General features: G+C 53.6%; 5 protein-coding genes across 9 annotated transcripts in view; 4 read left to right on the plus strand and 1 right to left on the minus strand.

The window, feature by feature from the left end:
- Window positions 1–3,917: 3,917 nt before the first annotated feature.
- On the plus strand, window positions 3,918–28,041 carry USP2 (ubiquitin specific peptidase 2; the record flags this gene model as incomplete). Of its 5 annotated transcripts, none has more annotated exons than XM_079707619.1 (12): window positions 3,918–3,962; window positions 25,006–25,056; window positions 25,584–25,707; window positions 25,877–25,988; window positions 26,087–26,197; window positions 26,357–26,421; window positions 26,607–26,710; window positions 26,799–26,879; window positions 27,014–27,092; window positions 27,318–27,425; window positions 27,613–27,733; window positions 27,954–28,041. In XM_079707619.1, 12 exons carry the CDS (start codon window positions 3,918–3,920, stop codon window positions 28,039–28,041), a joined length of 1,089 nt encoding a protein of 362 aa, XP_079563745.1. The 5 variants fall into 5 exon arrangements, with proteins under 5 accessions (XP_079563745.1, XP_079563742.1, XP_079563743.1 ...); XM_079707616.1 differs by lacking the exon at window positions 3,918–3,962 and adding an exon at window positions 12,183–12,950; XM_079707617.1 differs by lacking the exon at window positions 3,918–3,962 and adding an exon at window positions 21,529–21,675.
- An 8,892-nt stretch (window positions 28,042–36,933) lies between these two features.
- MFRP (membrane frizzled-related protein) lies at window positions 36,934–41,645 on the plus strand (the record flags this gene model as incomplete). Its single annotated transcript, XM_079708381.1, has 13 exons — window positions 36,934–36,987; window positions 37,112–37,214; window positions 37,329–37,442; window positions 37,531–37,692; window positions 37,826–38,039; window positions 38,458–38,588; window positions 38,716–38,841; window positions 39,070–39,146; window positions 39,517–39,665; window positions 40,183–40,313; window positions 40,459–40,590; window positions 41,179–41,306; window positions 41,421–41,645. The coding sequence occupies 13 exons, from the start codon at window positions 36,934–36,936 to the stop codon at window positions 41,643–41,645; spliced, it is 1,746 nt and encodes a 581-aa protein (XP_079564507.1).
- A 1,232-nt stretch (window positions 41,646–42,877) lies between these two features.
- C1QTNF5 (C1q and TNF related 5) lies at window positions 42,878–44,373 on the plus strand. The gene is made up of 2 exons (XM_079709297.1): window positions 42,878–43,106; window positions 43,439–44,373. The coding sequence occupies exons 1-2, from the start codon at window positions 42,893–42,895 to the stop codon at window positions 43,954–43,956; spliced, it is 732 nt and encodes a 243-aa protein (XP_079565423.1). The 5' UTR covers window positions 42,878–42,892; the 3' UTR covers window positions 43,957–44,373.
- A 1,595-nt stretch (window positions 44,374–45,968) lies between these two features.
- RNF26 (ring finger protein 26) lies at window positions 45,969–48,189 on the minus strand (the record flags this gene model as incomplete). Its single annotated transcript, XM_079708223.1, has 1 exon — window positions 45,969–48,189. The coding sequence occupies one exon, from the start codon at window positions 48,187–48,189 to the stop codon at window positions 46,879–46,881; it is 1,311 nt and encodes a 436-aa protein (XP_079564349.1). The 3' UTR covers window positions 45,969–46,878.
- Window positions 48,190–68,544: 20,355 nt separating this feature from the next.
- MCAM (melanoma cell adhesion molecule) overlaps window positions 68,545–68,906 on the plus strand; it is a gene marked incomplete at both ends in the record, with an annotated part of 6,785 nt that continues 6,423 nt past the window's right edge. The window contains one exon of the mRNA XM_079708517.1: window positions 68,545–68,611. Coding sequence (XP_079564643.1) covers window positions 68,545–68,611 — 67 coding nt within the window. The remainder of the gene's footprint in view (window positions 68,612–68,906) is intronic.

Here is a 68,906-nt window from a genome sequence, read left to right on the forward strand (position 1 = left end):
TTCCTTATTTGGTTACTGTCTTCTACTTCTACTAGAATGTAAGCCCCTTAACTTACTTTGCCTGTTTTATTCACTGTTACATCCTCAGTTCCTAGAAGACTACCTGGCGTGTCCAGTAGCTGTCCGTAAAATGCGATGGAATGAGGGTCCAAAGGTAAGCAGATGGGATAGAAGGTCCCTGGAGAGAGAGAGCTAGGCATGGCTTTCTTGACGGAAGAGAAGTCATTTTTGGCCTAAGCTATTTTGTGATCTAAGCCTGGCCACAATGCCAGCCCTTGAACAAGTCTCAGTAATTAATGAGATTAAGAGAAGGGAGGGAATGCAGGAAAAAAGGAAAAGCAGTCAAGAAACAATAGTTCAAACAACGAAAAATCAAAAAGAGAAATTAAGGAAACACTCCCATTTACCATTGCAACAAAAAGAATAAAATACCTAGGAATAAACCTACCTAAGGAGGCAAAAGACCTGTATGCAGAAAACTATAAGACACTGATGAAAGAAATCAAAGATGACACAAACAGATGGAGAGATATACCATGTTCTTGGATTGGAAGAATCAACATTGTGAAAATGACTATACTACCCAAAGCAATCTACAGATTCAATGCAATGCCTATCAAATTACCAATGGCATTTTTCACAGAACTAGAACAAGAAATTTTACAATTTGTATGGAAACACAAAAGACTCCGAATAGCCAAAGCAACCTTGAGAGAGAAAAATGGAGCTGGAGGAATCAGGCTCCCTGACTTCAGACTATACTACAAAGCTACAGTAATCAAGACAGTATGGTACTGGCACAAAAACAGAAATATAGATGAATGGAGCAGGATAGAAAGCCCAGAGATAAACCCATACACATATGGCCACCTTATCTTTGACAAAGGAGGCAAGAATATACAATGGAGAAAAGACAGCCTCTTCAATAAGTGGTGCTGGGAAAACTGGACAGCTACATGTAAATGAATGAAATTAGAACACTCCCTAACACCATACACAAAAATAAACTTAAAATGGATTAAAGACCTAAATGTAAGGCCAGACACTATAAAACTCTTAGAGGAAAACATAAGCAGAACACTCTATGACATAAATCACAGCAACATCCTTTTTGACCCACCTCCAAGAGAAATGGAAATAAAAACTAAAATAAACAAATGGGACCTAATGAAACTTCAAAGCTTTTGCACAGCAAAGGAAACCATAAACAAGACGAAAAGACAACCCTCAGAATGGGAGAAAATATTTGCAAACAAAGCAACTGACAAAGGATTAATCTCCAAAATACATGAGCAGCCCATGCAGCTCAATATCAAAAAAACCAAACAACCCAATCCAAAAATGGGTGGAAGACCTAAAAGACATTTCTCCAAAGAAGACATACAGATTGCCAACAACACATGAAAAGATGCTCAACATCACTAACCATTAGAGAAATGCAAATCAAAACCACAATGAGGTATCACCTCACACCGGTCAGAATGGCCATCATCAAAAATTCTACAAACAATAAATGCTGGAGAGGGTGTGGAGAAAAGGGAACCCTCCTGCACTGTTGGTGGGAACGTAAATTGATACAGCCACTATGGAGACCAGTACGGAGGTTCCTTAAAAAACTAAAAGTAGAACTACCATATGACCCAGCAATCCCACTACTGGGCATATACCCTGAGAAAACCATAATTCAAAAAGATACATGTACCACAATGTTCACTGCAGCACTATTTACAATAGCCAGGACATGGAAGCAACCTAAATGTCCATCAACAGATAAATGGATAAAGAAGATGTGGCACATATATACAATGGAATATTGCTCAGCCATAAAAAGGAACGAAACTGAGTTATTTGTAGTGAGGTGGATGGACCTAGAGTCTGTCATACAGAGTGAAGTAAGTCAGAAAGAGAAAAACAAATACCATATGTTAACGCATATATATGGAATCTAAAAAAAATGGTACTGATGAACCTAGTGGCAGGGCAGGAATAAAGACGCAGACATAGAGAATGACTTGAGGACATGGGGGAAAAAAAAAGAAACAATAGTCCAGTAAGCAATAGTGAACAATAGTTTAATAAAACAGAGTCCTAGTTCCTCCTCAAGGGATATACATAACAATCTGATGCAAATCTTTGAGTTGGGCTGGAACTAAGGCCCCCAACCAGGTGGAGGATGGTAACTATCTGCTGAGACCCTAGACTGGTATGAACCTAAGGAATGATGTTGACTTTTTCTGACACTCTAATTTCAATCAACTAAAGCTCTCTGTTAAACTTTGACCCAATTCTTTTTTTAATTTTATTTATTTATTTTTGGCTGCATTGGGTCTTTGTTGCTGCTTGCGGGCTTTCTCTAGTTGCAGCGAGCGGGGGCTACTCTTCGTTGCGGTGCGCGGGTTTCTCATTGTGGTGGCTTCTCTTGTTGCAGAGCATGGGCTCTAGGCACGCGGGCTTCAGTACTTGCAGCACACGGGCTCAGCAGTTGTGGCTCACAGGCTCTAGAGCACAGGCTCAGTAGTTGTGGCACGGGCTTAGTTGCTCCGCAGCATGTGGGATCTTCCCGGACCAGGGCTCGAACCCGTGTCCCCTGCATTGGCAGGCGGATTCTTAACCACTGCGCCACCAGGGAAGCCCAACTTTGACCCAATTCTATGCTGAATTCCGCTCAAGCCCCGTCACAAATATGCAAGCACTCTTCGCTTAAAACTTCCCCAGTTTTGCTGTTCAGGGAGACACTGCTTTGGGGAAGATCCCCTGTATTCTCCGTACTTGCTGCAAGTAAAACATTCTTCCTTCTCCTGATCTTTGGCCTGGTTGTGTCTTTTGACTCAACACCCACCAAGAGGCGAACCCAGTTTTTGGGTAACATTAAGGAAACAAAAGAGTTGAGATCCAGAAGGGATTTGTCTTGGACAAAAAAGAGGGACACCTCTTTCACTGCTTCTGGAGCAGAGGTAAGAATGGATTCGGCTATGTTTGTACACAGAACTTTAAGTGCTTCCCTCCTGATTGCCTCTAGTTTCTCTAGGAAATAGAAGACTTGAGGGACTTGAGGAGGGTGGTGATGGACGGAAATACCAGCCAAAGAGAAGAGAAGGAGCTAAGGACACCTGGAAGGACTGATGGTCCAGGTGAAATTGAAAACCTGGACTTGCCTTGGCACCAGTCTACCTGGCTGTGTGGTTTTCTTCACCACCGTGGAGGATGGGGGAAAGGTTATACACGAAGAATGGGAACCGCAAAATTTCAAGTTTCCTTTCAGCTTTTTCTTGAAAGACAAAAGAGAATCTCTTCCACTGACTCAGTGCCACCGTTTACCCACTCAGGGAGGCACCATCAGTCACTGGTCTCGTGCGAGTAAAATGAGCAGAGAGTAGAGAAAGAGCAGCGAAAAAGAGAAGAGGCGGAAGAACTGGCCCTCTCCCAGCCCGGTGGGAAGGAGCGGGAACGTTTAGCCTTCCCTAAAAACTGAAAGCTGATCCATACGCCCTGGGGTTCAACTCCTGAGCCTTCTCCGCATGACCCTTCCTCTTTCCCAATACCTTCCAGCTGTCCCGTCGTGTCATATTCAGGTGCTCCACCCCCTCCAAACTCGCGTGCCTTTCCTCCACGTGGTTCTCTGCATATCTCGGGCGCCTGAGAGATCCTGGCCGGGCGGGGCTCTAATGACGCCACAATAGGAACAGGCCAATAGCAGTGACGCGTCTCGGTGACGCGAGACGCGGGCTGTCGCTTTGCCTGCCCCGGCGCAATGAGGCAGCTGCCCGCTGGGTGGCGCCAATTTCCCAGGGAGGTCCTCTCCGGGCCCCCTGCGGAGGTGCGGGAGAGGCGGGCAGGAGCCGAGGCCAGGGAGCCCTCTGCGTCAGCTGCTGCTCATTGCGCTGCTCCAGTACCAGCCGGGACTCACCCGCAGCTCCATGCTTGTGCCCGGCTCGACTCGTCCGTCTTCGGGGAAGAGGCAGGTACGTGCCACCTGTCTGAGACTGAGGAGGGGGGATGCAGAGGGCAGTCCCTTTTGAGGCTCAGAAAGTGAGGTGTCAACGACAGCCTGGGCAGAATGGGCACTAGAAATGTAGGGCGAGCGCCAGCTGCGCTGAGGATCTCCAGCTGTGGGTACCAGTTGTATGGGGGGGGCGGGGGCCTGCCAGCTGACAGCCTAGGGTGCCGGGAAGAGCCATCTGTGTGCTGATCAGTGTGTTCTAAGGAAACGGTGCTTGGGCAGGACCAGGTCTCTGAGGCCTGTGTGGGATGTGGCTGAGAGTGCCGCCTGGACCCTGACAACGCCCTCCCCACGTGTGCGTGGCAGCTCATTTACTCCCTCCTCTCAAAGCTCCTGGGGGCTGTCTCTGGTCGGTTTGCCAAAGAGGGTGGGGTGGGGGGAGGGTAGCAGTCAAGTGGAAGAGGAGATTTTCCACCAATCCCAAACCAGAAAGAGGCATCTTTGAAATTCTCACCAATCCCAAACCAGCAGCAGGCACGCGGTGCTCCAAGGCAAGTAACTTACACTTAACAGTCTAAGGAAGCTCTGGCCAACCCATTCTAGCTAAGGTGTGAACATCTACCTGCTCATCTGGCTGCTCTTAGAATGGGCCTGAGCTGGATCCTGCTGATGCTCACCTCCCCAGGCACAGGCATGAGAAGGTCCCCAAGTCGGGGACGCATAAAGTGGAGGAAAGGAGAGCTGGTTGGGCTGGGGTTGGAGCAGCCACCACTCCTCTGATGCTGTAAATGATGCCAAACTGGAGTCGGAACGAGGACTGGAATGAGGGCCGGGTACGAGGGCGTCCTCTGAAGTGCATCATCGTGACCTGAGCTGAGTCAGTAGCCTCTGCTGAGACAGGGTGGAGGCACCATCCCGGGTACTCCCAGTCCTCAGGGAGAGCCATCGAGAAACAGGAGAAACAGACTGGGAGCAGACAAGAGCACCAAGGCCCAAGAGGTTAAGAATCCAGCAGCTTCCTCCTGTGCCCTGCCCAGTCAGCCCCGCTCCGTGCTCGGGATCCTGAGCACTCCTACAGGTAGAGTGGACACACCAGAGCAGCCAGCCTTGCTCCTGGTAGCCTGGGGGAATCTGCACTTGCTATATTTTTCTGGGTGGAGGAGGAAGGAGCCCAAGTGGGCCTGGGCCTTCTCTGATGGGTGGACTGGACATCTGGGAATAGGGCAAGCCTCGTTTGCCTTGCCAGTTATGGGACATGGACCAGCTCAGAAAACCATGGTGCTGTTCTCTGGCATTAGAACAGAGTACTCCCGCAGGGGGGCCTGGAGGCCCTTTTCTCCCTAGCAAGCTTCACCCGGGAGGTACTACTACAGATACTACCACTAATTATAATAATGAGTGGGAGTATTCAATATAGTAATAATCATCATTTATTGAACTCTTACTATGTGCCAGGAAATTTACAAATATTATTTAACCCTCACACCTGTGAGGTATATCATTATTATTGCTCTTGCTTTACAGACTAAATAAGGTCCAGACAGCTTAAGTGACTTGCCCACTGTCTCAGAGCCAATAAAAGGGAAAGCCCCAGAATACAAGCCCAGGCCTAGAAGTCCATTATAAAAGAGTTTGGACTGGGAACCTGAGAGGGGTCCCTCCTGCCTCTGCCTACCTGTGTGCCCTTGAGTGAGCTGCTGTCTGCCTCTAGGTCTCCTCCATTTCAAAACTAAAGGAGGTGGACTGAGGCTTCCTGCTCTTCTCCAGTTCAGGGACGGACACCTCTTTCTCCATATTTTTGCCTAATCCCACCTGCCTCCCTCTACCCTCTTTCCAATTGTTTCCTCTTGAATCCTCCTTCTGTTCCATTTCAAAACGCCTCCTTTCAAACAGTCTCGTAGGATCTCCTTGCCTGGCACTGGCCCACCTCGAGGGGAGGGCCTGCCACTGCCCCTTTAATTCTCCCTGGGGCTTGGAATGCCAGCGAGTGGAGCTAGCCATCTCCGTGAGGTCAGATAAGATACTATATATATCGGAGTCGGTAACCTGAGCTCCGGATTACCCGGCCCGAGTCGGAGCCCTGCCTCTGGGCTGGCCACTGCACTCCCTGCCCTGCTGGGGAAGGAGAAGCCCCCAGATCCTGTCCAGTGTCCCCAGACACAGGTCAGTAACTGCCCCTTTGATGTCCGAACTTCACAGGGCCGTTGTCCAGAGGGCCCTGGACTGTCTGTTTGAAGGAGCCCTGTCTGTCTGGGGGAGCATGTGAGAGGCCACCCCACCGGGCCTGGTAGGTGCTATGGACAAGACCAAGGGCTCAGAGGCCAGGAGGAGGAACAACGAAGCCCTAGAGGAGAGGGAGGGAGCCTGGGGCTCTCCCCTGGGGTGGGTACCAGGAGAGTGCCTGGAAGGGAGGTGGTTGGAAAAGAGAATTTAAGGGTTCCAATACTGCCCAGGGGCCCATATCTTTGCCTTTTCTTGGAAGTGTAGAGATGCCCACCCCCTCCCAACCCCAAATTAAGGAGCGCCCTATAGAGACACTGCCCTAAGCCCACCCACGTCTTCTCCTCCAGGCAGGATTCTGGCTCTAATCCCCAGTCTCTTTATCTTACCTCTTCACCCCCTCCCAGCCCTTGGGTAACTACTGGGACCTAGAGAGACTGAGAGGGACCCACTGCCCCTTGGATGACCCCCTGCCAAGGCATATTAGGCACTAAAGTGGTGGGTCAGTGGGGTGGGTGCCAGCCCCTGAGAAGCAGAGCCGCTAGTGGCAGGCCGGAAGGGAGCGGGCCTGAGGGGAGTAAACAACTCCTGGACTGTGAGTGCACAGATATCCCTCACCCTGACCTTCCACTCCACCTGTATCCTCTACTTTGGCCGGGACATTCCTCGACCTAGGAATTGACACTTGTGTGTAGGCAGTGCCCCAGCAGCTGGGCGTGCGGCTTGGAAAGTGTAGATGACAGGGCCCCTCTCTCAGCCCACTTTACCCTTCAAGGTCAGCTGTCTCACTGCCTCATTCCGATGTTGTTAGCAAGCGGCTTTGGGAAGCTCTGAGGTCACCACTGTGGAGGTTCCCAAGCACCTAGTGGAACTGGCTGGGATTCCCCACTCACCTGTCCCGGACACCTGAGTAGGAGGGAAGGGACTAAATCCAGCTGAGGCGTACCTCTGAAGCCCAGCTAGGGGCTCTCTATCCAGGCAGTGGCAAGGCCACAGAAGCTGGCACGCCTTTACCCCAGAAAGGAGAGCAGATCTGGGCAGAGAGGGGCCGTGAAGGCTGCTGGGATGTTGGGCATCACCCATCCCCTACCGTGGGGGCCAGGAGTGCCTGGGATTCCTGGGGAGCAAGTCCCTCCCCTGGCTGGGCAGGTTACGGAGCCCTTCACGTGAGCAACAGGAAATGACAGTGGCTGACGTAAAGGGCTGGTGGCCCCAGGAAGATAGGGTTCATTTTAACCCCTGACTCACCTAGTCTGGGTACCTCGGGGGGTGGGCTGAGCTGCAGCAAGGGTAGGAGGCTGGGGGGCATGTCCATAACCAGGCCTTGGGCCAAGGGCCCTGGCTGGGGCCAGATGCTGGTGCCAGGGGACATGAAGGAGCTTGGCATCATGGGTGAAATGGAGGCCTCCTGGACCATGTCTCGGCCGATCAGCATCGTACTGGGGCTCAGGTTGCACCTGGCTTCGCTTTCATTCGCCTGCAGTGGAAACTCGAAGGGCAGCTCCTGCCGGAGTCTGAACCTGCTGTGCTGTTGCCTAGACAGTGCATGCCTGGATCCCCCTCAACCCCGTGCTGCAGGCCCCCCACCCTGTGCCAGCTCAGGGAGAGGCCAGGGAAGTGAGAAGGGACGTGGGGGGTTGGCTTCAGGGCAGCTGTCAACAGACAGAGCCCAGGTAGGTCCCAGTCCAGCTCCGCCACTGCTCCCAGTGTGACCTTGGGGAAATCCACATCACTTCCCCGAACCCTAGTTTTCTCATCTGCAAATGGGCATAATAATAGCACCTGTTGCTTAGGGCAGTCGTGAGGATTGAGTTAATACGCAGAAGTCTTAGTGCAGTTTTAAGCTTTAATAACTTCAGAAATATGAATGCTAAATGCTTCATTTGAACGTTTCATTATTTAAATATCTTGTCTATTTTTTTAAATTTTTGAATGAAAATATTTTGAATTTCAATTTAACATAAAAAAATTAAACCTTCAAATGATATTTGTAAGCCAGGGGCACAGGGAAGGCTGTATGAGTGTTGGACTTCGGGCTGCTGAGAAATGAGAGGCTGCCCGAGAAGCACTCAGGGTGATGCCTGGTCCAGGGGTGCTCAGTACCTGCTGGCGGGGCAGTGGCCAGCTGGCTCACTCATCCTTTCAGGAAGAGGGATGCCACCACACCTCCCAAGAGAGGGAATCTGAGCAAAGCGAGAGGGAAGCCTGGCAGAGCAGGGAAAAGCTGAGGGCCCTGGTGAGATGGCACGGAGGAGGAGGCTGGCAGGGAGGCTGCCCTGCTGTCTGAGGTGGCGGGCACCTGGGGAGGCACTGCCTGGAACCACATGCCTGTACTTGCCAGCTCTGGGTAAACAGTGAAAGGAGTCGGGCAGCAGGGGCCCCATGCTGGGCAGGGAGGGGGACGGGGGATCACAGCCAATCGGCTGGCCTCCCACTGCCCCATGAAAGGGCCATTCAGTTCAGGCCGTTCCTTTGGCAACAAGGAGACTCGTGGCCATGTGAGTGCCCGTCCTGTCCCTGTCTTGCGCAGCAAGGCTATAGCCAGGGCCCCGGCCCACTCTCCCGCCCGGGGTGCGTTCTGCAGCCTCCAGGGACAGCCGTGCCAGGTAATGCAAGGGGCGCCAACCCAAGCTGTCTGCTCACCTGAAAGATGCTGGCGCTGTCCTCAAGAGTGAAACTGGGGGTTGGGGGAGGGGATAGGCATGCTCAAGGCCTCAGCCCCAATAGGGACCCTCTCCCCAGACAGGGGAACTGTAAACCAGCTGCCAGCGCCGAGAGGCAGCTTCCAGGGGGCTGTTAGTGATGGCATGACCACCTGAGACTGCAGGGAGGGAGAGGTCTGTCAGTTGCCTGCCAGATTGAAGTAGACAGGAGAGAGGGACTTAGGAGCCCTCCTGCGATTCTGGGGACTGGAAGGTGTGGCTCCACCCCCAGACCCCAACCCTTCCCAGTGTTACTTGTGGGCCATCCCAGGGCCGTCTGTCCCCGTCTGCTGCACCTTGTTTGGCCCCAGCACTTCTGCGTCAGCAGGGCCAGGAGAGGTCGCAAGCTTGGGGCACTGCCTGCAGAATACCAATTGCCTGGGAACCTCAGTGTGGGGAGGCGTAGAGAGGCCCGAGGGGAGGAGGTATGAGCCCCTGCCCTGGTGGGGGTGGGGGTGGGGTGGGGTGGGGTCATATCTGATTGGCTGCCAGGTGTCCCAGAGCCCAGCTCCTGAGACCTGGAGTCTCTTTGACTTTGAATTATTGATGGCGCTCTCCAAAGTGAAATCGAGCAGGACTGGTCCCACGCCCCCGCCCCCTGTGCCTCTTTCTGTCTCTCCCCCTGGCCTCTCTCGGCCTTCCTTCTCTTCCTTCTCTGGACCCCAGAAAGCTAAGCAGATGGGAGGGAAGCTTGTGGTTTCCCCTAGCCCTCCTCTAGTTCTCTTTTCCCAGAAAGGGGTGAAAGTCGTGCTGGAGGTGGGAACACAGTGGGGAGGGAGTGTACATGAAGGGTAGGGGGCCTCCGGGCCAGGCAGGAAAAGGGTGGACAATAACTTATAAGCCAGGCCTTTCTGAGGCCGGCCTAGACTGAAAATGGCTGGAGGTCTCTGGGGCCTCTATGGCAGGTGCCACCTGCTCACCTCCCACCCCTGCACCTATCTCACGCCTTACATGGACTGAGTTTCTAGAGCTCTCTGCCTGGCCCTCAGCATTTGAGGCTTGGCACCAGCTCCTCTCTGCCCTAATGGGCTGGGGCTGCGGCCTAGGGCAGGCTGTGGGCTGCCCGAGCCACTGGCTGCCGAACAGCTAGATTCTGCCCACTGCCCGCTCATCCGCTCATCTCCCTGGGGGCTGCTGGGAGAAGCCTGGTGCCCGGGGCTGCGGTCAGAGGCCCGCCGGGCAGGAGACAGCCAGCCCTGACATTATTACAGGCCTACAAAGGGAGGAGCCGGGCTGCCTGGCGGGGCCTGGGGGAGGAGATAATAACCACTGTCATTGTTGAGAGCTTTCACATGTTATTATCTCATTTATTCCTCGCAACAACCCCGTGAGGCAGGAATCGTAATGATGATTATTATACTAATTTTGCAGGTGAGGAAATTGGGGCTTGGGAGGTTAAATGACTAGGGCAAAATCACCCCCCTAGTCAGCCACGGGGCGCGTCACAACTGGCCCCTGCGCACACTCCTCTGAGAGTCCTGGACGACTGTGCACCCTCACCGCCCCAGGAGCCCCCCAAGAGCCCCTGCTGACCCTCAAGGAAAGAGGCCCGATCCTACCTGCTCCTCCATCCAAGCACCTCTGCCCTCCAGCTCCATTATAGATAAAGCCTGCATGTTCACGGTGATGGAGGGACTCTGGGGGCCCCCACATGAGCCTAAGTGTGATGGGGGTGCTGAGGCGAGGTAAAGTGGGAAGACCACTGGGCTGGAAGTCTGAGAGACGTGGACGCCAGCCCTGGGCCTGCTGGTGCGTGACCTTGGGCAAGTCAGTTGTGCTTTTCCCATTTGTACAACAGAGAACTTAAGATGGATGACCCCCTCATCGAGTGGACACTCTCAGATGCCCAGGAAGGGGCTGACGGTCCTAACCAGTCTTAATTGGCTGGAGCATGCACTGGACACAGCTGACTCCAAGTTCCTGAAAAACAACTTGGGCAAACATCTTACGGTTTAGTCTGAGTAAGATCTGGAGGATGTGCAAGTCTTTTGTAGCAACAACTAAGGCGACCTTAACAGTGAGGGTAGGTAACGGGTGCAATGCATCTAACTGATAATCACCCTTGTTTCGGCAGTGGGGAAATCTGGGATGGATTCCCAAATCTGATGTCTCTGCTGTGAGACTTGGTTCAGGCTGTTTCGCCTCTGTCTGCTTCAGTGTCCTCTATGTAAAGTGTGGTCATGGCTGCCCACTCCCTGGGACCTTGGGAAGATTCAATTGGATGATGGATGTGGAAATGTCTTCTTTTACTTGTGGTAAAATATATATGACATGAAACTTAAAAAAAAAGATGGATGACCCTTTAGGGGTCTCAAAACTCCTCAATTCAGAGGTTCTGTGTTCCTTCAGTGGACCCACCCCAGCTGCAAGGACTTGGGGTAGGGACAGGAGTGCTGCCTGCAGTGCAGGATTTTAGCCTCCAGGGGGCCCCCTTTGCACAAGTCATTATCACCATGAGCAGTTTGTGATGGGTGCTGGTAGGGGAGAACCCCTGGGAGGCCACAGGGCCCTGACTCCACTTGAAACAGAAGTCTTAGATCAGTGAAGACGGTGGGCTCTACCACACGAGGATCCCCCACCGCAGCAGGTGACCATGTCCAGGGAAGAACTCTGGGATTGGGTCTGGAGACCAAGGTCAGGCTCCTGGTCAGCCACTCATCGCCACCTCCCGCAAACCGCATGGGCCTCCTTTTCCTCATCAAGGATCTGACCAAGTGATCCTCTCAGGTCATGCCAGCTCAGTCAGTGTAAGATTCGCAAAAGACTCCTGCTCGTCCCATAGGTCAGAAAGCAGGGGAGTAGTCTTAACTCTCAGAACGTCCAGCGTCTCCAATCCAGGGGGTGAGGGCGGTGGCATCCCCCCATCTCGGGAGTACCTGCAGAAGCTGAGGAGAGGAAGCAGATGGGACCTGGGTTGGAATACTGTTTGTTGCTTGAAGGGCTGCAGAGGTAGGGCAGTCCCTGCCTCACCCTGGGGTCTTTGAGGGGAGCAGTTGGAGTGGCCAGGACCTCCTGAGACTGCTTGCCCGGTGTGGTTTATGAAAGCCAGCTCAGCTCTCATGCTTTCCCTGAGGTGTGAATGCATGGGTGCGTGGAGACCTGCATGCCTGTGTGCATGCGCGCAAGTGCAGAGGTGTATCTCAGCGGCGGGTCAGCCTCTCGTGGAATTAGACTGTGTGGTCCCTGGTTGAGGTCTGGCCAGCTGGGGACGGAGAGCAGGTACAGTGGGAGCCTGACCCCCGGCAGGGCCCTCTGACAACTGCTTTCCTTGTCTTTCAGCCCATGAGGCCCCCAGTTCCCACTGAGTGCCGCCCTGAAGGATGTCCCAGCTCTCCTCCACCCTGAAGCGCTACACAGAATCGGCCCGCTACACAGATGCCCCTTATGCCAAATCAGGCTATGGCACCTACACTCCCTCCTCCTACGGGGCCAACCTGGCTGCCTCCTTCCTGGAGAAGGAGAAGCTTGGTTTCAAGCCCGGCCCCCCCACCAGCTTCCTCACCCGTCCCCATACGTATGGCCCCCCCTCCATCCTGGACTATGACCGAGGCCGCCCCCTGCTGAGACCCGATGTCATCGGGGGTGCTAAGCGTGCGGAGAGCCAGACTCGGGGCACCGAGCGGCCTTCAGGGAGTGGACTCAGCGGGGGCAGTGGATTCCCTTATGGAGTGACCACCAGCTCCCTCAGCTACCTGCCCATCAATGCCCGCGACCAGGGGGTAACCCTGACCCAGAAGAAGTCGAACAGTCAATCAGACCTGGCCCGGGATTTCTCCAGCCTCCGGACCTCAGATAGCTACCGGCTAGACCTGGGCCGCGGCCCCATGCTGGCCCGCACGCGCAAGGAGCTGTGTGCCCTGCAGGGGCTCTACCAGGCAGCCAGCCGCTCGGAGTACCTGGCCGACTACCTGGAGAGCTATGGTCGCAAGGGCAGCGCACCGCAGGTGCCCACCCAGGCCCCTCACTCACGAGTCCCTGAAGTCCTCAGCCCCACCTACCGACCGAGTGGCCGTTACACGCTGTGGGAGAAGAGCAAGGGCCAGGCCCCTGTGTCCAGCTGCTCCAGCTCCCCAGGGCGAAACACCATGGTGAGTTTGCCCGAGGGACCCGGTGATGGGCTGGGGAGGCAGCACTGGTGAGGAAAGGACTCCCAACTTGACCCATGATCGAAGGCAGAGGTTTTTCTTCCCAGGCCTCACAGTGGCTGCTCCTGCAGCCCAGGTGGGGATGAGCCAGGGAAGTAACCTCAGCACGTCCGGTGCCCTCATGGTTTGATGCCTTGCCCAGGGACTTTCCCACTCTCCCCAGGAAACCCACTTCATGACCTGTGCACTCAACGATGGCCCAGCAGTCATCTTGGAAATGCTCAGCTACCCTCATGTACACTGGGATTCTTATCCTCTACTTTCCCACCCAACATGCCAGGGTCCCCCTGCAGGCCCTGCCCCATCCTGGACTGACTGCTGAGGCCCCCAGACCACCAGAGTGCCCCGTGGTAAGAGAGGCCCCCTGGCCCTGATTGCATCTCTCCTCCTGCTCAGGCTTTTACCTCCCAGTCCAGAGACGTGGCTTAACATTGGGACATAAGACATCAGGAGAAGAGGGTCTCTCCTCTGATGGACCCTGCCTGGCTCAGGACAGGGTGTCTGGACAGGAGTTGTTCTCATGTGTCTTTGGAGAAAATGATGCAGAACTTTTTGTCTAGGGCTTTAGACGATCCAATCCCTCTCTACTCCAATAGTGCCTGGGCTCGAATAAGGGAAGAGGCTCTGCTGTTGACAGAGTAAGGGCTGGCATGGCCCCACCCACATCTAATCCCTGAACACACCTCTCTTGGGGCACTGACTACAATTCTGCCTTTTCTGTAGTCATTAGTTTACCCATTAGATGGTGAGCTCACAGGATGAGAAAGAAATCAGATCTCTAGATCCCTCACCATGTGCCTAGCTCGGTGTAGAACTCAGCTGACGTGCTTATCATGTGGATGGATGGATGGATGGATGGATGGATGGATGGATGGATGGATGGACGGACGGATGGGTGGATGGATGGATGGATGGATTGGTGAGTGGGTGGGTGGATGGACGGGTGGGTGGGTGGATGGATGGATGGATGGTCGGGTGGATGAGTAGGTGGGTAGATGGACAGGCAAGCATATGGGCAGGAGAACTGGGTGTTGTGTTGCCTTCATTACTCTATGTACCCTTCTCCTACTCTTAGGACACGTGTCTTTTGGAAACAATAGCTATGCCATAGCAAGAAATGCTGCTTAAGGGGCTTGTCCAGAAAAATGGAGCAGGGGTGCAAGATAGGGGTGGAGCTTTGAGGCACGGATCTTGAAGCTTGTCATAACTAAAGGTCTTGAGAGGACAACTTTGATACCATTACTTAGAGAGTCTTGGCCTTGCTGGGCCGTATGTGAGGTGCCATGGGAGATGCAAAGGCTGGTGCCTCCCAGAGCGTTCAGGCCCTGAAAGGGCAGGGCTGGCTATGTCGGAGGGACGAGGAGTGGCACACGACAGAGCTGGCCCGGGAGAGAAAGACATGCTCTCAGGGCACGTGCGCTTGGGGTGGAGCGTGATTCACTTGAACAGGTCTGGTGTTGCGCATCTCAGGGACAATCAGAAAGCAGCTCTCAGTGGAGGGGCTTGGGTGCTAGAGGCCTCTGAGGGGCGCCCTCCCTTTGCTCAAAAGAGAAGGCTCTTTTTTTGGGGGGGCGCTGCGTTGGGTCTTTGTTGCTGCGCGCAGGCTTTCTCTAGTTACGGTGAGCAGGGGCTGCTCTTCGTTGCGGTGCGCAGGCTTCTCATTGTCATGGCTTCTCTTGTGGAGCACGGGCTCTAGGCATGCAGGCTTCAGTAGTTGTGGTGCGTGGGCTCAGTAGTTGTGGCCCACGGCTCTAGAGCTCAGGATCAGTAGTTGTGGCACACAGGCTTAGTTGCTCCGCGGCATGTGGGATCTTCCCAGGCCCGGGCTCGAACCCGTGTCCCTTGCATTGGCAGGCGGGTTCTTAATCACTGCGCCACCAGGGAAGCCCGAGAAGGGCTCTTTACGGGGCTCAGTGTTCCTCAAAGTGGGGTCTGCAGACTGCCTACCTCAGAATCACCTGCACAGCTTAACAATTCAGGGGTCTGGGCCCCACCCAGGCCCCCCCCACCGAATCAAATTCTCTAGGGACAGTGCCTGGAAATCTGCCCTTTTCACCAGACTGTCAGGTAATCTTCAAGCACACTGAGGTCCGAAAACCTCCCCTCCACAGACTAAACTGCGGAGCCACTCTCAGGCCCAATCCCAGGAGAGCAGGGCTTCCTCCTTCCCACTCAGGAGTATTCCAAACCTCCCTGGAGCCTGCTGCCCCGCACCCCTTCCACAGGGGACACCCCGGCCCCACCTCCACCCCCAGGGCCAGGGTGAGGGGAATTCTGAGAGCGGACCTCAGAGGAGTCGCAGATTGACCCAGAGCAAACTCAGCCACCCTAACGTCCCTCCTCCCGTCCAGAAGCAACCCACAACACAGGGAAGTAGCCAGCAGCCCGACAACTGAGCTAGCGTTTCACTGTGAGCTCTCACTCCAGCAGATGCTATCAACTGGGAGAGGCCCCTCGTGGGCTCAGTGGTGTAAGACCTTGATTTAACCTCACCCTCACCCCTCTAACCTCACCCCTCTCTCTCCTCACCACCCTCACCCTCGCCTCTGGAGTTGACCACATCTTGCTGGCGTGAGAACATCCCTGTTCGTGGGGCCTGGACCACTTCTGCCTAGAACCAGGTCCAGTTTCTTTTCCGATCTCCATCTGGGGATCTTAACTGTCTCATTCATTCATTTACGGTGCTCGGCTTACTAGCAGCATAACCTCAGAGAAGTTCCTGAACTTCTGAACCTGTTTCCTCTGTAAAACGAGAGCAATCATAGTTCCCACTTCATAGATTGTCGTGAGGAATCCAAGGTTGCGTGTGAAAGGGCCTGGCACGGAGTAGGTGCTCCATACACGTCAGTCCTCCTTGCCCCCTTCCAGGTGCTCCGGGAGGCAGGAGAGGTGGGAGCCATGGCCCCTGCCCTCGGGCATATGCACAACTAACTTGGGGAGATTAGTTCCAAAAACAGTGGCAGTAGGAGGCCTCCCTAGGTGTTTTGCAGCGTCATAGGTGATGGGGAAGGGAGAGGTCATCGAGGCTGGGATGGGATGGGCTGCTCTGACCGCTGGAAGAACATTTTGCCCCTTTAACCTTGGTCACCTCTCACCTGAGCTGTTTCCTCACCCATGAAAGGGAATGGTCATGCCTGCCCCGCCCACCTCCCAGGGATGTCAGGAGGTTCAAAGCAAATAATGGATGTGGAGGAATCTGAAACCAGTAACATGCAATGGGAGAGTCGGTTTAAACTTAAGGGGGGAAAGGAGATGATGGAAAAGAAGGGGCATTTGGCAGCTGACTAGAGTGGGGGAGGGGACCACCGTTGGGAGGAACAAAGGTGAGAAGGAAGTGCATCCTGGGGCGGAGCCAGCAGGATCTGACTCCTCTGGGGCAGCCGTGGCCCCAGGGCTCTCAGGGTAGCTGACCTGAACTACAGTTGAAGTACAGTAAAGGGAGGTCACAAGCAGGGCCGCCCACCGGGGACTAGAACAGGTCTAACCAGGCTCAGTCCCCTTGTTAATAGTAACAGCCCACATGAACTTGGACGGTCACAGACTCAGCTGAGCACGGGTGAAGAACTGGTGTAGGGGGACAAGAATTCTGAATACCCCCCCCACCCCACCCCCAGCTTGCTTAAGTACCAACAAAATGCCACTCCACAGAGGGTGCAGCTCAGCCTAGGACAGTGAGGGCTGCCCCAGGCTCCACCTTATGACAGACTGGAGAGGAGGGAGGTGTGTTGGTTCAGAACTGATTAAAAAAAAAAAAAAAAAAAAACCTTTCACTACCTTCAGTGGGGACTCCAAGCCAGGAAGCCAGGCCAGGTGAGTTGGCCCTGCAGAGAGCCAGGGGCCCAAGCACCCAGCCTGGTCACGTCCCCCCTCTGCCCCACCTCTCCTGTTCCCTCGGGCCTATGGAAGGACAAGCTGTTCCCACTGAGCCCTTCCAGGGCTGTGCTTTAACCCCTACAATCCATCCTAATCCTCCTCCGCTCCACCCCCTCCAGCTGCTCCCTCCCCGGCCCTGGCATTCTGCCTGCTGGCCTCAGCCCTGCCGAGGCCACCCTCTTCTTTGCCCAAGAAGAGCCAGGGTTGGCCTGGGGCCCTCCAGAGCACAAGTCACGGGCCGGGCATCTGCTGTTCAGATGCAGGGCCTGACCCGGCCTCTTGCACACCCGTGCCCTCTGCTCTGGGACCTGTTGCTAGGAGCAAACGGCCTGGGCACCTGGGTCCTATTTGCCACTGGGGCTGCTGACTCATCTCACAAAGCCTCGGGTTCCAGCTGTTCAGTGACAGGGAGATTATATAAGCCGAGGTCATGTGATTTTTCTCTCGGGTGGGACTTTGGACTTGACTGCTGCTAAGCAGTAGGGGGAAGGGAGGAGCTTTACTCCAAAGAGAACAACTTGAGGACAGTAGGGGCTGCCCAAGGGCTCCTGGGTGAGAGGTGTGACCTTCCTCCTCTCTGTCCCCTGCCTTCTCACTGTTTACTCAGCCACGCTGAACTGCATCCCTGCTGTCTTATTTGTCCAGCTTGGCAGCCTGAGACCCTGGGGCTTGTCCTCACCCACTCGGCCACCCAGAGGAGGCTGAACTTCCTCAGGGCCTGAATCTGTGCTGACAGCATAGGAAGGTCACACAGAGGAGCCCTTAAGCCAGAGGGGTCCCACAGCCAGGACCAGTACTAGCTGCTGAGAAAGAAAGGGCAGTCGGTTTGTAGTCTGTGGTTAGAATCAGGCAGACACTGATGTCTCCAGCCCTTGAAGACCGGCTATGGGCTATGACCTGGCCGGTGGCCTTGGTGCTGCCTTACCCAGGCTCGTTTTCTCAATCAGTGCCCCGCACTGTGCTCCCTGCCTCCCCCTCCACCCCGCCTCGGGGATGTCTCCATGAGTTAATGTGGCACACGGGTGGGCTCAGCAAGGCAGAAGTTAATCCACGCCTGGCAAAATGTTCCCTGCCCCTGGGAGAGCCGCTCCACTGACCATCGGCTACAGAAATGAAGAGCATGTTCAGGGCCCAGAGCTGCACACGTGGCCCCCTGCACCCTCTCACCTCTCACCTCACCAGTAAAACCTGGTGCCCCACACAGAGGTATAAACGAGAGAGGGAAGTGTGTGGGCCTCTGGAATCCAGCTGGTTCAGGCCAGACTGCCCAGGGGCTCAAAGGAGTACAGAGCTTTTGGCCTCCTGGAGTCTGAGTGATGCAGGGAGGCGGAGCTTCCTACAGACCTAGGTACCGCTCGCTGGCCCTCCCTCCCCAAGGGCACTCGTGGGCTGAAAGCCAAACCTCCTAACAAGGACTCTGAGCCCCTACCAGTTCAGTCAATCAGGCCACCAGTCTGTCCCGTTTGCGGTGGTAACAGCAGGTGCGCCCAGGAGCAGGGCCTAAGCAGTGTTTCCAAATCCAGGACCAAGCTGCCCACTAAGATCTGAGGGAACAAGGTATTGGCCGTCTTGCCTTCGTAGAGCTAACCCTGACTTTAATTTATCTAAATACTCCATCCATGCCAGGAAGGATCTGAGGTGAGAAAATACCTACGGGGGAGGCAGGCCAAGCACAGGGTCTGAGAAATGGCCCTCTCAGGCTCCAGGAATGAGCCCTGCAGAGATCAGCTCAGTGTGTCTGAGGCAGAAAGTCATGGAGCCAGAGCCAGATTCAGATCCCAGAAGACTATATGCTTTACTCACCCCACTTCACGAAATGGCACTGAGGGGCAAGGGATTCACGGGGGCTTGGCTAGTTGAGAAAGGACCACGGTTCTTCCTCGGTTGTGTCCCGCAGCCGTCAGACCTGCCTGACAAGATTGGACCCTGTGTGAATTCGTTCCACCCCGGCTTCTCCAAGGGCTCCCATAGGAGCTTTCCCCAGCTGAGCCTCCCCTCTCCCAGCAATGCCCCTAACCTCCCGCATCCCAGGAAAGATGGAGAGAGCTGGCAGAATGTCATGATGTCCCGGGGTGGCTGGCCTACGTCATGGGCAGACAGGCCAAATGCTCCAGGGGGTGAGCACCTGATAGACAGCGCTTCCTGCAGCTCACTTACTCAACATGCAAACCCAGACTCGCCCCACCCTCTGAGGCTCAATGGGACTTCCAGGATGGCCAGCAGAGCCTGCTCTGGCCCCCTTTCATGATGAGCTCAACACCTTTATTAAGCAGCCACTAAGAGAACCCACAACCCTGCCCTTCAGGAGGTATCAGTGTGATGGTACAATCAACACACAAGCTCAGACCACTTACAGAAGCCTTAGAGACACTTATAACACAAAGATAAACATATTTAAACAAATTCATACCGTGGAAACTGAATGCTATTAGACTGGGGGTATACAGAGATGGTGTTTCGAGCTGGGTGGAGTTCATTAGAGAAGGCTTTGTGGAAAACATGAGTTTTGAGCAGAATTTACGGGTTGGTAACGGGCAGAGAACAGGAAGGGCATTCCAGAATCTCCTGGTAATTGTTACTAGCATGGGTTTTGCTGTAGGATGGGTCTGGGTTCAAAGCCCCACACTGCCATTTACCAGCTATGTGGTCCTGGAAAGTCATTTGACCTCTCAGGGCTTAAGTTCCTTCATCTAGAAAATAGAGGTAATAGTTGCTACGTCACTGTGTTATTATGCAAGTTAGCTGGGATAATATATATAAAGCACTTAGCAGTGCCTGGCATTTAGTAAGTACTTCATCGGTGGCAGTTTTGTTTTTTAAGCGAGAGAAGGCAAGTGCTAAAGCAGGTTGGTTGGCAGCGAAGATCAGAGAAGAGTGAGGGTGGTGACAGTGGTGTCGTCCAACCTATGGATGACAGTCTCACAGACAGGGCTACCTGAGGTTTCCAGAATGGATAGAAGAGTCGTTGTTTCAGGGCACGGGAGTGATGTGATGAAATGCAAGCCTTGCTGCAAGACAGTGTGGGACTGGCTCAAAAGGGTGTGGTTAGGAAGAAGGAAGCATGGAGGAGAAGGCTGTTGCATTTTGTCCAGGGTCCAGGTTTGGTCACCCGGCAAGGACAGTGACTGTTGAGATCACCCCTCCTAACATCAAGCCTCACTTATCACCCAGGAGAACGCCCTGCAGCTCCTGCCACCTGCGCACTCCTCCCACCACCGCTGCTGGAACACACAGGGGCAACCGTCTGTGCTCCCCCCTCAGTAGCACAAAATTGCTGTTCTGTGGGAGGCCTGGGGTACAAGCCATACATGCGTCCTGGACACACTCCCCATGTGGCTGTGGTCGTGTGTGCCGTGTGCGTGTACATGTGGGGATGACAGGCCAAGGGAAACAGAAGGAGGCCACAGATGAGTAACAGCACACACTGCTGCCTCCCAGAGTATTTTTAAATGCTAAAAATACTGGCTAAAAATAGCCATCAAGCTCCAAACAAGATACTTTCTCCAGGCAGATTCTGTGTGGGTCCCTGATAGGTGAGGGAGGTGGAGCAGCAGAAATCTTCAAGCATTGCTGCCCTTAGGGTCAGAGGAGTACACTCACCCCACACCAGCTGAGCACCTATTTCTCCACCGTGGTGGTACTTTCTCCCCATATCCCAAAAACAAATCAAAATTTGAGATTCTAGGAGAGATGGAGTTGGGTAACTGGGTAGAAGAGGCCAGAAAAGCTTCCTTCCTGGGGCCAAAAGGTATGGTGACGTATTGTACCATATAAAAATATGGGCATTGCCTCTCTTGACAGTGGGCCAAACTAGGGCTGGAGGGAGGAGGGGTGCTCAATGCCGAAGCCGTGGAAATCTACCTTCCTAACCTGGGCCCTGTGACCCTCACGGTCTGTGTCGATGTTGGGCTCCAAGAAAGCCCTGAATGCTGAATCCCCCCTGAATGCTGTGCAAAAGTTTGTGCGTGGGTGCATTTTTCCCTGAAAAAAATGAGTACAGAGCTTTCATCGGGTTCTCAAAATGATCTGCAGCCCCCAAAAAGTTAGGAATCGTTTGCCGCCTTGGGGGAAGCTCACCCGGCTGACACTCGTCCTTGGAGACGTGTCCTCTGCGGGCCTCAAAGACAGTTTCTCAAGTCCCAACCCCGAGGTGGGTGCCGGACTCCGCGCTCCTGTCCTGCCGGCCCCCGGGGGCTGCCAGGTCTCTGCGGCCGGCGGGCTCGGTCGGCGGCAGAGGGCTATGGGCAGCCAAGCGGTGGGCGGACCCGCGGGAAGCGCGGGGTCTGGCGGGGGCTCAGCCTCGCTCGGGTCCGCGTGCTGGCGCCCGGGGGCGGGGCCCAGCGGGGGCGGAGCTGGAGCCCTGGTCCCGCCCCAGCGCTGACGTCGCGCGGCCAGCGGCGCGGGCGGGGCCGCCAGTCTGCTAGAGAGAGAGAGCCGGTGCAGGGGCGGTTGGCGGCGTGCGCCGCGGAGGTTGAGGCGGAGGAGCGTGCGGTCTGCCTGCCGTAGCGGTTGCCGCCGGGCGCCGCGGACGGTGTCCTGTGGCGGCCTCGCCGGCCTGGGCGTCCGGGCCGTGGGATCGCTCGGTACTACCCCGCGCCCCCTTGGCCAACGTTAGGCGAGGGGTCGAGCCCGCCACCCGCCCGTCAGCATGCGCACCTCGTACACCGTGACCCTGCCTGAGGAACCCCCCGCAGCCCCCTTTCCCGCCCTCGCCAAGGAGCTGCGGCCGCGCTCCCCTCTCTCCCCTTCCCTGCTGCTCTCCACCTTCGTGGGGCTCCTGCTCAACAAAGCCAAGGTACGCGGGGCCCTTCTCCGGGACCCCCAACGCCGAGGGCTGGGGTTCCGCCTCCTCCCCGGGATGCCCTCCCTCCCGCCCCCTGCTGCCGCGCACCGGGCCCGGGCACGGAGTGTCCTCAGCCCCCACCCCTCCTTTCCCAGGGTCTCCCGGCAAGGAACGCCCCTCCCCGGGTGACCTCACGCTTACTCGCGGCCCCCTCCCCTTGTTGAGGTCCGAGCCCCTGAGTCCTCCGAACCCCCCTTCCCCTTCCCTCTCGTCGACTCCGGCACCAGGTGGCTCTTGGACTCTTAATTCCTGGCACCTATCAGGACAGGTGCAGGAAAGCGTAACCTTGACTAGTTCTCGGTGTGTGAGGGAACGGGCAGCTCGCTGGACTCCGCGGGCGTGACTCCTCCAAGGCCAGACCCAGCAAGAAAGGCTGGTGGGAAAGGGACCGCCTCCCCGACACTCAGCCCCAAAAGGCCCTTTCCCAGAGGGTCGGTAACAGGGGTCCTTTGACCCCGTGAAGGGCAGAGGAGTTGCAGACTGGGAAAGAGGTCAACGTCCCTTCCCTGCCCAGCCCTCCCCAGTTCAGCTAAGTGGGCACTGGATCCCTCAAATGACGTAGCCGCCCCAGAGTGATGCTGGGGCTAAAGGCTGGGCACTGCCCCCTTGGGGAAGAGAGAAGGGGCTAGAGCTTGACAGGTCTTATGTAACAGCACCAGCTCCCGTGTTGGCAGTGTGTGCACTGCCCCGTGCCAGGGCCACACCAGGCTCCTTGGCTGCAGCCAGGACTCATGGCTGACCCTCATGGCACAGGTGAAGTAAGCTGGAAAGCCCTTTCCTGGGGTTTCGAGTGTGAGGACACAAACCTCCATCAGCCTTTCTTCTATGGCCCGTGTTCCCAGATGTTTCCCCCGCGTTAACATAGAACAGGCTCTTATGAGCCCCCTGCTCCTTCCCTGGGAGGCGAATGCCGTCTCTTTACTGGCGTTGGAGGTGGCATCTACCTTCTACAACAGTGGTTGCTACTGAGTCAGATTAGGCTTGCTGATGGCTAATTTTAAGGAAGTTCTTGACCCGAACTTTCTCCGCTCTTTGCACTTGAGTTCCAGCATCCCAACTGGAGTCATTTCCTTGTCTCCTGGTGAGAGGCTGGCTGTTCAGGGTCTCTCCCAACTTCTCCAGTTTTGGCCTCTCCCTGTCGGCCCTGAGGTAGAATTGTTTTTCCTGTAAGAAAGGTCACTCCTGGGACATTTTGTTTCTCTCTGGAATGGAAACTGCTGACTTTCCCTGCAGCTCCTGATTTCCTATTCATGGCAGAAGAATATCTGGCTGGGCAAAGAACAGTCCTGCTCTCCCCTGCACTCCCACCCCCTGACTTCTGTTACCCAGCCGCCTTCTACACAGAGTGCTTAGAAATTGGCAAGCAGTTTTGAGCTCAGGAAATTTTAGACAAAGGCACAACCCAGAACTAAGAGGGTCCCAGCGATGCCTTGAAGGAGCCTCCCCCATCTCTCCACCCGCCAGGCCGCCGTAAGCAGGGGTAGCTCCTCAAGCATAGTAACCGTAGATCGTGACCTGTTCTTCTTGACCTTCCCTCTGTTGGGTCACAGTTAAAAGTGTCAACACCACAGGAATGCTTCATTAGAGAGATGCCTCCAGTCTCGCACTGCCCCACCCCCACTAGTGCTGCGTGACTACTGCCTCAGCCAAGGGCCCACTTTGGTGGACAGTGACAATCACCGGCGGTAGAATGCTTTGCTTCTGTGGCCTGTTTAGACAGATGTTGTCTGAGGCACAGGGGGTAAGAACTAATAAAGCACTGCCGGAAATAGGTGTAAGAGTGGGTGTTCTGGGAAGAAAGAGCAGGTACTCGGTCGTGGGCAGGCTTTCACGTTTAGTTCCGAGTGGGCAACACGGAGACGTCAGTGTTTTTGTTGGGCCCCATGTCTACTTCAAAATGCTGATGAGGTCTTTGTCCAGGGAATTATCTCTGTTGTGGCCCTCTGACTGGAGCATCAGAGTTTATTGAGATTGTCATGAAGGTAAGATTTAAATTCTGTGTTTGGGGCCATACACTGCTGTTCTTCAGCGGGTGCTTATACCCCACCTGCTGCCAATAGGCGTTTCTTTCTAGCTGCAGGTGGACAGCAGGTCCCTCTGCTGGTTTAGGTATTTCCTTCCCTACCTATTAGTGTTAGACCTAAGAATTGGCAAGGAGGGATCCTCCCACTTGTGGGATCAGCGGGGCAATACCTGAGAAAGGCCCTCCTTCAGCCTGCCTCTCCCCAGCCCACCCCCTTCTGCTGACAACCTCACGGGCTTTGAGCTGCTGACAGCACACGGCATGAGTAATTTTAGCTGAGTTATTTCAGGCTCCTGTTCTGATCAGGCTTGAGCTGGCCCCACGCATGCCCCAGCCAGTGTTGCTCCGGAGTTGCCTGCTCCCAGGTCCCCTCCCTGAGAGAGAGGGTGGAAGGTTCATCTGTAGGCCGATTCTGTAACCCTTTGAGCCTGAAGGTTTTCTGACTCCTTGGAGGTTGGGCCAGGATCAGCCAAGAGACCTGGACAAACAATGCTCAGAATCCTCAACGGAGCACCTGTTCTCTCTCCCACCCCCTCACCAGCCTCCACAATAGGGACCAGAGCAAGAGTAGCGCCTTCAGCCAGGTGCTTACCTCTGCTTGGCCGCAACCTGCCATCAGAAGGATTCCCAGCCAGTGGCCGGTCAGGGTGTTGAAACCTGAACCAGGCGAGGAGGATTCTCCCAGGCTTTAATCAGCCCTCAGGAGCTGAGCTCAGCTGGAAGGAATTCCACCTGTCTCTGGCGATTCAGAAGGGCAGGCCAACTAGACTTTTTCCCCAGCTGAAGATCTAAACTCAGTTGAGATGTTTTGTCATTGAACTCTTCAAGACCTCCTTGAAGTGCTCATTATGACAGCTGCTTTAGATATCAGACATCTCAGGATACTAATGTAGGTCATTTGAGAGAGTGCCTGGATTTGGGACCTGAAATTTCTTGGAGCCAGGTATATGAACTCCTCGTCTCTGGCTCTAATCTCCAGTCTCCAATATGGCAGAGAATGAAAAGTAACATAAAGATGGGGGAAAACACGTCGTCGATAAAAGAAAGCAAAGCCTTGAAGAATATTTTTGATGTGTGTTGAAAATGACAGGCATTCCACACCCCTCTTTCCTACAACGTACGTAGACTGAAGTTGAAGAGAGAATAATGTGTGTGGCTTGATGCCAGTGGCTACAACTGGCAGAAAGTTGCAGAGAGAACCTAACATAGGCCGGGCCTCTTCCTTCAGCCTGAGTATGCCGCGTGTTCTTTGCTTACAGAATTCTAAGAGCACCCAGGGTCTGGCTGGTCTTCGAAACCTTGGGAACACGGTGAGTTCTTCCTCGCCCACTTCGTTCCTGAGGCCACTCCCTACCATCCCAACTGGGGCTGTCTAACCAGAGTCCCCTCCTGGCTCCAGCTGACTCCCTCCCTACCCGCTAGGCCAGCTGGTACCTGCCCTTCCTGGCTGGTGTTTTACAAAGTTGCTGAGCTCCTCCTCAGCCCCGCCCCCAGCAGGAAGCCCTGCTAAAGAGGAGTCGCCCTTTGAACTGGCAGCTTAGCTACTTTCCTGGATCCTTCTCCTCGAGGACAGCCATCACTTCCCACCCACTTCTGTCCAGCTCCTCCACTCCCTTTTGTATTTACCACTCCTCTGTGGTAAATAACCAGTTACATCACCTGTGCCAGCAGTGGGACCTTGCCTCACTTCACCGCTATACTGACAAAAAGAGGCACTTGAGGCCGTGGGAGGATTCATTTCTGGGCCAGATGGACCCGAGGGCTCTAGGTAGGAAGTAACTAGACATGCCAGCCAGGGTCTTTGTTCCGCGGCTGACGTGCAGGTGGTCTCTCGCAGTGCTTCATGAACTCCATTCTGCAGTGCCTGAGCAACACCCGGGAGCTGAGGGACTACTGCCTCCAGAGGCTCTACGTGCGGGACCTCGGCCACAGCAGCCGTGCACACACAGCCCTCATGGAAGGTGAGGGGCGCAGCCCTGCTCCCCCTCAGCACGCTTTTCCCACTCTGTGTCATGTGTTCCTCTCCTATTTCTCTTCGGCTTCTTTTAGTTGGGACTCTAGTTTAAGAATTTCTTAGAGAAAATGGCCTAGCTGTCCTCCACGCCCCTCTCTGCCCTCTCCTTCCAATAGAGTTTGCAAAACTAATCCAGACCATATGGACCTCATCCCCCAATGACGTGGTGAGCCCCTCTGAGTTCAAGACCCAGATCCAGAGATACGCACCGCGCTTCGTCGGCTATAAGTAAGGGCCTTGGGGACGTGACCTCCCCGGGGTGGGTGGCGGCAGCAGCAGGTTCTAGGGGCCAGAGGTGTCGCTCACTCCCTCTTCTTCGGGTTCAGTCAGCAGGACGCTCAGGAGTTTCTTCGCTTCCTCCTGGACGGGCTCCACAATGAGGTGAACCGGGTCACAGCGAGGCCCAGGTCCAACACTGAGAACCTCGACCATCTTCCGTAAGTAGGAGGAGAGTGCTGGGGGCGGAACTACACAAACTTCTTTGGGGGTAATGATTTGGGGAGAATTTTGGATATTAAGGATTTAGATCCCTAGGCCTTTAAACTTATCATGGTTTGAGCTCTGACCCATTGTCTTCCTCTCTCTCTGGGTCCTAGTGATGATGAGAAAGGGCGCCAGATGTGGAGGAAATATCTAGAACGGGAGGACAGTCGGATCGGGGGTAAGTGCGGGCCCAGGGGGAAATGCCTGCCTTCCCTGCTAAGTGCTTTGCCTGAGCAGAGCATGAGAAGCCCATTCTCCCGGGGACCCCTCCTGCTACCCAGTGCCCAGCACCCAAAGGTCTGAGGCAGGAGCGGTGAGAAAGGAGACACAGTGTTTAAGCATCGCATGTCCGTCTCTCCCCAGATCTCTTTGTCGGGCAGCTGAAGAGCTCCCTGACGTGTACTGATTGTGGTTACTGTTCTACCGTCTTTGATCCCTTCTGGGACCTGTCTCTGCCCATTGCTAAGGTACGCACCCCTGTCCCCCTGCTTCGGAAACTCCCGCTCTTACCCTTTCATGTCAGTGACCTCTGACCTTCATTTTTCTCTCTCCCAGCGAGGTTATCCTGAGGTGACATTAATGGACTGCATGAGGCTCTTCACCAAAGAGGATGTGCTTGATGGCGATGAAAAGCCAGTAAGTCACCCTCCGTGCCAGCGCAAGTGCATCTCCCTGAGCCCTCTCGGGGGCGGACCAGCCTAGGAGTTGCTGGATTCGCCTGTTGGCCTCTCTCATGAGTCCTGCCCAGCTCTGTCTGTCCTGTCTTTCAGACGTGCTGTCGCTGCCGAGCCAGAAAGCGGTGTATAAAGAAGTTCTCCATCCAGAGGTTCCCAAAGATCTTGGTGCTCCGTATCCTTCAGCTCGTCAGGGCAGGGACTTGACATTAGAGAGGGACTGATGACAGGGGCCCAGGCGAGGACCAACAGAGTAGGAACCTCAGAGAGTCAGGCGGCTTTTCTTCTCCCGCGTGCCCTCCTGTTTCCTGAGAAGCGCAGTCGCCCTCAGGGGCCCTGTCTCCTGTTCTCTGACTCTGTTCTCGCCACCCTGTCTCTCCTTGACTCACACCAATACCAGATCTGAAGCGGTTCTCGGAATCCAGGATACGAACCAGCAAGCTCACAACATTTGTGAATTTCCCACTAAGAGACCTGGACTTGAGAGAATTTGCCTCAGAAAACACCAGTAAGTATTTTTCTGCGCTGGAGGTGCAGAACCAAGGCACAAGTGTCTGAGATACAGCGGGGAGGCCGAGAGGTGGAGGGACGCTGCTAAGGAGTGAGACGTGGAAACTGGGAGTAGCGGCAGGAGCGGGGGCGCCCGGGGGGAAAGGGATGCCTCGGGGGCTTGACGCCTTGTGCTTCCTCCTCAGACCACGCTGTTTACAACCTGTATGCTGTGTCCAATCACTCCGGAACCACCATGGGCGGCCATTACACAGCCTACTGCCGGAGCCCGGTGACAGGCGAATGGCACGCGTTCAATGACTCCAGGTGAGACAGGCCTCGGGCGCGGCTCCCGGCTGTCAGGCACCTGTACCTAACCCGGAAAAGGTCAGGGCCAAAAGGGGTGTAGCTGTACATTTGAAGACCCTCCAGAAGAGGGTGGCCTCGGGTGTCCAGTAGATCAGAGACGGGCCCTCACGCTCCCCCAGCCGCTCTGTCGCGCCATGGGGCCCCGTGGCCGCCAGGCTGACCTGTCCTCTCTCCACAGCGTCTCCCCCATGTCCTCCGGCCAAGTGCGCACCAGCGACGCCTACTTGCTCTTCTACGAGTTGGCCAGTCCGCCCTCCCGCATGTAGCAACGAGGAGCTACATCTCATCCTTCCCCGTGGTGGCCCTACACCCTACGTTTTTTTAAAAAGACAAAAAAAGTCAAAAAAAACCCACCTGACTAATAAGCGAAAAATAAAGGAAAGTGAAGCTGCCGAGCAGGAGTTGCTGCAGCCTGGCCAGGGTCTGGAGTGGGGAGCCTGCTGCCCCCGAGCCCCGCCTGGCAGGGAAGATCGGCAGGACACGGACTGAGCCAGCACAGTGTCCCTCGGCTTCTCACGTTTGCATTTGTAAGCTTGTGGTTTCTTCCTGTGTGTGATTAAACAACAGCCGTCTGTGGGGAGAAGATCCTCATCCACAGGCCCACTGGCCGAGGCTCCAGCCCCGGCCTCCCGGAAAGACAGCGCCCTCTGGAGCCTGCTGGGGAGGATCGCCGCCCGCCTTCACCGGTCCAGGAGCAAGAGAAACACCCATGAGCCCAGAGCCCTCGTAACGCTGCTAACTCCAGGGGGACAGATGAGGGGACGTCTTTGAAAAAAGCTGTTTTTGGTTTTTAAAAGCCCAGCTGTTTTTTTTAATTTACCGTAACTGAAGTTTTCAGACTGGAGATGCTCTCTTTCACACCTCTTCACAGCTGGGACGTTGTGCTGGTCATTTTTCTTTTTTTTCCTTAATTCTTCAAAATACAGCTTTTCTCGTGCCAGCCCCCAGTGGTGCTAGGTGGGAGTTGGCCAGGCCCCAAGCACAGCCACAGTAGACCTGGGCTCTGACAGGTTTTTTGTTTGTTTTTTTAACGTTTTGGATGGAATCTAGTTGCCTCCAAGAATTGTGCCTTATAGCATTTGGGGACCAGGGGGTAACTGCCCCTCCCTGAAATACCCTCAGCCTCTTCCCTTTTCCCCAGTGCCATGTTCAGAGCCGCCGGGGGGCCTCAGGGTCGTGCGTGCCCGTAGCCCCTGGCTTGTTTTGCATTGCAGTGAGGTGAAGAGAGCAGGTAAAAGGAGATTTCTTCTGATAGTGTTATCAAGTCCTTCCCACCGCTTCCTCTAACCCAGCCCCAGGCTACTCCCCAGCTGTTGGAAGGATAGCAGGAGCCCCTTACCCTCGAGCTTCTCTCACCTTTAATTTATTCCTCCTTAACTTGCTTTTCCTCTCCAACCTCCCTGCCCCACCCCCCCTTCTCAGAGCCTCCCGACGTAGGCCCTCTGGACCGAGTTTCTCAGGGATGCCCATGCCGCCCCCAGCTCCAGCTCCTCTTGGCATCAGTCTACAGTCCAACCTGGGAGCTGGAGCCTGGGTGTTTGGGGACATCTTGCCTCAGTTGTACGGTTCTTTCCCATGGGCTTGATTCTGCCCTAAGTAGTTGGGCAAAACTCTGTGCTGTCCCCTAGAAAAAAGCTGTTCCGCACCAAGGCACGGAGGTCTGTGCGTGGAGCTCTCTGCACACCCACACAGCTGGGCCCCACTTGTGCCCCTCGGAGCCCAGAACTTTCCAGTGTTCCCAGGAAGCATCAGAAAAAGACACCCTGAGTCTAACTGGCCTGACACCCTTCTCCAGGGAAGACCTGTGAACCTGAGCCAAAGGGCTGGTGTACACTTGTTTACTGTGTAAGCAAGAGTAGAAGAATGTGTGATGTACAGTGGAACCTTGTACAGAATAAACAATAGCTTTGAGAAGTAAGTTGGTAAGTGATGGAATCTTGATTTGGGACAGCTCTGAACCCAGGAAGCGCTCCTAGCCTATCAGTGGAGATATTTTACTGCTTCAATCAGATTGTAGATTCCAAGTTCTGGAAAAAGTTAACTACCCACTTTTTAGCTTAAACTTCTCAATTCTGTAAAAAAAAAAAAAAAAAAAAAAAAAAAAAACTGGACTAGTACACATTTTGAGCACTGTATTCCTTATCTGGATTCACTGATACATTAACATTTTGCCACATTTGTTTACATATACTTTATTCTTTGGGACAAAACATTTAGGGGCAAGGTGTCCTGTCACCACTTCTAAATACCTCAGTGTGCGTCTCCCACGTAGCCACAACCCTGGCTTCACACCTAAGGAAATCAGCATGTCTGAAAGACATCACTTTAAATGGACTGTCTGCTTTTCAACTGCTAGTATGGGCACTCTGGTGGTTCTCTGTTGACACACTTGGGTGCCTGTACAGACCTGTGACGAGCTAAGACAGGTCTCTCCAGCAGAGACTGAATACAGCAACGTTTGCTCTTAGAGCAGAGTGGCTATGCCTGGGTGTGGAGTCATCAAGGCTTGGTCCTCAGTAAATTAAATGAAAGATCTCAACTTGCCCCACTAATACCTGGAAACAGCAGCCTTTACATTAAAGGTGTTGTTCTCTAAAATGGTGTTTTCAAGACATCACCAGATTTAACTCCTTGAAGGGAGGGCCTCGTTGGGGTCCCCAGGGACTTGGCTCCTTGGGTTTTCTCTCAGAGTTGTTCAGATTTTCCATTTCTGCCACCAATCCCAGAACTTGGGAAACGTAAGTCACCACCAGTTGAGCTTAAAGTGTTTTATGGGGAATTTTCCTAACTGCCATCCGTGTTCCACACACTGAGAAATCAAGGCCTATCTCTCCTTCCCTTGCTTGTCACTCTCCCTCCCAGCGGCACCTGCTGTCACACTCACCTCCTGGGCTGAGACTGGAGGCGGCAATTTTGGGGGTGGGGGGTGGCATTTCCCAGAAAGGATTGAAAATAACAGTGACTCAAGCCTGAGGTTTCTCCCCGGCCTGCCCTGGAAGGGGCCCGACGCAAGAAAAATAATTTCCCCCAAACCACGAGTGAACAGGATCACCTTCAAGATGGAAACATTAGGCTTAGAGCAAAATGGATGGCTGAGCCCCAAATCAATGTAAGGTGCTGTACCTCTCCTGTGACTAGTTTTTCACTGGAGGTAGAAGCCACCTGTGTGCTTTTGTTGTCTTCCACTGGGGAACAGACAGACTATAGCTAACATCGAGGGCGGGGGCCCAGCCCCCTCCACCCTTGCTCCCAGCCCTCCTTTCTGTACTTAACTTGTGGTGCTTTCTCATCCCCATGGCAACAGGTCCTAGTGCTGCACAGATCCCCAAACACAACCTGTCCCTGTGTTTCCTTACCCATCAGCTTTGCCTCCTAGCAACTGGGATTTCTTCCCCCATTCTTTGCTGGCATCCCAACAGGCCTCTCCCTAGGGGTGGAGCTCTCCCTGCACCTGTTCTTGTGTGACCTTGAGCAAGAGTCTCCCTCCCTCTGGGCCTTAGCGTCTCATCTATGAATTAAGGAGATTGGACTAGAGGATCTCGAAGGTCTCAGCTCAAGTGTTATTCCAAGTCACTTTTTCCCTAAGTACAAGTCCTACGTTAGAGGACTTGCACACCTCTGGTTCCCTGATTCCACTTTAGAGAATTTATACGTTTTAAAGTGATCAGTGCTCAGAAAATGCATACTACTTTCCGTAGGGGTCACCTTCTCCACGTTCTTATCTTGCCAGTGAGGACAGGAGCTCTAAAGAAGCCTCGAGTCCACCAGCTCATCGGTGTCAGGGGCAGGACGGGACCCAGGGATCTTGACGCCCCACGCAGATCTCTTTCCATCTGAATACTCTTCCTTTTGGTCGAGTAATTGACAGCATTTTGCAGGACATTCTGCAGCAAATTTCCCAACCCCGTGTCTATTAGCGACTGAGCTGAACAGCAATGTAACTAGCGAACTCCCTGATTCTACACATTCACACACCCAAGGGCAAAACCAGCACGATCTGTCACATACCTGGGCCCACATATCTCTGAGGGTCCCGTCCTTCACTGTTCTAGGGGCACAAACACGCACCTGTGCAGGAGGCAGGAGACAGCGGAGTCCAAGCATTCTTAGTCCAAGCAAATTACTTAATCTCTCTGAGCCTCAGTTTTCGCCTCTGTAATCTGAGCATAACAAGAGCTACTCAGAGTTGTGAGTGTTCGGCACATAGTAGGTACTCAACGAATGTCTATTTCCCCCACCTCACCTCTATTTCCAGTACTGCACCATCAATGCTCCACTAAGATTCTCTTCGTTGGGTGATCCTCAGCAAATGCTGAGTTCCCCTGGCCTCTCAGGGTGCCTCTGACTTTTCAGGAATGCAAAGTACAGCATCGCCCAAACCACGCAGAGTTAGTGAGGCAGGGCCACTGGTTGGGCATTCCAGAGCCAAGGGCTGAGCTCTTCTGGTTTCCTGATACTCGGTGTGACCTGCCTCTTGGAGACGGCAGTGGGTTGGCTGGGTTGGAGCTGCAGTCATCCGGTCTCCTAGAAACTAAATATCCAGGAACCAGAGGGTGAGAGTCAAGGGTAGGGGTGGCAATGAACAAGGAGAGGAGAAAGTATTTGGCGGATCTGGGGAGGGTGGCAGGGAGTCAAGTCCTAATGCACATCTATAACGCTGGCCCTGGGAGCAGCAAAAGGAAAGTGTTCAGATCAGAGCACAGGCCTGGACAAAGACAGGTAGGGTGGGTACAGTGTGCCAGGGACAAGGAAGATGCTGGTCTGGCTGGAGTGGAGGGTTGGAGCTGGAGGGCCAGCAGGAGGGAGAGCTAATGAGCAGGAGTCTAGAAGGTGATAGCTAACCTCAAGTTGGCCTTGCCCCTCCTGGTTATAAAGGGGCCACAAAGGGCTTCCCTGGTGGCACAATGGTTAAGAACCCGCCTGCTAATGCAGGGGACACAGGTTCGATCCCTGGTCCAGGAAGATCCCACATGCCGCAGAGCAACTAAGCCCGTGCGCCACAACTACCGAGCCTGCGCTCTAGAGCCCACGAGCCACAACTACTGAAGCCCGTGCACCTACAGCCTGTGCTCTACAACAAGAGAAGCCACCACAATGAGAAGCCTGCGCACTGCAATAAAGATCTAGTGCAGCCAAAAATAAATAAATAAAACAAATAAATTTTAAAAAAAGAAGGGGGGAGCCACAGATAGCCAGCCAGGCCGAGTTGCAGGGATCCAAGCTTGCAGGAACAAAAGCAAAAGCCCAGTGGAGCTTCCAGGGGTCCAGAAATCACTTGAGCAAGAAAAGAGGTAACTTCCCTTTGCTTGTTAGTTTTATCCGTAGCCGTCAGCAGGAAAGTCCATGCAAACGTCCCCACGGCGGCAAGAAAAGGGAGGGCTGGAGACACAGTGTCCCTGCAGGCAGTGGGGGAGATGGGGAGACACCCGGAGAAGGAAGAGGCAAGAAGGCCAAGGCCCCGGGGCCTGCAAAGGAAGAAGAGGAAGCCCGAGAGGCAGCCAAGAATGAAGCAAGCAACCTGGAGTTCAATGGCCACAGGCCTGAAACCTCCCAGGGCTTCAGAGCCCAGGTGTCCTCTGCACACATAGCCTGCAGGAGTCCTTGCCCACAGTACCTCTCGCCCCCACTATTCTACATGGTTTATAGAAAGAACATGGAAAATGTAAAAGAAAGGAAAGAAAAAAAAAAGGGAGGGCTTCCCTGGTGGCACAGTGGTTAAGAATCCGCCTGCCAATGCAGGAGACATGGGTTCGAGCCCTGGTCCAGGAAGATCCCACATGCCGCGGAGCAACTAAGCCCGTGCGCCACAACTACTCAGCCTGTGCTCTAGAGCCTGTGAACCACAACTACTGAGCCCGTGTGCCACAACTACTGAAGCCCACACACCTAGAGCCCATGCTCCACAGCAAGAGAAGCCACCACAATGAGAAGCCCACGTACCGCAATGAAGAGTAGCCCCCACTCGTCACAACCAGAGAAAAGCCTGCATGCAACAACAAAGACCCAACACAGCCAAAAATAAAATGAAAGAAAGAAAGAAAGAAAGAAGGAAAGAAAGAAAGACCAAAAGCTGAGAATCAGGAATCCAACAGACCCAGCTCTGAAACCCAGCCTGGTAACTGGTGCCTCAGTTACATCTGGAAAATGGGAACAAACACACCTCCCTGACCTTGGCTCCCAGGGCTGTTATGAGGGTCAAATGAGCTGATGAGCTGAGGGGTGTCTGTTCTATTTCTCTCATTGTCCCTTTACTGGTGCCATTCTCCCACTCTGACCTGGCCCCTGGCCTGGCTGACCTTCTCCCCTAGGAACACATCCATGAAGCGCCCAGTCGCAAGGGCGCCTATGCCGGCAGAGCCAGGGGTGTCGTGGAGTTTGGCCATGGGCAACGGCAAAGCCAGAGAGAAGCTACCGGCCCTCCCACCCTCCCCCTTGCCTCCTTTCCACCACCTTCCCACAAACAGGGGCTGTTCTAAGACCCGGGTCTGACCAAGCCACTCCCTGCTTAAAATGGGTTACAACCCAGCCTCCTTAGGCCCACAGTGCGAAGTACCCCCTCCTTTCTGGAATCCCTACCCAACTCCCAAGTTCTACCTATTAAAATCTTTTTCAACTCTCTAACTTTAGACTAAATGCCCACCTCTTCCAAGAAGTCCCCCTGCCTGTTATAGCTATTAACATTTACCGTGTTAAAATCAGAATGGAAAGGAATTAAAATATTTTCTTATTAATTTTTTTTTTTTTTTAATTCGGCCACACCATGCGGCATGTGGAATCTTAGTTCCCCGACCAGGGATTGAACCCACAACCCCTGCATTGGGAGCACAGAATCTTAACCACTGAACCACCAGGGAAGTCCCTTTTCTTATTAATTTTTAAGTAAATTTTAAAATAACAGCAAATCTTTTACATGCTAATATAAATAAAATTTAAAAAAAAATTTTTTTTAGGCCGTCTCATGGCTTGGCTTGCAAGATCTTAGTTCCCCGACCAGGGATCGAACCAGTGCTCTCTGCAGTGGAAGCGTGGAGTCTTAACCACTGGACCACCAGGGAAGTCCCATTTTTTTTTTAAACTACATTTTCCAAAACAGAAAGAACTTGGTAAGAAGGATAACTTTGTTTTACATTTTTGCAAATCTCATTAACGGCTGGCTGGATTCTCACCTCCTTCACGTCATGCAGCTTCTGGAAACCACGCTGTTCACTCAAGAGCAAGGAAAGAAAGGGAGAAGGACAAATAACACCGACGTGTTATTATAGAAAGACTTTTGACCTCTCAAACCCTCTAAAAGCAGTTCACATCTTAGGACCAAGGAAAGGCTTGTCCCCTAGACAAAAGCAGCCCCGGGCCCTCTAGGGGGTGAAAGGAGAGGAGCTGGGTGTTGAGGGGGATCTCCTGAGTGTGAAGAGAGCTGCCTCGGGGGATCGCAGAATCTGTCTCCTTTGTTTCTTCTCTCCCCACTGGGTTCTTCACTTAGTTCCCCTCTGTCACCAGCCTGCCTTAGGCCGGTGTAGAGTGAAAGACGTGTGGGGCTTCCCTGGTGGCGCAGTGGTTAAGAATCCGCCTGCCAATGCAGAGGACATGGGTTCGAGCCCTGGTCCGGGAAGATCCCACATGCCGCGGAACAACTAAGCCCGTGCACCACAACTACTGAGCCTGCGCTCTAGAGCCCGTGAGTCACAACTACTGAGCCCACGTGCCACAACTACTGAAGTCTGCGCACCTAGAGCCCGTGCTCCGCAACAAGAGAAGCCACTGCAATAAGAAGCCCGCACACCGCAACGAAGAGAAGCCCCCGCTCACTGCAACTAGAGAAAGCCCACGCGCAGCAACAAAGCCCCAACGCAGCCAAAAATAAATTAAAAAAAAAAAAAAAAAAAAAAAAAAAAGACGTGTGTCAGAGAAAACGTGCGCTTTGCATTTACCCGGCCCTGGGTTCAACTCTCTTCTCTGTATCTTGGGGAAGCTGATGTGACCTTGGGGAAGTTACTTAACCTCTTGGAGCCTCAGGCCATCATTTGTAAAATGGTTATGCTACCTCACAGAGTGATTCAAGGAGAGAAACTGCGCGTAGGACCTCTGGCCCAGGGCCTAATACGTAACAGACATTCTACAAACAGTAGCCAGAAATATTATGCTGCCTCCCCACCTCCTGCCCTGCCCGACTCAGCACTCAGCATGAGCACGGCTAACACAAAACAGATTAACAAGCCCTTTCCCTTCTCCCTGAGGACAGCTGCGCCAGGCTGGGATTTTCCAAGAGAACTTCGCTCATGGAGAGAGAGTCACGGAGTGATGTAGTTTGCAGAGGGCAGGTTTTCTATCCTGCAACAGCAGATGGCACCACCTGCCGGATTCCACAGCCCATCTGAAGGGCCAGCCCTGACCAACCCGTCCAAGGCCTTGGGCACCTTCACCTCCTCCACTGCCCTTTCTCCTATGGGCTGAGGCAGCCAACCCCTCAAGCTCCCCGACTCACATCAGCACAGACACAAGCAGCCCAGAAAGACTTATCTCCTTGTCCCGGGCACCCAGGTGCTTTAGGGGGACTTCCAAAGACCCGGCTTGGCTAATGCCTCGGTCGCCCTGATGGCCAGGAGCGGTGGGCTGCTGGTCTTGAGGACTCACAGGCCTTGAAGTTGCCAAACCGTCACACCCGGCTTCGAAGTCTCCCTCGTGCCTGCAAAACTGTCCCGCTGTCTCCCTTCCTTCCCAGCACCCCTCAGACACTCACCCAGCACCTCAGTGAGGTTAGGAAAGGGGGTGACCAGCTCCCTGGTCACACCCCCGACAGAGCACCGAGCTTCCTCCACGGCGTGTTCTCAGCCTGCGCCTTTAAGGACTGCTGTTCTGTGCCAGGGTCTCGACCTCGGCATCCTCAGCTGAGTTGGATTAAGGGACCATTTCATGCCGCTGCGAATTCCTTCTGGCTGCTGGCCCTTCCCCCACGCAGAGACAGAATAGCCAGTAGCCAGAACCAGCCTGGAACCACTCTGCCCAGGCCGGCGGGAGAGCTGGTCCAGCCTGGCAGTCCTCGTCCTCAGGGAGCACAGCAGAGGCTGCCCCTTTGAGAGGGGGCCTGGGGGAAGGGAGCGGGCCCCCTCGGGTCTTGGGCTGTCGCAGGGACTCGAGAAAGCCATGCAGAGCCCAGAGCCATGAAGGACTGCTCAGACATCATCCTCTGCGTGGAGGCGACAGAGCTGAGCAAGGTAAGGGTCATACAGGACCACTCCCGCAAGACCCAGATGCCCACCTAGGGCTGGCAGTGCCCAGTGAACACACCTGCCAGGCAGTGTTGCCGCCGGCCCTCAGCCCTCAAGTCTCTCCCTTCAGACTGAATTCTGCAATCCTGCTTTTGAGCCTGAATCAGGGCCACCTTGCCCCCTACCCAGCCTCCAGGAGGACGCCAGCTGCAGCACCCGAGCTCCCTGGCATGGTAACCATCTCGGGGGGTGAGCTGGGGGTAGGACAGAAAGGCCCAGCGGCTAAGGGTTGTGTGAGAGACGCCCAAGGGAAAGGGCTCTCAAAATTCCACCCCGCCTGCCCGCAGGTCGGCGTCCCCGAGGTCTGCAGCCTGACTGCCACTTCTCCTGGCTGTGTGTCCTCCTGCTGGCCAGCCTGCTGCTGCTGCTGCTCGGGCTGCTGGTGGCCATCATCCTGGCCCGTAAGTTCCCAAGGCCTCCATGAGTCTCCCATGCCCTGCAAGAGGTCCAGCACCTCTGAATCCCACTCCCCCGTCTTCCCGCCTCCAGACTTGCAGGCTACACCTGCGTCCGGGGCCTCCCATCATCCACTGCCTTCCCAAGGCCTCACCACCATTGGCTCCACCCCCACTCCCATCCCCACCACCTCTCAGGCAACTGGGGCCCCTAAAGGGCAGCCGGAGGCAGGCATGAGCCCCGCACCCCAGTCGAGTGAGTACTACGGGGCAGATCTTCCTGGAGAAGGGCCCAAGGCGGCGGGGGGGAGGGGAGGACGGGAAGAGGCATCTTATAAAAACAAGTCTCTCTCCTTTTGACCTCTGAACTCTAACCTCCGTCCCTGCAGCCTGTGGGGGCCTCCTTCCTGGCCCAAGGGGCTTCTTCAGCAGCCCCGACTACCCAGACCCTTACCCTCCCAACGCCCACTGCGTGTGGCATATCCAAGTGGCCACAGACCATGCAATACAGCTCAAGATCGAAGCTCTCAGCGTGGAGAGCGTGGCCTCCTGTCTTTTGGATCGCTTGGAAATCTCCCCCGAGCCTGAAGGCCCCCTCCTCAGGTGGGTCCCTCTGCCCGCAGGAGACACCACCCCCCTCCTGAACCACTGTCTGGAGGGCAGAACCAGGGAACTGCAGGGGGACATTCTTGACTGGGAGGAAACGGAGAGGCTTGGCCTCTGGGCCCAGCTCTGCCGCCATCTTGCTATATGACCTTGGGAAGGTCACTTCCCCTCTCTGACCTTGGTTTCCAAATCTGGAAATTGGAGCTCCCACATATCTTTCCCATGGATAAATGCCTCAAGAATGGACGTGCAGGAGCCAGGGAGGTCAGAGCTCTGCTGGAAATGAAGGGAACCTTTTGGACACATCGTCCCCAGGACGGGGCTTGAGGGAAGAGGACCGCAGGGCCCAGGCAGGCTCCACTCTGGCTGGCCCTGAGCTCTGAGCCTCCGTCACCCCCAATCTGGCTTCTTGCAGAGTGTGTGGGAGGGTGCCTCCCCCCACACTCAACACCAATGCCAGCCACCTCCGCGTGGCCTTCGTCTCTGACAGCAGCGTGGAAGGATCTGGCTTCCATGCCTGGTACCAGGCCGTGGCTCCCGGTCATGGTGAGTGTTTTCCCGCCAGGTCCCCAGCTACCTGTCAACTGTCCGCTTCCCCCCTCTCCAGCCACTCCCAGCTCTGCAAAAGGGGTAGAGATTCTAGGGGGTTCTGAATCCAGATGCCCGCCCCCAGGAAGCTGTGCCCACGATGAGTTCCCCTGCGACCAGCTCATCTGCCTGCTACCTGACTCGGTGTGCGACGGCTTTGCCAGTTGCGCTGATGGCAGTGATGAGGCCAACTGCAGCGCCAAGTTCTCGGGTATGGGCCCGGCCAGCCTCAGGGCGGGTACTGTCCCCTGGCATCTGATCCAGGTTCAGGCTGGCCTCCCCAGGCCTGGCCCAGCTCCAAACCTGCCTGGTCATTCTTCTGGCCCAGAACTTGTCTCCCCACGGGCCCAGCCAAAACTCTTCTCTGCCATCCCTGCTGGCCCTACCGGGCAAAGGCACAGACCCTGGCAAACTCATGAGCCCCTCCTCCTCTCTACAGGGTGTGGGGGGAATCTGACTGGGCTCCAGGGCACCTTCTCTGCTCCCAGCTACCTGCAGCAGTACCCTCACCAACAGGTAAGCCAGCGCTCCATAGGGAGGGTGGTGCAGCCCACGTGGGCACACCTGAGCATCCGGGTTATTGCGATTGAGAACAGCATGGCAGATACTGCCTTGTACTTGGGAAGGTCAGAGACCACGCAGGCAGGAAGGGAACATTATTAAGTGCTTACTAGGTGTCCATGTTCCCGTGCTGGGTAAGCTTATCTCTGAGACCAGAGAAGTTAAAGGCCCTTCCGCCACAGATGATGAGAGCAGTGTGGGCAGAGCCCACCCGCTCCCTACCCCGCCTGCAGCAGGGGGAAGCCCATCTGGAGCTCAAGCCTGGAGGCCCCGATTGGGACAGAAGAAGGAATCCATAAATTACTTCACCTGTGCCCTCCCCCAGCTTTGCACCTGGCACATCTCGGTGCCCACTGGACATGGCATCGAACTGCTGTTCCACAACTTCAGCCTGGAAGCTCAGGACGAGTGCAAGTTTGACTACGTGGAAGTGTATGAGACCCGCAACTCAGGGGCCCTCAGCCTCCTGGGCAGGTACCGGCAGAGCCAGCGGGAGGGGCTGAGGATAAACCCCATCCTCCAGAGTCCGAGGTCAAGGCTTCCTACAAACCGGCCCACGCACGCACTAGCTTCATTGTCTTCTCCTGCGCCAAGCTGGAGGTCTCCGCACTGTCGCCCTGAAAAAGACTTGTCCTTCCTCACCTTCGTACCTGTCCCTCTCACTTTCGCTCCTTACATCACCTCCTCCAGGAGGCTCTCCCCATCCCAGCTCTCCCACCTGCCCGGTCTATTTATAGCTTCCCCCAGAACCCTCACTGATTTTCCCCAGGTCGAAGGGGCTCAAGCTCAAGCAGTTTGTTTCGTTTGTTTAGTCCTTTGTCTCCTGAACATGTGTGTCTTCCTCACCAGTCCCATGAGTCAGTGACTATGCCTCCCATCCCCTCTGGCATCGCCCAGAGCACCCAGCTCCCTGCTGCGTCTGCGGGGGGCCCCGTGCACACTCCATCAGCCGGGGGGACCGCGTGCCAGGACTGCTGTCTGCTTTGGGCAGGTTCTGTGGAGCAGAACCGCCCCCGCGCCTCATCTCCTCGCACCACCAGCTGGCTGTGCTCTTTAGGACAGGCCATGGCATCAGCATCGGGGGCTTCTCGGCCACCTACCGGGCCCTCAATGCCACAGAGAGTAGGTGGCCCTGGGCGAGTGGGTGTGGGCAGTGGAGGCGCCTCCAGGAGAACAGGGAAGGGCTCTGGACCCTGGTCAGGGCACTGTGAAGGCAGTGGGGGTACAGGAATGTCCCAGGGCGCTGCCATGCCCCCTGTGCCTGCAGACCCCTGTGGGCCCGGAGAGTTCTCCTGCCAGGATGGAGGGTGTAAGAATCTCCAGTGGATGTGTGGCATGTGGAGAGACTGCACAGAGAGCAGCGATGACAACTGCAGCATCCCCTTGCTCCCACCCCCAGGTGAGGAGCCTGCCCCAGGGCACCACAAGCGGGGCTGGCAGGCCTGAGCGGGCTGGGTGCCCATCCCTAGAAACCCACTGGCACGCGTCATAACAGCCATCCCTATCTTCCCTGATGGGGTGAGGGGCCCACTAGCCTGACTCTGGACCACTCCACCAAATGCTGGAGGGGTTCTCCCCCCAGGAGTGGCAAGGGTATTTAGTGTCACCCCCGAGGGAAATGGGAATCTGGGGGTTGATGCTTCAAGAGCCCATCCAGCCTTGTCACACTGGGAGGCCCTCTCCAGGGCCCACCTCGGAGATGGGGGGAGAGCGGGGGAGCTCCTTCCAGATGCCCTGGTCCTGCCAATGTTGGTGCCTCTAGCTCCCTGAGATCATAGCGGTGCCTGCATGATGCCCAGGGCTGGCGAATGATGCTTGGAGTAGGCTCTCAAGGAAAACAGGAATCCTCGACATGGATAAAGCATCTCTCTGTGTTATCTCCTTTGACTCTCCCCATCTGACCCATAGGGAGCGCTTAGGTGACTTGTCCCGGCTCACACAGCCAGTGAGTATTCCCCAGAGTGACCCTCCCCTCCCACCCCTGCAGAGCTGGCCTGTGAGCCTGTCCAGGTGGAGATGTGCACCGGTCTGAGCTACAACACCACGGCCTTCCCTAACATCTGGGTGGGCATGGCCACCCAGGAGGAGGTGGTGGAGGTCCTCAGAGGTTACAAGGTGCTCCAGGGAGAGATAAGGAGGAACCCCCAGGGAGAGATAAGGAGGAACCCCCAGGGAGGGGAGGGAACTGGGGGAGCAGGGTGCCTGAGGGCTGGTCTCCTCCTTCCACAGAGCCTGACAAGCCTGCCCTGCTACCAGAATTTCCGGAGGCTCCTTTGTGGGCTACTTGTGCCCCACTGCACCCCGCTAGGCAGTGTCCTTCCCCCTTGCCGCTCTGTCTGCCAGGAGGCAGAGCGCCAGTGCCAGTCTGGCCTGGCACTACTGGGCACCCCCTGGCCCTTTAACTGCAACAGGCTGCCTGAGGCAGCTGGCTTGGAGGCTTGTGCCCAGCCCTGACCCTGAGGCGGGCCCCTGCCCTCTGCTGCCCATCCTCCTTTCCTATCAGGGTGAGCAGGCAGGGGAGCAAAGGAAGGGGGCCAGCACGGGACTCTGCCCGTCCCCTCTGGGTCCTCCCAGGGAGGGGAAGAGGAGTCTCAGCGGGGCTAACGGGACCCTCCCACCCTGCCAGATCCTTCCCTATCCTTTTATTTGCCCCAGCTGCTGCAAACAGCTGGCCTGACTCCACACTGTACCAGTGATAATCTAGATTGCTTCCCACCCAAGCCTCTGACCCCAATTTCCTACCTTCTACCTTCCTCATCTCCACCTGCTTTTTCAGGCTCTCTACCACCCGCTTTCTGACTTTTTCACTTATTCAAAACAAAAATGTATCCAGTGCCTAGTCATGTGGCAGGCCCTATTCTGAGCCCTGGGGATCCAGTTGTCTACTGCTTCTAGAACCCTCCACCCTCGGTTCTCAGCTTCTGTTTCTCCTGGACTAGAGTGTTGTCTTTGATCTCCGTCGTGGCACCATCTCTCCTTCCACCTCCTTGGAGCTGTAGATGCCCCGAGCGTCTGTTTCTCATGGCTCTGCCTCTCTGCGCCCGCCTCAAATCTCTCCCTCCTTTCTCCACCAAACTTTGGCCGGCCGCCGGGCGACACCACGAGTTATTTCCCTGCTATTTCCCGGCCCGGGCTCTTGGCCCCCGAACAACTGGTTTCCTCTTGGAGTCTGGGAGGAGCAGAGCAGAGCCGGCAAGGAACGAACCGGGACCAGGGGGACGCCGAGGGCAGGGGGCGCCTGGCTAGAGAGAAGCGCAGGGAAGGAAGGTAGCAAGGAGGGGTCAACTGGAAGGTCCGGAGTAGCGAGATCCCCGAAGGAGCCCACAGAGAGAGCGAGAAGCCCCGGGAGCCGGGAGGGGGGTGAGTCTGGTCGCGAGGGGGGGGGGGGCGGGGAAATGGGGATGGGGGAGGGGACTGTGGGAAAGACTGGGCGCCGGCCGGGGGTAGTGGTGGTGGGAGGGCTGGCCTCTCCTTCCCCCTGCTTGGTGCTCTCGGGGTTCTTGGGTCTAGGGGCGCCCCCTTCTTCGTCCCCTCGAGGCCACTCAGCCTCACTCAGGGACATGGCAGTGGGGTGGGGACCGAGCCGGCTGCGCCGGGGCGGGGACCGAGGCAGGTCCCAGGATTCTGGGTCCCGACTCCTGTCCTGCCCAGCCCACAGACGACCAGAGGCCCGCGGCGTCCGGGCTCCGCGTGCCAGCGCCATGAGGCCGCTCCTCGCTCTGCTGCTCCTGGGCTTGGCGGCCGGCTCGCCCCCGCTGGACGACAACAAGATCCCCAGCCTGTGCCCGGGGCACCCCGGACTTCCCGGCACGCCGGGCCACCATGGCAGCCAGGGTCTGCCCGGCCGCGACGGCCGCGACGGCCGCGATGGCGCGCCCGGGGCTCCAGGAGAGAAAGGCGAGGGCGGGAGGCCGGGTAAGAAGCGCCTCCGCTGGGAGGCGGGTAAGAGTGCGGCCCCGCTCCTGCTCCCGGGGGCCCGGGGCTCGGGGTTGCCGCTAGGGGGCGCCGCTCCTGTCCCCGTCCGACCCGGCCGGAGCCGGGAAAGGAGAAAGGGGCTCAGCTGCGGGAGCCAAAACCCCTGGGACCCTCAGATCTGCCCCAAGCCCTGCAGGAAGGGTGGAGGGGGTCCTGGGGCGCAGGGCGGCCCCGGCCGGGAAGGGGAGGTTGGGAGGCTGAGGGAGGATGCTGGAGGCCCGCGGCGGGCGCGCCCTAACTGCTCCGCTTTCCCCCCACCCCCACCCCCGCAGGCCTCCCGGGGCCGCGTGGGGAGCCCGGGCCACGAGGAGAAGCAGGCCCCGTGGGGGCGGCCGGGCCAGCAGGCGAGTGCTCGGTGCCTCCGCGCTCCGCCTTCAGCGCCAAGCGCTCAGAGAGCCGGGTGCCCCCGCCGTCGGACGCGCCCCTACCCTTCGACCGCGTGCTGGTGAATGAGCAGGGACATTACGACGCCGTCACCGGCAAGTTCACCTGCCACGTGCCCGGAGTCTACTACTTCGCCGTCCACGCCACCGTCTACCGGGCTAGCCTGCAGTTCGATCTGGTCAAGAATGGAGAGTCCATCGCCTCTTTCTTCCAGTTCTTCGGGGGGTGGCCCAAGCCAGCCTCGCTCTCCGGGGGCGCCATGGTGAGGCTGGAGCCCAAAGACCAGGTGTGGGTACAGGTGGGCGTGGGTGATTATATTGGCATCTACGCCAGCATCAAGACAGACAGCACCTTCTCTGGATTTCTAGTGTATTCTGACTGGCACAACTCCCCTGTCTTCGCTTGATGCCCACTGGAAAGTGAGCGCATGCTGTCTCACTCGAAGGGCAGGAGGGGGTGACACTGACAGCCACATCATCCAGGAGGGCTGGTCCCCCTGGAATGTTGTGAATGACCGCGGAGGTGGGGTGGGGGCCTCTCTGTTCTGCTGCCGGCCGGGGATGGGGACAGAGGCTGAGATCAGGGCTGGCAGCACAGGGCAGTGGCTGGATTTCTGCCCTAGACCAAAGGAGTGCCGGCAGGCAGCGTGCTGGCGGTGTGCTGGCAGGTGTGAGTCCCCGCAGTTGCTCTGGCCCAGGACCCCAAGGTGGGGTGCTCCCTTCCTGGTCCTCTGCTTCTCTGGGTCCTCCCTCATCCCTCCTGCTCCTGGGCCCTTTTCTCAGAGATCATTCAATAAATCTTAAAACAACAACAACAACAAAAACCCTCTTACTGGCTTCAGCCTTTCTTCTTTACTGGTGGGGATGCCCTGATTCTGAGAATGGGGAGAAGGAGGATGGTGGGTGGGGAGGGTGCTCAGGCAGAAGGGAGGGCTCTTGGGCTGGAAGCAGACCCAGGTGAAGGAGAGGCCGCTCCACAGACCTGCTGCGTAAGCGGTGGAGGTTGTGAACGGGAGCCCCCGCTGAGGAGGGTGTCCTGTTGTCAGACTTTAGCCACCCAGAAGGAGGAGCCCTTTTTCTAACTCAAAGATGTCATATGAACTGGGTGGAACTTCACCACACACATCCCTGCCCGGACCAACAGAAAGCAAGCCAGGATTTTCATTCATGGCTGCTCTGGCTACTTGCCTGGTCCCTAGATGACTGGAAAGCTACTTCTCTGTCCCCCATGCCAGGGGAGTGGAGTGTCCCTGGGTGTCTAGAGATGTCATCTTGGAGATGGCCACGAGGGGGCACCCCAGTTCCAGAATGCAGCAATGACCCTAGGTAGCTGAGCTCCTGACTGCTAGGGTGGTTAGGGGGAGGAAGGGTATTGAGCTCTGCCAGTGGGATTCCAGATGGGGGTGGAGGAAAAGGGGGTCATTTGCTCCCAGCTCAGGAAGTTTATCTTCTCTCATAAAATGTTTATCCTCACATTAAACAGAGACTGGAAGGGACCAAGCCTCCCCTTGCTCAGCTCCCTCTCCAGGGTTGGGGGAAGGGGAAAAAAGAGCCCTTCCTCAGGCCTCCCAACTCCAAGGTGGATGTGGGGAACAGTCACTCACTGGGCCGGGCCACACCGCTCAGTCTGAGGCTAGCCGCAAAGCCCCTCCGACGTTCCTCCCCTTGCCCCACCCCCGGCCCGATGACAAACCAACCCGGGCTGGCCTGCCCACATCAGCTCAGGCTCTCAACCCAAGAGAAAGTGGAGGGGCCTCTCCTCGGAGTTTCTTCCCATCTACCGTTTTACCTTCCCCCACCCCCTTCCAGAAGGCTGTCCCTGGCATCATGCTCCTAGATTTAACATACAATTATGGGGTAGTGTCCCCCCGTCTCTTGCAGGTCATGTGAGGATGGATATGACCAATGGCGACTGGACCCAGTGAGCTAGAGACAGGCCTCCCAGCTGTCCACCAGGAGGCCCCACAGCCATACTCCAGCCCATCACAGCGCCACTCTATGCCAAGAGACACAACGACAAGCACCAACTCCTCCAGGGATCTGAGGGTAGGTTGGACTCCAGGCAGCAGGAACCCCAAGTTCCCTCCTGGGAAGAGTGGTACCAGAGGAAAAGCTAGGAGGGCTGACCCAAAGGGTGAGCAAGTTCACACTCCTCTCTCCTAGGGCTAATTCTGGAAAGATAGAAAAGATAAGGAGAGCTTTCCAAAAGCTGTGCACGTGAGAGGGCACAAATCAGACAGGGTGAAAGCAAAGCCAGCCACACCTGGCAGGAGTTCTCCCCAAGGCACCCTATCTTATCTCTCTGCCAGGTCCCCCACCAACCACACTTGTGACTCCGGCAGGACTGAAGGACCCTGCTGCAGCATCCGTCACCCTAACCGACAGCTCGCCCTTGCAAGGATGCACACAGAGGCCGTCAGAGCTGTAACAGAACTTCATTCATTGGATCCTGTGCCAGACAGACGCCTCAGGGAGCTGCATGCCTCTCGGCCCTGGCCCCCTCTGTATTTGGACCCTAGTGAAATGTGCACAGTCTGCCCTCCCCGATGCCAGGGAGAGATGAACAGAAGGGGAATGCCATCTCACTCTGCAATGTGGGGAGTGAAAGGGATAGGAGTAGAAATCTGGCTATCCCCCTGCAGTTCCCAGTGGTGCTGGGGTGTCAGAGGGCACATGGTCCCAAAGCCAGGTGCAAACACACACACACCTGGGGGTTAATTCTCATCCCAGCTGTTGGGTCAGGTAGAAGGGAGCCTCATAAGATCATGACTGGTAGAAGTAGCTTTAAGGGCACCTGAGAGATACTACCCCCAAGCCTGCCAGAGCACAGGGGCTCCAGCTGGAAGCAAATGTTCAAGATCATTCCAAGGCCCCTGAGTTGCCAAAACACCCAAATGACACTGATGTGTGAGGCTGCAGAAGCGGGGGAGGAAGTGGGAAGGGAGCAGGGAGAGAACCTGCAAATCCCCAACAGAACCACCAGAAGCGGAGAGGGGGAGCCCCATGCGCGGGCATCTGGGTGGGCCCTGGCAAGCTGGAGGGGAGTCCACAGAGAACAGTCTCAGGGCCTCACAGAGTGACACACTCACCACCCTCGGCATCACAGGGACCCACTGGGTAAGGATAAGCTGTTACCCTGCCCCCAGCCAAGCCACAGTCTTCCAGAGTTTCCCATCTCCATGTCCTGGACGTATGGCTCCGAGGCTCGGCAGGACGGCCATAGGGGCAGGAGGGGCTTCAGGCTGGGACGCAGAGATCAGGTGTGAATGTTGTCCTAGCGCAGGTGGCTGCGTGGAGCGTGGAGGGGTGGGCAGGCGGGGAGGGAGTCTTCAGAGGTAGACGTTGAGGGTCTGCAGGATGCCCCGGCGGCACAGTGGGCAGTTGCGGTGGTAGACAGGGTGGCGCATCAGGATCTCAGTGCAGGCCTGGCAGAGGCACAGGTGCCGACAAGGCAGAAGCAGCACCGTCTTGCTCTGGTCCTGGCAGATGACGCACTTCTTCCGCTCCTCTTGCTCCTTCAGCAATTTCCATGGGTCTTGCGCAGCTACAGGCTCCTCCACATTGAGCCTCTCTCGGCCCCGGGCAGCTGTCACTCTGGCCATCCTGACCTCCTCTTCTTCTGCCTCTGATCTGGGCCCAGCTTCAGGAAGACCGTCCTGTCGCCAGGTCCTGGCTGAGGGCACCCTCCTAGGGCCACCCTGGGGGGCCCCGGGGGCCCCAGGGGCCCCTCCCCGGTTAGGCCAGCTCGCCAGCTGCAGGCTACGGCTCCAGACTCGGCGCCAGGCCTCCAAGCCCAGTGCTAGGCGAGAGAGCCGCACAACATCCTCTCTGAGCCGGTGGTAGGATGGCCGGGCATGGAGCTGACTGAGCGCCCGGGTGACCAGCCTCAGGGTGAGGTCTGGGTGCAACAGAGTCACTGTCACTGCCAGCACGCAAGCCAGCAGCACCAGGCCAGTGAGATTGACAAACACAAAGCTGGCCAGGAGGCGGGCAGTGGATGCCAAGAGCTCCAGTACCAGTTGGCAGGGGGTCCAGAGGAGGATGGACGTGGCCACAGCACTGCTGGAAATGTGGGCTAGGAAAGCAGCCACTACATCCGTCATCCTCCACAGCGGTCCCATCACTGCATCCCACAGGGCCAGCACCAGGGAGAAGAGGTTCTGAGTGCCAATGAGGCAGATGTTGACCAGGCTATTGATCACATAGGCCACCAGGCTCATGGTGATGGCACAGATGTCACAGACCTGGCGCAGCAAAGCATGGCCATTGGAGACCATATTGAGGACACCCCGGTGCAGGATCTCCCGGCTCCTAAGCGCCCCGTGGGAGGCCAGGTGCCCCAGGAGCTTTAAGCTCTCCAGGCCAGAACAGCAGCTGTATAGTATGGTACACAAGGCCTGAAAGCCCCCAAAGGTGAAGGGAACCACGGCTTCGATGAAGGCCAGCAGTGACAGCAAGACTCCACGGCCCAAGTGCAGAAGACTAGTCAGTACCGTATGTGGCAGGTTGTAGATGAAGGCCAGGAGCCAGGCCAGGGAAGCCAGGAGGGAGGACACCAGCAGGAAGTTGAGGTCCAACACCAAGGTCAGCACATCCAGCAACAGGCCCACCCCATTCACTACCAGGTACACAGCCTCCATGATAGGGCTATGGGGGTTAGTCCAAAAGGAAGTCTGGCTCCCGGTTGAGGGGGGGTGTCAGGGTCGTCAATATTTGGGGGAAGGAGGAGGTCGGGGATTAATGTGGAAGGGAAGTGAGCAGTCTCCAATACAGGGGGAATCTGAGGAAGAAGTGGCTTAGAAGGAAGTGGAGTTTCCGGAGAGGGAAAGGGGGCCGCCAGATGCCGGTCCAGGAGTCCCGGTTTTGAAGGCGGGCTCTTTGGGAGGAAAGAGCCCAAACATCTCTAAAGTGGAGGGGATCCCAGGCTGGAGGAGAAACCTCAGCTTTGGAGGCCTGGTGGTGGCATACCACGGCCGGGCAATGGGTCAGACCGAGAGGAGACCGGGAACGGAAGGGATCGGGCCAGGCCGGGGCCGGGTGGGGGCGGCGCAGGCTGGGCGCGGGCTCGCGGTCCAGCTACGCAGGTGCCTCTGTCCCCGCCCGGCCCCCGTCCTCTGGGCTCGCGGCGCTTCGCGCCCAAGGGAGCAGCGGGGAAGGGAATGAGCCTCAGCAAACCCCAGGCGCGGCCTCTACTCCGCTGGGCGCCGCCATCTTGTGTGCTACCGGGTGGGGCAAAAGGCGTGACAAGGAGGGAGGGACGACGAACTCTGACCAATCGGTGAGGCCCAACCGCAGGAAACGTCGAGCACTCATTGGTCCGTTTGAACGGCGCCCAAACATATTTAGTACTTTAAGGGGTGGGGGGGGAACAGATTGAAATCCCCGCCCCCTTGAGGCGGGGATTGGTCAGTTGAAGGGCAGAGGTGAACTTGCCCCCCCAGCCCCGCCCCCTAAAGGAGCAGGACTTTGGACTGGGATAATGTGGGTGCTGTTCTTTCACTTGGCCTCCAGCCTTGATTTTTTTTTAGGTGCGGGTTGGTGGTCACTGCCTCTGAGCTGGGCTCTAAGATTGCACCGCCTCCGCAGCCTCAGACTTGGTCGTTCGTCCTCCTCCATTCATCCATTTATTCTATCGTTTATTGAGCCTGCTACAAATGCAAATGAGGATTTGTATTTGTACAAATGAGGATATAAAAAATGTTTAAGACGTGCCTGCTCACAAGTAGTTCAAGGGGAAACAGATTGTGATAGGGGATTCCCAAGGTGCTATTTCCAAACTGTTTCCTCAAGCTCTATCACGTTTTCTCAGCATCCTCAGGAGATTACCTCATTGTCAGTGAGAAAAGGAGGTCACATGCCGGAAATAGCTCACCCTCCTAGCCCAGACCCTATTAATTTGTTTACTTGAATGCTCTATTTAGATATCTGCCTGGGCACCCTTAGCAGGCTCCTCAAAAATTTACCTTTTTCTTTAATATTCAAATAATATTCAAAATATCTAAGATCCTATCCCAAGTATATTGGGAAGCCTGGTGTTCTCTACTAAGGCCAAGGATACTTGGAGGTCTTATCCTTCCCCTGGCCTCCATTGCTTTAATTTCCTGCTTGCATTTGTCGATTTAAAAAAAAAAAAAAGCAAAACATGAGAGTCATGAGTTAAGATTTATTTGGGGTGAAATGAGGACTATAGCCCAGGAGACAGCCTCTGAGACAGTTCTGAGGAACTACTCTGAAGAGGTAAGGGGGGAGGTGAATATATGTGTAATTTTGAGAAGGGGGGCATACGTGCAATTCAGCACACATTTTGGCAGAAGGTTGCTGCTGGTCACAAGGAGCAGATGTCTCCGTTAATGATTTAAGTGCTTTTCTAGATGTGAGAAGATGCAAGAATTTGGGCTCGTAGAATCTTCTCCTGAAAATAACTATCTGAAGGCCTGTTCTGCCAGTTTTTCGCAGAGCACAGAGTGCCTCATTCCTGATCTCTGCCCTGAACTCCTTTCAGGGGATGTTGAAGGTCAGTGACTATGGTGGCTAGTGACAGTTTTTAGTTAGCACATTGAATTCTTCATCTCCACTCTGGCCTGGACTGCTGAAAGTGTCTGTCTCTGTCACCCCACCCTGAATACTGCCTGAATCCTTTCTTGCCCAAAGCACCACTGATGCATACGAAGGTGAGGGATGCAGCACACCTTTACTGAAACAAGAGGCTCCCAGTAGGGGTTACACCATAGTGTAGGGCAAGGACTGCAATTTGTAAAACTCCACTGGTTTTTCCCCAGCCTCTTTCTCACCTCTGTCAGGCCCCAACTTAATGTTTTCTCTGAGACATGTTTTCCCTTTGTCTTCCTCTTCCTTTTGAGATTTCCCCTCCCTTTCTCTAGCCATCAGACTCCAACTTCCCATTGTTATTTTATATTACAGAACAGTCTATTTCTACCCCCAGCCCCATCTATGTTTTAGCCACAAAATGCTAATTTCTCTAAACAAAAGAGAATAATATAAAGATTTGTTTAACCTCCTGCCCAGATCACAGTCTGTTGTGGTTATTGTTGCTGGGGTTTTTATTTTGCATTTTTCCCCTAATTTTAAATCTTGGAGAAAATGCCCACCTCCTCTTCAAGATACTTGAACCCACCATGCATAATTTGTCCTCTTCAGAAATTTTACCTGTCCAGTGAACACTATTATGTTCTTAATTTATCTTCCTGCAGCACTTGACATCAATGACCACTTCCTCCACCCTTGGCCTCTGGACTTTTACCCTCTCCTGTTTCTTTCTGTCTCCATCATGGCCACCTCTCCTCTCTACATGATGATTCCCAAATCTGTGTCTTCAGCCTGAATCTCTCTTGTAAAGTTCAGGTTCCACCTGCTTCCTGGACAGCTGCTGGATATCCCACTGGTGCTTCAAACTCAATGTGTCCAAAATCAAACTCAGCAAATTTGCTGTGCCTGCCCTGTGTGTAATTAACCAGACAGCTTTCCAGGCCAAGAAAGACCTTGAAGTTGGCAGGATGCTCTAAGACAGTATTTCCATTAGTCTTGGACTAATTAGCCTCCCCTTTGAGTGATCTGAGACACACTAAGCCAAACCCAGCTTCGTTTAGCTTAAACAAGCCACAACCTTTGACTCTGTGGGCGTTCTAGTTATGGGCAGGCAGAGGTGACCTGTGGCCAAAATTCTTGTGACAAATGAATTACTGCAAAATGCTATCCATTCTTAAGCTAGAAATATAAGAAAGTACCATGTTACCACTAGGCAAAAGAAGTGCTCAGATGACCCCCGCCTTAGAGAAGCCAAGGCGCTTCCCAGTGCTGAGAGGTTGTTAACACTCTCCTTGAGGTGATCATTGTGGTTGGGTTGGGTTTGGACTCAAGCAGTATCTCTACTGACTCGATAATGTTTCTTTCTCCTCTACGACTGTGTTTCAGATAACAGCCGGTTCAAACCGACTGTTGCCAAGGCAGGGGTCATCCTCTATTTGGAGGCTGGAAGACTGGACAGTGTTGGTCAAATGAACTAACACCAACTGACTTTAGGGAGGAAGTTCAAATTGCTTACTACTGTGAGTTGCAGTGGTTGCGAAGAAAATAAGCCAGATCTGGAGAAAACTTAATGCCTGGAGGCGCTATCCCTGCAGAATTGTGTCATGGAAGATAATAGTGGTATGAACTAAAACTCTCAGGCATCTGGCCCAGGGGCCTCCTGGAAAAACAGCTGGTTTCTGCTGTTGTGCTAAGTGCAGGGCTTTTGTGTTGCTAGGTGAGAGATGCTAGCTGGGACAACAGAGTGGGTTTTTTTTGTTTTTTTTTTTTAATTTATTTATTTATTTTTGCGGTAAGCGGGCCTCTCACTGTTGTGGCCTCTCCCATTGCGGAGCACAGGCTCTGGATGCACAGGCTCAGTGGCCATGGCTCACGGGCCCAGCCGCTCTGCGGCATGTGGGATCTTCCCGGACCGGGGCACGAACCCGTGTCCCCTGCATCGGCAGGCGGACTCTCAACCACTGTGCCACCAGGGAAGCCCCAGAGTGGGTTTTTAGAGGTTGTTCAGCCTTGAGGATTAAGAGATGGGGTAAAACCAGAAAGAATGTCTAATTCAGGAGTTTTGTTTTGTGGTATTGTGTGTACTATAACCCTCCCCTTCACCTCCCCATCAAGCATTCAGTAAAATCCATATTACTGCCATGGTCTTAGAGTTGGATTTTTTTCCTTTTTGATTTAATTTGGCTTTTTAATCATGCAAATCATTTACAGGGTCCCCAAATCAACACCATATAAAAAGGTACATTCCTAAAAGGTTTGTTTTTGGGCTTCCCTGGTGGCACAGTGGTTAAGAATCCACCTGCCAATGCAGGGGACACGGGTTCGAGCCCTGGTCCAGGAAGATCCCACATGCTGCGGAGCAACTAAGCCCGTGTGCCACAACTACGGAGCCTGAGCTCTGGAGCCTGCGATCCACAATTACTGAAGCCCGCGTGCCACAACTACTGAAGCCCGCGCACCTAGAGCCCGTGCTCTGCAACAAGAGAAGCCACCGCAATGAGAAGCCCGTGCACCGCAATGAAGAGTAGCCCCCGCTCGCCGCAACTAGAGAAAGCCCGCGCGCAGCAACGAAGACCCAACTCAGCCAAAAAAAAAAAAAAAAAAGGAAAGGTTTGCTTTTATCCTGCCCCCTCCACCCTGTTCCCTCCCAGTACCCCGCTAGCCCCACAAATCACAAACATACCAAAAAATATTTTCCTCTTTCAATCAGGATCCAAGGCTTGGCACCGGTACAGGAGAACCCATAACCCTAAATATCAGCTCTGGTAATAACGCTGTTCAGGTCCAGAGAATCGCTTCACGTCTCATAATCTGTGTCCTGGAAACATGAGGTGACTGTCCAAAATGCCACAAAGACCTGTGGTTTGTACCAGGGAGGATTTGAGCCATTGAAGCACTTAGGGAAGAAAAGAAATACATTAATTAACTAGTCAAATCCTCTTGCTTTTCTTCCTGTTCCAGTTTGTGGTTCCAGAAGTACTCAGAAATTAATGCGGTATTTGCCATAGTGGCTGAGGAACATTTGTAATATTAATTCATATTTTAAAAAATTTCTCTATATGTGAGTCTGGATGAAACACGTGTGCGTATTTAATTGGTTTTAGCCCTGTTCTGACTTAAGGGAAAGACTGGAAAAACGCAACTTACAATTTTAGGCATTGATTTAAAAGGATGTTGAGAGCAAGTTCATGATAATGGGACTGACATGGTTTAGTAAAAATAAAGGTGAACAAGGTCATTTTTTTAACGAAAAAGCCAGAGGCGTTTTTTGCGCCATATACCCTGTATGACACGTAGTTGAACTTGTTACTAGACCTTACCTTGACTGTGATCATGATGGCTTTCTTTGGAATGTTAAAAAGATTATATACAATATTTTCTGGATCTACCCAAAGTTGAAACATCTTAGGAAGACACATATCACATTTGACCTTCCAACCGTTCTTGGAAGCATGATGAGAATTCTGGCTACAGGCTGTTAAAACAAGTAGATATAATTAACACGTGATGCTAAAAGAACTTGAAGAGTTAAGCAAAACAACAGAAGATTCTCAAATAAAGAGTAAATCATGGTCACAAGTAGAAAATGAAATTATTCTTGCTACCCACAGATATTTGAGATGGACTGTTGTTTACTATTAATAATATTGGCAAAAGTTTAACAAATCTAAATCTAAGCTTGACTATTTTAGTTTCTTTGTTTTTTTACAATTGATGAGCCAATATTGATACATTATTATTACTAACTGAAGTCCATAGTTTACATTAGGGTGCACTTTTGGTGTTGTACATCCTATGGATTTTGACAGATGTATAATGCCCTGTATCTACCATTACAATATCATACAGAATATTTTCATTGCCCTAAAAATCCCCTGTGCTCCACCTATTCATCCCTTTTCTCCTTCACCCCCAGCCCCAACTCCTGACCATCACTGATCTTTTTACTATCTCCATCGGTTTGCCCTTTCCAGAATGTCATGTCATTGGAATCATGCAGTACATAGCCTTTTCAAATTAGCTTCTTTCACTTAGCAATATGTATTTAGGGTTCCTCCATGTCTTTTTGTGACTTGATAGCTCACTTTTTTTTTTTTTTTTTGCATATGCTCTTCTTTTTTTTCCCATTTAACATCTTTATTGGAGTATAATTGCTTTACAATGGTGTGTTAGTTTCTGCTATATAACAAAGTGAATCAGTTATACATATACATATATCCCCATATCTCCTCCCTCTTGCGTCTCCCTCCCTCCCACCTCCCCCATCCCACCCCTCTAGGTGGTCACAAAGCACCGAGCTGTTCTCCCTGTGCTATGCAGCTGCTTCCCACTAGCTATCTATTTTATGTTTGGTAGTGTATATATGTCCATGCCACTCTCTCACTTTGTCACAGCTTACCCTTCCGCCTCCCCATATCCTCAAGTCCATTCTCTAGTAGGTCTGTGTCTTTATTCCCAGCTTGCCCCTAGGTTCTTCATGACCATTTTTTTTCTTAGATTCCAATATATGTGTTAGCATATGGTATTTGTTTTTCTCTTTCTGACTTACTTCACTCTGTATGACAGACTCTAGGTCCATCCACCTCACTACAAATAACTCAATTTCGTTTCTTTTTATGGCTAGATAGCTCACTTTTTTCTAATCCCTGAATAATATTTCATTGTATGGATTACCTTCCAGTTATCCATTCCCCTATTAAAGGACGTGACGCGGTTGCCTCCAAGTTTTGACAATTATGAATAAATCTGCTGTAAACATCTGTGTGCAGGTTTTTATGTAGACCTAAGTTTTCAACTCATTTGGGTAAATACCAAGGAGCATGATTACTGGATCGTATGATAGGGATATGTTTCACTTTATAAGAAATTTCCAAACTATTTTCCAAAGTGGCTATACCATTTTGCATTCCCACCAGTAATGAATGAGAGTTCCTGTTGCTCCACATCCTCTCCAGCACTTGGTGTTGTCAGTGTTTTAGGACTTTAGCTATTCTAATATGTGTGCCATAGCATCTCCTTGTTGTTGTTGGGTTTTTAAAATTATTTATTTATTTATTTGGTTGTGCCAGATCTTAGTTGCACAGGCAGGCTCCTTACTTGTAGCAGGCGTGCTCCTTAGTTGCAGCTCGCCGGCTCCTTAGTTGCGGCATGTGGTCTCCTTAGTTGTGGCATGCAAACTCTTAGTTGTGGCATGCAAACTCTTAGTTGTGGCATGCATGTGGGGTCTAGGTCCCTGACTTGGGATCAAACCCAGGCCCCCTGCATTGGGAGCCTGGAGTCTTAACCACTGTGCCACCAGGGAAGTCCCTCTCCTTGTTTTAATTTGCAATTCCCCAATGACAAATGACGCTGACATCTTTGGATATTTGCCATCTCTACATCTTCTTTGGTGAGGTGTCTGTTGAGGTCTTTAGCCCTTTTTTTTTTTTTTTTTTTGCGGTACGTGGGCCTTTCACTGTTGTGACCTCTCCCGTTGCGGAGCACAGGCTCCGGACGCGCAGGCTCAGCGGCCATGGCTCACAGGCCCAGCTGCTCCGCGGCATGTGGGATCTTCCCGGACCGGGGCACGAACCCATGTCCCCTGCATCGGCAGGCGGACTCTCAACCACTGCGCCACCAGGGAAGCCCTAGCCCATTTTTTTAAATTGGGTTTTTTGTTTTCTTATTGTTGAGTTTTAAGAGCCCTTTCTAAATATATTTGGGGATTACCAGTTATTTATCAGATATGTGTTTTGCAAATATTTTCTCCCAGTTTGTGGCTTGTCTTTTCAGTCTCAACAATGTCTTTCACAGAACTTAAGTTTTTAATTTTAATGAAGCCCAATTTAACAATTTTTTCTTTCACAGAGTATGCAAAAAATTCACCACCAAACCCAAGATCACTTATATTTTCTCCTGTTATCTAGAAGTTTCAGAGTCTTGCATTGAACATTTAGGTCTATGAGACTGTTAATTTTTGTGAAACATGTAAGATCTGTGACTTTTGCATGTCCAGTAGTTGTTTTATTTTCAGAAGGATTAAATACTTTCTTTTAAATTTCAAAATACTATCTAAAGCTAAAGAGGCTGCATTCTAATAAACTATAAGGAAGTGAAGCTTGACAGTACACTCTGTTGGCAAGGCTCTGGAGAAGGAGGCACTCTCATACATTGCTGGTAGAAAAGTAAAATGTTACCACGCCAGTGGAGAGGAGTTTGGCAATATCTACGCAAACATTATTACAAACCTGTGGTAATCAATACAGTGTGGTACTGGCATAAAGACAGACATTCATGGACTTCCCTGGTGGTCCAGTGGTTAAGACTCCACGCTTCCACTGCAGGGGGCGTGGGTTCAATCCCTGGCCCGGGAACTAAGATCCTGCAGGCCTCGTGGCACAAGAACAACAACAAACAACAACAAAAAATAGACATTCATATAGACCAATGAATGGAATAGAGAGCCAGAAATAAACTCTCACATATATAGTCAAATGATCGTCAACAAAGGTGCCAAGACCACTCAGTGGAGAAAGGACAGTCTCTTCAACAAACGGTGTTGGGAAAACTGGATAGCTACATGCAGAAGCATGAATTTAGACACTTAGCTTACACTATATAAACAAGGGAACTCTACTCAATACTCTGTAATGGCCTATATGGAAAAGAACCTAAAAAAGAGTGGATACATCTATATGTACAACTGATTCACTTTGCTGTACCCCTGAAACTAACACAACATTGTAAATCAACTATACTCCAATAAAAATTTTTTTAAATGGAACAAAGATCTAAACATAAGACCCCCAAACTTTAAAATTCCCAGAAGAAAACATAGAGGGAAAGCTTCATGACATTGGACTTGGCAATGATTTCTTGGATATTACACCAAAACGATAAGCACCAAAAGAAAAAATAGACAAATGGGACGACACCAAACTTGGAGGCTTTTGTGCATCAAGGAACACAATCAACAGAGTAGGGAGGACAACCTACAGAGCTGGGGAAAGCATTTGCAGATTGTGTATCTAATGAAGGTTGGTGTCTGGAATGTGGAAAGAGCTCCTACCACTCTACAACAGGAAATCAAATAGCTTGATTGGGGATGGGTGGAAGATCTGAATGGACATTTCTCCAAGGACGATGTGCATTTGGCCAGCAGGCATATGAGGGGATGCCGGGCACTTCTGGTTCTGACAGAGGTGCTGGTAAAGGATGCCACCTTGTGCCCAATGGGATGGATGCTATCAAGGAAACAGAAAATAGCAGGTGTCCTCAAGGATGTAGAGAGGATAAGCCCTTGTGCACTGTTGGTGGGATTGTGGAGTGGGACAGCTGCTATATAAAACAGTATGGAGGGTCCTCAAAAAACTAAAAATAGAACTACCATATGAGTTAGCAATCCCACTTCTGGGTATATATCCAAGAGAATTGAAAGTAGGGTCTTAAAAAGATATTTCCACACCCATGTTCACAGCAGCACTATCCACAATAGCCAAGAGGTAGAAGCAAGCCAAGTGTCCACTGACAGATAAATGAATAAACAAAATGTGGTCTATTCATACAATGGAATATCATTCACCCGTAAAAGTGGTTGAAATTCCGACACATGCCACAACGTGGGTGAAACGTGAAAACATCATGCTGTGAGAAAAGCCAGTCACAAAACGATGAATACTATACAATTCCACTTATATGACGTATCTAAAGTAGCCAGATTCATAGAAACAGAAAGTAGAATGGTGGTTTCTGGCGGTCGGGGAGAAGGGGAAAAGAGGAGTTTTTATTTAATGGGCATAGAGCTTCAGTATCGCGAGGCAAAAAGGTTCTGGACATCTGTTTCACGATAATGTGAATATACTTACCACTACTGCACAGTATGCTTAAAAAGGGCGGAAAAGTTAAATTTTACTTTATGCGTTTTTTACCACAATTAACAAAACAAAAAAACCTACATATGCATTTACCTTTTGACCCAGATATCCACTTCTAGGAATTTACTGTTAAGACACTTCCAACAAAATGAAAATTTATTGTAACATTATTTATAATTGCAAAATATTGAAAATTATCTAAAAGTCTGAACAGGAGATTGGTTGACGAAATTCTGGTAGGTAAATCCAGTGGAGTACAATGAAGCTGTTTTAAAAAAAGGAATAAGGAAGAACTATTTAATATAGGGTAATTTCCAGTTTACACTTTTTTTGTTGTTGTTATAAATTTATTTATTTTATTTATTTATTTTTGGCTGCATTGGGTCTTTGTTGCTGTGCGAGGGCTTTCTCTAGTTGCGGCGAGCGGAAGCTACTCTTCGTTGCGGTGCACGGGCTTCTCATTGCGGTGGCTTCTCTTGTTGCGGAGCACGGGCTCTAGGTGCACAGGCTTCAGTAGTTGTGGCTCGCGGGGTCTAGAGCTCAGGCTCAGTAGTTGTGGTGCATGGGCTTAGTTGCTCCGCGGCATGTGGGATCTTCCCGGACCAGGGCTCGAAATTGTGCCCCCTGCATTGGCAGGCGGATGCTTAACCACTGCGCCACCAGGGAAGCCCCAGTTTACACTTTTAAGTGAAAAAAAGCAAAGTACAAAATATTATATATCGTATGGTACCGTCTGTGTAAGAGAGACGGGGAAATAAGAAAACATAGGCGGTTCCCTGGTGCTCAGTGGTTAAGAATCCGCTTGCCAATGGAGGGGACAAGGGTTCGAGCCCTGGTCCGGGAAGATCCCACATGCCGCGGAGCAACTAAGCCCATGCACCACAACTACTGAGCCTGAGCTCTAGACCCCGCGAGCCACAACTACTGAAGCCCGTGCACCTAGAGCCCGTGCTCCGCAACAAGAGAAGCCACCGCAATGAGAAGCCCGTGCACCGCAACGAAGAGTAGCTTCCGCTCGCCGCAACTAGAGAAAGCCCGCACACAGCAACGAAGACCTAACGCAGCCAAAAATAAAGATAAAATTTAAATAAAATTTAAAAAATAAAATAAAATAAAATCTTCATAGTAAAAACTGGTTCAGGCCAGAACCATTAAGTGATGCTAACGTATATATTACTTATGTAGTATTCCAGCCTGGGGTGCATAACCCTAATTTAAGCACAAGATTACACCAGACAAATCCAAATTGACAAATATGAAGCAAAGTCTGAGGAACTGTTGCAGATTAAAGAAGAGTAATGAGACCTGAGGACTAAAGGCGATATAGAATTCTGTACCAGAGGGGAGAGACAAATGCCACAGCGGACGTTATTGGGACTCTTGTCAAACTGGAATATGGATTATAGACTAGAAAGGTTTTGTATCAGTTTAAATCTTCTAAATTTGGTAACTGTTTCATGGTTGTATGGGACAATATCCTTCTTCTCAGGAAATACTGACGTATTAAGGGACCTAGGAGCATGATGTACGCAACCTACTTTCATGATTCATAAACACAAATTATACATAAGTGCACACATATCAAATAAAAATTTTTAGTTAAAATTTTATTAAAAATTTTAATTTAGAGAGGATAAAAAAGCAAAATCTGGGGAATTCCCTGGCGGTCCAGTGGTTAGGACTCCTCGCTTTCACTGCCAAGGGCGCGGGTTCAATCCCTGGTCGGGGAACTAAGATCCCGCAAGCTGCAAGGCACAGCCAAAAAAAGCAAAATCTGTGGCAAAATGTTAATCACCTTTGACACTAGGTAAAGGGTATATACAAAGACTCTATACTATGTTTGCAACTTTTACGAATGTTTGAAATTATTTCAAAATAGAGTTAAATACCTATACACAGAAGCTAAAACAAGGAAATAAAAATGTTTGCATGGGCATAAAGGAAAGGAATCACATGCAAGTAATCCCCAAACTAATTTCTAGAGAGACTAACTTCTGGTCAAGTTCAAATTACAGTTTCAATTGCAGAGAGATTTGAAGAAATGTAGCAAAATACTACTCTTTGGGGTTTTTTTAAATAATAGGTTAGCACTGAATAATTTGAAAAAAGTAAAACTCAAACACCAAATGGAGGTAGATATTGCTTTAAAATATGTTGAAAATTATAATGATAAAGCTTTATAAGATGAAAAAATATTTCAATATTTATAATCTGACTCCTTTATAATATTTGAATATGACATATAAAATTTATGATTCAATTCTGATCTAAGTATTGCTTTAAAAATATTAGCAATAATTTCAGTTTGGAGCACAGTTTGTCTTTATTGAAATTAATTTTTTAAACATCTAAGAACAACAACTCAAGAAAAGTAAGTTAATTTGGCATTACTGGCAACAGAATATGCATTTGGGATTTTGGCAAAATGAAAGCAAGAAGAATTTATTTAATGGAATATTATATAATAACTCTGAGTTACATATGACTTTATTATCCATCCAAACATTGCTGGCCCATTGTGAGAGCACCCAGGCATGTGCAATGATAATTAAATTAAATTATCTTGGATATTTTGCTGACTTTGTCATACAAAAACTACAGCTTCACATATGTTTTAATTTTGTCATTAGAAAGGCTATTTGTCAAGGTAAGAGGACGGAGCATATTTAACAGAGTTGGTTAGCCTTCAAATAATTCAAATATTTCAACCTTCATTTGTATCTGACCTGGCCACACAAATATTGGTGGTTTTGGTCCTTTCATTGTTTCTATTTGAAAGTATAAATATAGATGTAGATCATATAAAATATTTAGCCATTCTTACACAAAAGGTAGCATTCCACATGTAGCATTCTATATCAAGCTTTTTAATTTAAAACTATATTTTTCAACAACTATACCTCAATAAACAATGTCAATGACCCCCAAATAAATAAATAAGTAAAATTACATTCTAGCGATCACTCCATATCAGCATATAGGGAGTGTCCTAATCCTTTTAACAGCTGCATATACTCCACTGAGTGGAGTTTATGCAAAGATTGTTTATAGGGGACTCAGAAGTGTCGTGTCCCACCTCAAGTTGGATGTGGTAAGGAGAAAAGGCTACCAAGAGGCCCTCAGTCATGGTGGGTGACATAAGGGACAAGGTCCCTCCCATGCTTATCTTTCATTCTAGTGTGGAGCTGTTATGATCAGAGGGATGGATTGGCTTGTTGAAATAAGGCCGTAACCCAGGTGTAGCAGCAGCCTCCCCAGAAGCGGCTGGAAGTTTCCAACCTCAGTCACCCAAGGGAGAGGATGAAGCTGGGAGGGGAAATGAGACTTTAGAAAGTGGGACCTTTGGTTCTGTCCCTCTGGGGCTGAGCTCAGATGGATCTAAACCGACTGGCAGGTGTTCCCCTGCTCAAAACCATTTATACACACCCTGCTGTGCTAGATCATTTACCAGGGTTTACAAATCCTCTGTAGTCTGGCCTCATCCCTCACTAAATTCATTCCTCCCTTTCAGGATACTAACCAACCGCTAGTCGTCTCCTGCACAGAGCATGCTGTCACACTCCATTTACCCAGGTACCTACCATTATCCCTTAATTTGAAGCTAGGTGTCAACCATTCCAGGAAGCCTTCCTTGGTCACCTCAGGCTGAGTTAAGTAACTGTTTCATGTGCATCTTTGCACCCTAGTACTTGGCACGTTGTATTCTAATTGTTTACTTGTCTGTCCCCCTCACTAGAGTACAGACCTCTCAAGCACATGGACCTCGTCTTAGTTATCATCCCATCCCCCGCCCCCAACTTAGTACCCTAAACACGATATCCTAGTTCAGTTACAAGACAGAGAAGGGAGCCACCACAACGCCCTTTTCCTTCAAAGCAAACCCTGTCTGTCCACATGTCACCTCTATTTGTACTGCAATGCTGTCATCGATCAGGACGAATTGAAATGAGGCCCAGGAGTTTGGTTTCTGCCACTCATCAATCCAGCTTTTCAGTACCCCCATCCTCCCACCTACTCTGTAAGATGAGAGAACAATTGAAACTATGGGCGCCAGGGGGCGCTCTCAGGCAGAGAAGAAATAAAGAAACCATTATAAATCTAAACTTCAATTTCATCACATCATTTTGCCATTGCTCAAGAACCTGCAGTGGCTCCCCATTGCCTACTCTATCTCAAGATCCAAGTTCCTCCCCCATGACCTAACTTCACCTCATCTGCCCAAGCTCTCACATAGATGCACCCTCTAACCTGTTGAATTTCTATTTAGCCATGTAACAGTTTATTTAGTACCAGCTATTTGCATAAGGGTGGTACCAACAGATGGTAGCAGTGGCTGAAGCTCTCCTTAAGACACTCCAAGTAAACATATAATGGAAGTGAAAGCAGTGGGCTTGCTATGCAAATAGCAAGCAAGGTCTCCCAGCCTCCCCCATCAGCCTGATCTTCTAGCCCGTTGCCTATGCTGAAACTCTTCTTATACAGAAGAAACAGTTTTCACTGTGCATGTCCCTTTCTTTCTTTCCCACCCCCTCTCATTGCTTTTGCCACTTGCCCTGCCTGGAATGATCTATCCTCACTCCTCCCCTATCTAAACTTGACTTTTCACTGAAGCCACCACACTTCCAGAAAGGCTTTCCTGGCTAGTGCAGGCACAGTCCACATGGATGCTCCCTCTTCTGAACCCCTGTTGCATTTCCTGTTTATACCACATAATTCAGTGATATTCCAATCCGCTGCTTTCATTTCCATGATATGTTTACTTAATTCGGCTGTAAATTATGACAGGTATGGGGCCGGGGTTTTGGAGTTAGATCAACCTTGGTTCAAATTTTAGCTCCTTGGAGTGATCAAAAAGTTCTGGAAGGGCTTCCCTGGTGGTGCAGTGGTTGAGAGTCCGCCTGCCGATTCAGGGGACGCGGGTTCGTGCCCCGGTCTGGGAAGATCCCACATGCCGCGGAGCGGCTGGGCCCGTGAGCCATGGCCGCTGAGCCTGCGCGTCCGGAGCCTGTGCTTCGCAACGGGAGAGGCCACAACAGTGAGAGGCCTGCGTACCACAAAAAAAAAAAAAAAAAAAAGTTCTGGAACTAGACGGTGGTGATGGTTGCATAACATTGTGAGTGTACTTAACACCACTGAATTGTACACTTAAAATGTTTAAAAGGGTAAGTTTTATGTTATGTGTATTTTACCACAGTGAAGAAAATGTAGCTCCATTACTCACAGGCTGCCTGACTTTAGGTCATGTAACTCTTTTCACTTCAGTTTTGTCATTTTTTGTTGCCAAGATCAAGATAAACATTAGTGATGGGCTGAGTTGTAAAGCACTGTGCAAATATTAGCTATGAGTAGCTTCTTCTCTCGTTCTGAGCACTGCCATGTCCCCTCTGAACAGTCACTGGTTTGGCCACTTGCCCAAGATTAGCTGATTAAATGTCAGGGTTGTCTCAGAGCCACCAATTCCTTCATGGAGTTTACAGCCGGGTGTTGGAGACCAAAGTTGAACCAGCCCTTTCCAGTGTGATTGGGACACAAAGGGAAGGTGCCAGGGAGAGCACAGCCCCTGGGGCTTTTCTCTGACTCCGAATCCTTCCACTTTTCCAGTCCCCTTGAAGCCCTGGGCCCTGGGGTATGGGTCAGGCAGGCAGGGTTCAGGCCGCCGACCTGCCACCCCTCTTCCCTCCCACCTCTCTCCCCACCTCCAGGATCAGCTGTGGCAACTACAGAGGGGATCGCAGGCCCCTGCAGGGGTGCAGTGGAACAAAGCTCCTCTCCTCCAGGGCTCCTCCTGGCTTGTTCAAAGCTCTGTGTGGAAGGGGAAACGCAATGCAGAAGTGGCCTTCAGGGAGGAGACACAGCAGAACCCGGGATCCCTAGGCTTCCTGTAGGCTCCTCTCTGGTAGACTACCTGGGCTTTCCTCAGGGACAACTCAAAGTCCAATTTAAACAGCTCTCTGGGGACATCGCTCCTCCTGGGTGGTGGTATTTTGGGGAGCGGATGTGAACTTCCTGAGGGGGAGAGGTGTAGGCTCCCAGCATCCTGCCCTGTGCCCTTCCCCTGCCCCCAACTTGCTCCATTCTCCAAATTTAGGATGGCAGGAGGAAGTGGGAAGATGTTTAGGTCCTCCGAGGCCAGCGAGCAGAGACCAGCACTGGGAGCGAGAGGCTCCATTCTTCCAGCTGACAGGAGTGGATCCAGTGGGGCTAGAGGGCGACCCAGAAGCCCGCACCCCTGCCCTGATGCTGAAATCCTGGCTGCGCGGTCCTACTCTCTCCTCGATCAGAGGTCACTACACCCCCGGGAGGCCGTCCGCTGGGACTCCCCGTGCAGCCTGGCTCTCTCCCCAACACCCCAGCCCACCCCTGCTCGCAACTCTGCCCCCGCCCCCCTCACTTCCCAAAGGGGAGGCTGAATCACCTCTACCAGCCCGCGCAGAGAAAGGCCTGGAGACCGGATTCGAGGCTTCCGGAGAGCCCCAGGGTCCCCTGCCCGAGCCCCTCCCCGGCCCGCCACGGCCTGAGCATTTATGGTAATGTTTGGATTGGTGCGAGAGCGGCCGGATGCCCCGCCTCCCCGCGGCCTCCGCCGGTCAAGACCTGGGGAGCAGGGGCTCCTGGGATCCCCTGGGCTGAGGCCCTGGGTGCTGGAGGGCTGCCCACGTGGAGAGGCCCCTGGGGTCTGAGAGGACTAGAGGGACAATCCCGGGCTGAAGGATGGCTCAACAGGGCGGGGGCTAGGATGGGAAGGACGTGATCCCCCTCAGTATACCCCACCCACTGCTATCGCCTCTCTGGTTTATGGGTCCCTAGGCCCCAGGAAGAGTCCCCATGCACCCACATCCTCTTTCCCTTTCTCTCCCGCACTCCCTGGCAGAGAAGGGCCTGAGAGGGGAGGCCAGCAGCTCCCAGGGGAGTCGCTGGAATGCTGGGAGCCTGGGAACAGACCCCGCAGTCAGTCCCTGGGAAAGCCAGGCTGTGGGAATCCCACCCGCAGACCCCTCCCCAGGAGGCGACACCGGATGCCAGAGACAGACCCCACCTCCCCCAAGAGGGGGGCTTTGTGAGAGTGGGAACCCCCCTGTCCAAGCCCCAGCCTGGCTCGACCCCAGAGTTCAGTAGGCCAGCTGTGACGGAGACGCCCCTCCCCCGCCCTCCTCTCCCCGGCCTGCTCCAGCATAATCCCCGCCATTGTGCCACCACCTCCCTTCCCCCTCCCCTTCTCTGCACCCCTGTACAATGGGGCCTTTGCCTGCTCCAGCACTCAGGGTGGAGATGGACGCACTCACGGCTTTTCCAAGTTTAAAAATAGCCCCTCCCACCCCCCCAAGTCCCCCTCCCCCTCTTCCATGGTGTTTCTGGGGCACACCTCAATCCAGGCCGCACCTCCTTCTTCCTGCCCCCGGGTCAGGTGCGAAGGACATGGGTGACACTGCGTCCGGCCAGGATAGGGGCTGCTTCCCCCCATTCAACCTCTTCCCCAGCATCTCCCACCCAGCCCCGCAGTATCCGGTTTCCTGGCCCGCTGATGTCCTCAGCAGCAGCTGCCCCCCAACCCTCCTCCTACCCAGTTTTTCCCTCCCTCAGCACAGTCTTCTCCCAGCTCAGATCCCCACTCTGGAAAAATTCTCCTTCCTCCCCTCCAAAGACTCAGACAGAACCCTGCTTTCCAGCCAGGCCGGGGCGGGGGACGCCCAGCCTTGGTCATGGCCGACATTGCTGACCCGCCCCTCCACCCGCAGCTCCTTCTCACTGCAGCTGGAAGCTTGTCTTTCTAAGCTTCCTTCCTCCGCCCAACCCGCCCTCCTCATATCCTCCTGGTCAAGGCCCCTCCACCAGAGGAGTGAGTGGGAGACCACTGTACCCACTATGAGAGAGAGAGAGAGGGCTCCTGGGTTTAATCTCACCCCAGCAAGCCCCCAGGGGCAGGCCCAGCCTTGTCTTTTGACCTCCAACTCCACCGGGGTGGGGGGCACAATGAAATGAAAGCCCCCGCTCACCCTGGAGACGGGAGCTGAGGGACGCAGACCGCGGCCACCACCCCACCCAACCTCAATTTCTCTCCCTGTGGTCAGACCTATGCCCACGAGACACACCGAGGGCATTCTGCACCGCGAACCCCCTCGTGTCTGAGTAGCCTGGGTCTACCATGGGGGTGGAGGAAGGCAGCCTTCCTACCGTTTCCTTCCAGAGAGAAATGAGGCAGGGCATTAGGACTCTGGCCTGGGGCTCTTCTGATCTTGGCCTGCATCTGGGCGAGGCTGCCTCTACCCCAGTCCAGGCGCAAGAGTATCTGCTGGCCAAAGGCCTGCCGCGGCCTCCTTGGTCTCCCCTCTGCTGGACCTCCATCGTCTCTCACTGGAAGTTCTTCCCCTCCCGCCTTCTCTCTTCCCTGCGATTGCCGAAGCTCCGTCTTCTGGCATCTTGGAGGAGTTGGAGGCGTGATCCCCTCCACCTACTGCTCCTTCACCCTGCGCTGCCCTCACTCCTTTTACTTCTCTCTCCAGTCCCCTCTGAGTCCTCTCCAAAGTCCTGACCTCCTTCTGGTTTGGAATCCTAGTGTGCCCCCCTGGTGAAGCTGTCCTGGAGTTGTCTGCCCCCTGACCTCTGGCAGCCCAGATCGCCCCAAGCTCCTGGCTTACTTAAGGACGGTCTTTGTGCTTCCTTGGTGGGGACGTGCAAGGCACGGATGTCACCCTGGGCTCTAACCTCATTTCCCCTTCACTGCAGAGGCAGCTCCTCCACCGCCACCTACATTCACTCGGCTCAGGACGGAAGAAGAATTAAGAACTGACCGTCCTTGGTGGTTAGCTGGCTTTGTTTTCAGGCCAGAGAGAGGAGAATGATTAGTTAATGGTGTTAAGTGAAGGGAAGGGGGTGGGGGCGGGGAAGCAGAGCAGTATGCCCAGCTCTGAGCTTGCCAGGGCAAACAGCATCCTTCTGCCATTCCCACTCCTGCCCCTGCAGACAAACAAACGCATCCATTCCATTCTGGGCCCTGGGCCAGTCCATACCTTCACTCTGGGGGATGGGGAAGCACCATTCTCCTCTTGTTCCCCACCCCCCCCAGGTTCCAGGCCTCTGGCCTGGCCGGCCTGGCATGGCCTCTGGCTGGAAACTAATGGAGGTGAGGAGGGGGTCAGCAAGGTTCTGAAAGAAGCGGCTGATGTGGTTTGAGAGTCATCTCCACGTCATCAAAACGCCATCCCAGAGCATCCTCTCAAGTCACCTGCCCATCTCTGGCATTTGCTGCCTCACCCTGCTCCTCCCCCAACCAGCAGCAAGGCTGCCTGCCCGGTGACAGGACGCTACCCCAAATCCAGGCCCCCTTTTGACCCTCCCTGTTGAAGAAGTCCCCGCTGATGTGGACCCCTTTCCCAGGGCCAGGGTGCTTGGGGTCTCTATGAGGCAAGTCCGTCTCACTTGCCAAGGCCTTAGTTCAAGAGGCCAGAAGACCCAGGGTTTGGGAATGAGAGGAACTGCAGGGTCCCCCTCACCTCACTGTGTGGCAGATCCCACTCAGGCAGGGCAGCATGGAGTCAGTTCTGATTCCTCCTCCAAACCCCTACCCCCAGCTGCTGAGCCATAAGCCATAGGTGAGCTTAGGGGGCTTGGTGGAGGGGGGCGGAGCCCTGCTGCAGGGGGTCCTTTCAACCCTCAGGAACAGCAACAGGTGCTGGGGGTCAAGCTGGAGACCTTGCACCCGTTAACTCTTTCTTCCCCCTCTTTTCTGCATTCAGGCAAGAGGAAAGTGAGTCCAGGCTGGGCTCAATGAGTGAAGAGGGCAGAAGCAGAATTCTCAAGATCTGGGCTTGGACAAGCGTGACAACCTTGGGTCTATGAATTCAGCCCCTCCCTCCTTCCTCTAGTCAGAGACGGACTTGCAGGAGCTGGGGTGGAAGGGGCAGTCCTTAGAACACAATCTCCACTCGCCAGTACGGGTACCTCTGAGTCTGTGGGCCCCGGCTCAGTGTTCTTCCCTCAAAGCTGCCAGGACTGCCAGGCTTGGGGGCAGTGCCAGGCAGGCGACAGCTGCAGTGGTGCAATCATTCTGGGAAGCCTGATTTTCTCTGTGGCAGGGGTCCGGCGGGGTGGAGGAGGAGGCGGGGAGAAGAGCCTAAATGGGAGGGAGGCCCCCATCAGGGACACCAAGAACCTGCTCGGCGGCTCCCCCGCCAGGAGGTCCCCCAGGGCTACACGGGCTGGCTGGGGCTGAGCAGGAGTGAGCGCGGCGGGGGTCTGACCCGGCGGGACTCCGGGCATCCGGGCCAGCTTCTCCTCGCTGCCGCCTCGGCCAGGCAGTCCGGCCCGGAGACACCTGTCACCGCCCCCTCTCCGTTCCCCAGCTGGGGGCTGGGAGGAAGGCTCCGGCCTACCCGCGCCCTCGCCCGCGCGCGCGGCTCCGCGGCGCAGCTCCGGGCATCTCGGCGCCGGGCCCGCCCCCTAGGGCTGCGGCGCGCGGGGCGGGGGCGGGGGGGTGGGTGGGCTGCGCGGGGCGTGGCGGGCCGGCCTCGGCGCTCTGGCCCCCTCCCCCGCCCCCTGACGTCAGCCCCCGGCAGCTGCGAGCTCCCTCACTTCGCTCTCGTCCTCCGGCCGGGAAGCATGGGATGGTCCGGGCTCATCTGCGCCTTCCTTATCGCCGCCTGCTGCTGCTGTCGCCGCGCCGCGGGTGAGTGAGCTCGCTGGGGGTGGGGTGGGGGGGCCTGCGCCCCCAACGGCGCGGCCCGACAGTCTTCGGCGGAGCGTGCCCGGGAGGAGAGCTGGCATCGCGGCGGGGGCCGGGGCTTTGCGCTGCGTTGTGCGCTCCTCTTGTCCGGGTCCCAGGCACCCGGCGCGTTGCGCGCGTGCAACTCTTCTTTGCAGCCAGTTTGCAGCCTCTATTCCAGACCATCCCGGGAGCAGAACTGGGGAGGCGGGGAGGGGGCTGCTGCCTGGAGCGGGAAGGGGTGGAGCCAAGTCCCTGG

Source organism: Hyperoodon ampullatus (assembly GCF_949752795.1).
Source record: "Hyperoodon ampullatus genome assembly, chromosome: 7".
In the NCBI taxonomy this organism is placed as follows: domain Eukaryota; kingdom Metazoa; phylum Chordata; class Mammalia; order Artiodactyla; family Ziphiidae; genus Hyperoodon; species Hyperoodon ampullatus.

Excerpts from the sequence above, each read along its gene's own strand:
- C1QTNF5 (XM_079709297.1), top strand. The coding sequence starts at position 42,893 with ATGAGGCCGCTCCTCGCTCTGCTGCTCCTGGGCTTGGCGGCCGGCTCG. Across the intron at positions 43,107-43,438 it reads AGGCGAGGGCGGGAGGCCGG|GCCTCCCGGGGCCGCGTGGG; the intron begins GTAAGAAGCGCC and ends CCACCCCCGCAG.